Genomic DNA, 72,089 nt, shown 5'->3' with positions numbered 1-72,089 from the left:
CAACCTGATGTACCTCCAAGGGTTGGATGATCCCACCTGGTGCAAGTGCTTCCCAACCACTCTGAAGGGTATTGCTCAACAATGGTTCGGCAACCTGCCGAGTGGTTGTGTGAATAATTTCTAGACCCTTGCTTACCTGTTCACCTCCAATTTCTCCATGAATATTCCTCCTAAAAAGATAACCCTTGACTTAGGGACCATACAACAGGGAGAGAAGGAGGGACTCCGTTCCTACATCAGGCGGTTCAACCTGATGAGGATTCAGATACAAGGGCTGCCGGATGAGGTAGCCTATACTGACTTTTTCAGAGGTCTCAAGAGTGGGTCGACCTTCAAATTTGACCTGGTACGGAAGAGGGTTTCTACCCTTCAAGAAGCCTTAATTGAGGCTGAAGCCTACATACAGGCGACTGAACTGTGTAATATTGGGAAGCAGTTGGACGGAAGGAGGTCCGACAAAAAAGAAAGTCGACCAAAGCAGTCGGCAAATAAGGATGAGAAGAAGAGAAAAGAAATATGTGCGGTCGACTCCTCTGACCAACCGTCCTAGAAAAAGAAGAAAGAATACAAACCATACTCTCCAACGTATGCGTTCAATAAGGATAGCCAAGCTATCCTCAATGAAATCAAGGGCCGAATCTCAATTGAGGAGCCGGCCCCCATGAAAGGTTCTGCGAGCAATCAGAACCAAGATAAATTCTGTCATTTTCATGAAGACATTGGTCATGAAACCAATGAATGTATCAGCCTCATGCGCTACCTAGACCGCCTGGCTGAGAAAGGCGATCTTGACTCCTATGTTAAGAAGCCCAAAGGGAAATCTCCCCCCAAACAAAAGCAGTCGGCCAAGAAGAGCCACTGGTCGGCTGACAGTTCTGATACTGATGACGCTGTCGTCTATACCATAGCAGGCGGCTTCGCAGGGGGCGGCCCCACAATCCGGGGCAACAAAGATAACATCAGGCGGTTGGATGTTAACTCCGTCAATCAGGGACAGACCGCCAAGAGTACATTCCCAGAAATTGTCATCACCGAAAAAGATCTGGGAGGTGTAAGGGGGCCGCATGACGACCCCATTGTCATTGAATGTAAAGTGGCCAACCAAAGGGTTGGCCGGACCCTCATAGATACCGACAGTTCCTCTGATCTCATCGGAAACAAGTGCTTAGCAAAGCTTAAGTACAAACCTGACTGCATACATCCGATATCTCACCCTTTAATAGGGTTTGGAGGAAGTGTTGTACACCTAGTGGGACTGGTGGATTTACCCATTCGCCTGGGTGAGAAAGGGGAGGGCCGTCACATGGTGGTCCGGTTCTTAGTTGTTGAAGAACTGTCGGCCTACAACATGATCTTGGGGAAACCCACCCTGAACAATTCTAAAGCTGTCATTATCCCATCTCTTATGCTGCTCTAATTTGAGAAGGATGATGGAACAGTCGGCTCCCTAAGGGGAGATCAGAAGATGGTCCGAGAATGTTACTTCTCGGATATCAAACCCACTGTAGCGGCTGTTGGCTAAAGTGGAGAAAACAATGACCTTGAACAAATCAAGGAGAATGCGCCTGCAGCAGGCGGCAAGAAAAGAAAGGCTGCCCAATTGGGGGCCGAGAGAAAAGAAAAACGATAGCAATCACTGGCAGAGGAGTGGTCAGACGAGTTCCGCCCTCAGCCGGCTGGTAAGCATACAGATGTCGTCCTGGACAACTCGCGTCCTGACCGAACAGTCAAAGTTGGGACGACTGCTCTTACAATGCTGGGTGATGCTCTTCACCAACTCTTCAAGGAATTCAAGGATATCTTTTCATTCGAGGTACATGAGATGCCAGGTATCAGTCCAGACTTGGCAGTGCATAAACTAGCTGTGGATCCGAAAAAGAAGCCGGTCCGGCAAAAGAAGTGGAACCATGGTGAAGAAAGAAGTCAGGTGGCTGCCACCGAGGTTAAAAAGTTGCTTGATGTCGGGTTCATTCGACAATGTTATTTCCCTGACTGGGTTACAAACGTTGTACTAGTAAAGAAGCTGAATGGTACCTGGCAAATGTGTGTGGACTACACTGATTTAAACAAGGCGTGCCCCAAAGATAGTTATCCATTGCCTAAGATCGACAGTCTGGTCGACTTAACAGGCGGCCATGCCTTAATGAGCTTCATGGACGCCTACTCTGGCTTTGATCATATCCCTTTATGGAATAAGGATCAGGAGAAGACGACCTTTGTCACTGATCAAGGGTTGTATTGCTACACTGTCATGCCGTTTGGTTTGAAGAACGCACCGGCCACCTTCCAAAGAATGATAAATACGATCTTCTTTGATCAAATTGGAAGGAATGTCGAAGCATACATAGATGATATGATTGTAAAGTCCAAGCTTCAGACGGACCATCTGGCCGACCTCCGAGAAACCTTCACCACACTCAGGCGGCACCATGTCATGCTCAAATCCCAAGAAATGTGTCTTTGGGGTTGAGTCTGGGAAGTTTCTCGGATTCCTCATTAATCAGAGAAGTATAGAGGCGAACCTTGAGAAAGTGCAGGCGGTCATTAACATGCAGTCGCCTTGCACAGTCCGAGAGGTTCAAAAGTTAACAGGTTGTCTGGCGGCCCTGGGAAGATTTCTCGGCCGGTCAGGCGACAAGTGCCTTTACTTTTTTCAGGAAATAAAGAAGAAAGCTAGGTTTGAATGGGGGACGGATGCTGAGGCGGCCTTCCAAAGACTGAAAGTCCATTTACACTCCTTACCAAGGCTGGTCAGTCCCTTGCCCAAAGAAGTGCTCTACATGTACCTCGCAGTGTCTGACCATGCTCTAAGTGTCGTCCTCCTTGCTAAAAGAGACGGTTGTCAGCTCCCAGTCTACTTTGTCAGTCATGTGTTGAAGAATGCTGAGTTGAGGTACCCCCTAGTGGAAAAATTCGGTCTCGCCCTCTTCATGGCAGTTAAAAAATTGAAGCCTTACTTCTTGGCACATTCAGTCGTCGTATACACAGATCAACCAATCAAGCGGCTACTGACAACCATGGAGTCGTCAGGCCGAATGATCAAATGGGCGATAGAGATTCAGAGCCTTGAAATCACATTTGAGCCAAGAAAAGCAGTAAAGGGTCAAGCATTTGCTGATTTTATTGTAGAGATGACTCGGCCCTGTGATTCTCAAATTCCAAACCAAGTCTGGAAGGTTTATGTGGACGGGAGCTCCACTTTGAATGGTTGTGGGGCAGGCGTCATATGTTAGTCGCCAGAAGGCGACAGGTACGAATATGCTCTACGCTTTAACTTCCAAGCCTCGAACAACGAGGCGAAATATGAAGCTTTACTGGTCGATATCCGCACGTGTAAGGCGGCTGGGGCAAGAAGAATAGACGCCTGCTCTGACTCACAATTGATAGTGAGTCAGTACAACGGCGAATACGAAGCAACCCATCCGGCCATGATTAAATATTTGCAGGCGGTACGACAAGCGGCCGGGTCACTTGAAGAGTTTCATCTAACTCAAGTACCCAGGTCCGAAAACAACCAGGCGGATGCTCTCTCAAAGTTGGCATCCTCGGCCTCCTATGATACTCCAAGAACCGTCTTCTGGGAAGTTATGGAAAAGAGAAGTGTTGAAGAGGAACCTATTGGAGTTCTAGATCGAAGTTCAACCTGGATGGACCCAATCAGGGCGTATTTAACAGACGGCACCTTGCCGAATGATCAATCCCAGGCGGCCCTGCTGAAAAATCGGGCGTCCAACTTCGAAATGTGCAAGGGCGAACTATTTAAGAAGGGTTATCTTCTGCCCCTCTTAAAGTGTGTGACCCCAGAAAGAGGACGAGAGGTCCTAGAAGATGTACATTCAAGGTATTGCGCCTCACACGTAGGCGGCAGGTTGCTTGCTCAACGGGCAAGGCGGCAAGGTTACTTTTGGCCTACCCTAGAAGCAGACGCCATGGAAATGGTGAAAAAATGTGACAAGTGCCAGAGGTTTGGCAAGTTAATCCATCATCCGACTACTGATCTCACGACCATCCATAGCCCACTGTCGTTTGCTAAATGGGGCATGGATATCCTAGGTCCCTATACGTCTGCTATAGGCGGCAGGAAGTACATATTGGTAGCAATCGACTACTTCACCAAATGGGTAGAAGCAGAGGCTGTTAGGGGAATCAAGACGAAGGATGTGATCTCATTCATCTAGAAAAATGTCATCACTTGGTTTGGGGTGTCCATGTCTATGGTTTTTGATAATGGTCCCCAATTTGAGACGCCTGTTCTTAAAAATTGGCTGGGAGACCAAGGCATCTCACACTACTTTGCATCAGTCGGCCGACCACAAGCAAACGACCAAGTAGAAGCTTTTAATAAGATCATCTCAGACGGTATTAAGAAGAAGATTGAACGAGCAGGCGGCCTATGGGCTGACGAACTACCACATGTTCTCTGGGCCATTAGGATGACTGAAAAAGGGGCGACTGGAGAGACTCCATTCCTCCTAACTTATGGGGCAGAAGTTGTTCTTCCAATTGAACACTACGAGCCAACTCTTCGAATAATGTTGTATGACGAAGAGGCGAATTGGGAATCCATGCGCCTGGCATTGGACTCACTCCCAGAACGAAGGGGCAATGCAGCCCTGCGCCATGAAATCTACCGGCTGAGAATGACAAGGTTATATAACAAAAGAGTACATAGGCGTCCAATCAAAGTGGGGGACTTTGTACTAAGAAAGATGGAAGCAGTCGGTAGGGCTAATGAGTCAAGCAAATTAACTCCCAACTAGGAAGGACCCTACCGAATCTATGAAGAGGTCAGGGACGGCACCTTTTGCCTGGAAACACCAGACGACCAACCCTTGCCTCGAACCTGGAATGTAGATAATTTAAAGAAGTATTATTTTTGAATGATGTAAATAGCTGAGAGCTACTAATAAAGTTTGCTATTTTGCTTCATCTATATTGTACACAGAGAGGCATGTCGCCTGCTCCATTAGCAGTCGGCTACTCTCCATTTTACTCAAATATGCATTCAATTAAGAGGGGCACGCCGCCTGTAGCTATACAGTCGGCTACTCTCGTATACTTAGTTCGCCATGAACTACCCAAGGCCTATGGCCGAATGATCAGACCAGGCGCTCAACCAACTGATCCAATCTTTAAACTTATACAACCTGTCCTAACATAATAGCAGGCGTCCGGCGGCATCCTTCCAGATGAAATTCGTCGCAGAGAGCAGCTCCCTTTTGGGTGGAACATTTCTCTATAAACTAATTACATGGCACCTAGACGACTGTCCCCAAGGGCAACCACGCAGCCGTTTTTGAGACAAGGATAACTCTAACACTAAACCAAACAAGTGTTAGCGGTAAACATCCACGTCGGATGACCGTCTGTATTACTTGGGATAAGTACAGCCGGTACCTCTTGAGTACATAGCCAACAAAAATTGGTGAATCAAGGGGATCAGCCGGCCTCCACCGCCTGGTACCTCTACTACTCAAGCATAAAAGCTGACGAATGGGTAATCTCAAAGATTACTCATAAGTCACTTTCTCATACTTAGTAAGGATCCAAAAAGGTATGACAAGTCCGCCTGTCCAAAGGCAAACAAGAGCTCTCGTACCATGACCCCTACTAAGACGATTTCTTTTCAAACCAAACATGTTTGAAAATCTGGTTCGTAGGTCGACTGTTTTTTGGCAAACAGGGACTCAAGGACTATTCCTATTTAAACAAACAGGCAGGCTGGGTATAAGCGGCCTGTTCCTTTCTAACTTGAAAAAGTTGAACGAACCTAACGTATTTCCTAAAATACGTTGGGGGTCCGACTGGGTAAATGGCCGACTGATCGCCTAACCTGGAACCAAGACAACCAGTCGTCCAAGGGCATCGGCAGTCGGTACCTAGTACCTGTTCGCAATCTTTGGCTTACGATAAGTTACAAATTTTAAAACATTTTTAGCCAAAACAGTCGGTATAACATGCAAGCGGATATCAAGGATCCTCGACACTTTGCAAAAATAAAGCATGAACAATACTAAGTGAGCAAAGACGACCGAAAGATGGTCGCCGCATTCATATATAAACAGCCGACCATAAAGACCAGCAAAATATTCATAAACCCCGGCCCCTTGGCCGGGTAAAGTGATACAAGAACAAATGGCACGCAGGCCAGAGAAAAGTTTGAAAAAATAAAGCTTTAAGCATTGGGAGGGGCTTCGGTGTTAGCTGCCGCCTGATCGAGCTCAACGATGGGAGCTTGATTCTTCAAAGCGTCCTCCTTTATTGTCTCGTCTTCAGGGGCTAGAGCTTTAGATGCGTCCACCTCAATCGGCTGTAGCGCCACCACCTCTTCTTCCTCTTCAGAGCTGGAGTCGGCCGCCTCATCTTCGCCAGCCGCCTGCTGCATGATCATTCGGTTGTACTCTTCAGTACAAGCATTGAAATTCTTATCCCAGGCGGCATAGTGAGCTTTTGGGAAGAGGGTTGTCCAGGTCATCTTCATGATCTGAGCCGAGTCTTCCATCATGGCTTGAGCTAAAGCCATCTTTTCAGCCTCGGCCTTCGCATTAAGATCTTTGGTGATGACCGCCTCCTGCTTCTCCAGGCGCTCCTTGAGTGTGTCTAGAGACGTCTGCAGACCTTCAGCCTTATGGGCGATGTTTTTAAGGGGCCGCTGCTCATCTTTGAGGCTCTTGATCGCCTGCTCCAGCTCTTGGTTCCTTTTGTTGGCCACCTCCTACTTGCCCTTGATCTCCAAAGTGGCCTGAGCCTGATAATAAAGAATATCAGTTGTCAAAATTTCATTTTGGGCAATTTGAAACATTGCCTTATCAACGTCAGAGGCGGCCATAGCTGTAGCAGCCTTTACCTCTTTGTTCTAGGCGCCGATCGGCCTGCGGAGGCCGTGTACTCGCAGCATAGTCTGAAAAAAGGAAAGCAGACGTCAGGCTTGAAAATAACAGGCGCCAGGAAAAATCAAACATTTTAAAATACTCTAAGTCTACCTCGAAAAGGAGACCCGTGATGCCGTCTAGGTCAAGGGTACCGACTCCCTTGACCGCATCCCTCTCCTCTTGAGGGACGACCTTAATCATGGACTTGGCCATTTGGACCAAGTCTGGTTCTTGAGGGCCGCCTGCATCCAAAAAAGAGAAGTATCAACACATGAAGAAAGCATTGAAGAAAGAAGTTAAGTCTAGCAGAGCCTGTTTATACCTATTGGCGGCCGACTGTCCCTAAGGACTTGTGATGGTTTACCCACACTTTGTGGGGTGATCGGCTGTTTTGTCAGTCGACTGCATCCTGGCAGATCCGGGCGTACTCCCAGCAGTCGTCTTCCGAACTTTTGAGTCCGGCTGTTGGGAGGAAGAGGGTTTGGAAGTGCCCGCCTGCGAAAAAGATGTATGGTCAATACTGATAAAAGCAGGTTTTTAAGACAAGTTCGAAGGCTCGGAGCTCACTATGGGCGTCTCCTTGGCAGGAGAATTAGAAGAGGTCCGCTTCTGATGCATGATGGAGGTCCGCAGTAAGGTTGCCGCCTTCTTTGACGCAGAAATGTGGTCCATAGCTTCAGCTGAAAATAAGAACCGCAAAGAGTTAGAAAAAATTCGAAAATAAAGCAAAATATGTGTACATATGCTCAAGAGGCGGCCACCTCTGGAGGACTAACTGTTAAGGCCGCAGGCGGCCAGAAAATACTTGTCATAGAGCGATTGAAACTTTGGGACGCAGTTTAGGGGCACTTGCTCTCGTACCCTAGTAGTAGAGTTTGCCCTAATCTCTACTTTGAAGAGTCCTCGATCAAGGAATCTCTTCCCTAGCCTTGAGGGGGACAAGCGGCATGATGCGACCGCCTGCTAGAAGAGGCGGATCCTTGTTCCACCTATTGTAGCGCTTGTTCCACAGCTTCTCAGGGCTGGCAATGATGAGGAAGGTGTTTCTCCAATCCTTCCATTTATTTTCTTTGCCCCTCGTCATCAGAGAGCCTTTGTGGCTCGTTATTTGATACCAGCCGGTACCGCTTGCTTTGGGGGTCCGGCTAAGATAATTCATATGGGTTAATGTCTCGAAGTTCGACTCCACCCCATGCATTTCACATCCGGCTACATAGCCAAGGATGTTGAACCAGGAATTCGGGGCTAACTGTCATAGCCCCACCTCGTATCCATTGAGGATTTGTTAAACGACTGGATGCAGGGGAAATCGAAGACCAGCCTTAATGGACGCCTCATAACAGCCGAAACAGGCGTCCCCGTAGCTGGCACCAGCCAGTCAAACGACTGCATCTTCAGCATCCGGCACAAATAATTGAAAATCAGGACCCATCACATGGTCCGATAGAAAAGAATCAATTCGTTCCTTCATGGCCTTGATTCGACACTTTGGAACGTGACAGTAGTAAGGAGTATTTAACTCCCTATGTGAGGCGGATGGCTCTGCCCAGTCGTCCCCCTTATCAGCCGCATGAGAAATTCTCGCCTCATGCAAACGAGAATGCCTTTCCTCTGAGCTTATAGAGAGGTGGCTTGAAGAGTTAGAGTCAGACTCACTATCAAAAGAGTCTGACTCCTCCCCTCTCCCTGAGGGGGCCGACCCCTCTTCTTCTTCTTCAGGGGACATCTGTTGACTGGCCAGGTCAATAGTGAAGTGGGAAGGGGCTACCTTAGCTCCCTCCTCACAGCTCTTGGCAGAAGGGCCACATTGGGTCCCTGCGGTATTAGGCGGCTGGTCCGACAGCTCACTAATCTGAACCCGGAAAGAGGAGCCATCAGAGCTTTCAATCCTCTTTGTTCTTGCCATACTATCCTGCATAGATACAAAGACAGTTTGATTCCAGGACTTGCTCAAAGTTTGAAGTACCGCAGGGCAGTCGACACCCCTAGTCCTAGACTTTGCCGTCCCCGGTGACCGGCTGATTGCTAACCTAGGCCGTGCCGGATGCTTTTGAGGTCTCATTTTCAAATAGAAAGTAAATAAAACACAAGAGAGCAGATGGTTACCTGAGTAATGAATTCTGGAAAGAAGGAAAAAGCAGTCGTCCAGCGAAAGTAGTCGGCTTGCCAGAAATAATCGGCAGGTCAAAAGTTGCAAAGTGTCAGAGCTCAAGTGCAAGGGTTCGAGTGTTCTCTTTGAGAAAATGCAAAGTGTGAACAAAAGACTTGGTCAATATGCCCTTATATAGGGCAAAAGGAGAATGCGAAGGGTCGCTTCCAAATTCAAAAAATGAGCGGGAAAAGCGCTCGGCCCGTTATAGGGCGACATCTGTAGCAGGCCATCGCCTGTTATAGGCCGACACCTGTCACAGGTGACATGTGACCAGTCACGTGCCACCTGTGAGGGGCAAATGATTAGGGGATTTTCCTCGCCCAATCAGAATGCGCCACGTGGACCAATCAGGTTCTGCCAAGTGTCCTCTATTTGGACCTCTTAGGGCCTGCCACGTGTCACACAACTATTTGTCCACCATGGACCAGTCAAGCCATGCCAAGTGGCCTATTGACCGCCAACTTGGAAGGAGGCCACCAAGGCCCACTTTTCGGGAGAAGCCCAGTCAGCCCTAGGGTTTACCAAAAACCCTAGAATCAGGCACGCTTCCCAAGGCTATAAATACACTAATTAATCCTCATTAAAAGGGGGTTAAGCAATTAATTACACTCACCTAGAGAACCAAAACACCTAGATCACTCCTCACCTAGGGGGACCTGATCTTCCAACCTTTACTTTTCCGCACTATTCACTCCTCAAACAAGTACTAAATTGATCGCCGGAGGCAGAACTCCCACCCCAAGGAGTCTCCGTTGTTTTGCAGGTACAGGCGCAAGGATACCAGTCCCGGAATTGTAACTCTCCCGCAGGACATCAGAAAACTCAAAAACAACAGGTGTCGGCCCGTAGCTGGGCAACGGCCCGTGACGGGTGTTGGCCTACGGTAGGCCGTCTGATTTTCCCACCTATTTCCTTCTTTTTTGAATTTTGGATATGACCCTTCAAATTCTCGAATAACCCTATATAAGGGCATTTTGACCAAGGTCTAGTTCACATTTGTGAACTTTGCAAGAGAACTCGGAACCTTGAACTTGTGCTCTAAGACTTCCGGACGACTGATAATTCGGTCGACTGTTTGCGCTAGCCGACTGTTTGTGCTAGCCGACTGTTTGTGGTGACCAGCTGATTCAGAATTCCATCTCCTTTTCTCATAAAACACACTTCCGGTAACCGTCTGTTTTGCTCTTGCACTTTTTCATTTCTTTGCATTTTTCTTTTGAAAATATAGTATCCCAAATGCACCCGGCACAACCTAAGTTAGTGATTAGTCGGTCACCGGGGACGGCTGAATCTAGGACTAGGAGTGCCGCCTTTCCCTTTTTGGACCCATCTCTGCCCTCTGCTCCAAGTCTAACTGTCTCTGTGTCTGTGCAGGACACTATGGCCAGAACAAAGAGGACGACCAAATATACAAATTCAGACGGCTCCTCATATCATGTTCAGATGAGCGAGCTCTCGGACCAACCGCTTAGTCCCCCAAGCACTCCGAGTGATTCAATTTTGGGAGAATCTGAGGAGGTTCAGGGGGCCACTCCTATGCTTGTTGATATGTCAGGACTAGAGCCGGTCCTTTCTGAGAAAGAGGAGTCGTCCTTTTCTGGGAGTTCAAGCGACTCTGAGTCTAGCTCATCCAGCTGGCATTCTCCAGACTCAGAAGAGAGGCATTCTCGTCTTCATGAGGCGAGAGCATCTCATGCTATCGAAAAGGGGGACGGCTGGGCAGAGTCGTCTGCTTCTCATAGGGAATTGAACACTCCCTACTATTGTCATGTCCTAAAAGGCCGAATTAAGGCCATGACCGAGAGGTTAGGGACCTTTCAGGCGGATCATGTAATGGGTCCTGATTATTCTCTATCAGTGCCGGATGTTGAGGATACAGTAGTCTGGCTTGAGGGGGCCAGCTTTGGGGACGCCTGCTTTGGTTGTTATGAGGCGGCCATTAAGGCTGGGTTAAGATTCCCTTTGCATCCGACTGTTCAACAAATCCTAGATGGGTACCAGGTGGGGCTCTGGAAGTTGGCCCCAAACTCATGGTTCAACATTCTAGGCTTTGTAGCCGGCTGTGAAATGTATGGGGTTGAACCAAATTTTGCAGCTTTCGCCCAAATGAACTATCTGAGTCAGACCCCAAAAGCAAGAGATACTGGCTGGTACCAGATTTCCAGCTATAAGGGCTACTTGATGACAAGGGGGAAGGAGAACAAGTGGAAGGACTGGAGGAACACCTTCTTCATTGTTTCTAGCCCCAACAAACTTCTCAACAAGAGGTACAATAGGTGGAACAGGAATCCACCTCTCCTCGCAGGCGGCTCTGGCCTGTCGCCTGTTCCTCGTAAAGCTAAGGAGGAGATCCTAGATCAAGGTCTCTTCAAAGTAGAGATCAAAGCCAACTCCGCTACAGGGGTACAAGAGTTAATCCCCCTAAACTGCATACCCAAATTCAATTGGTTGTATGATGAGTATTTCCTGGCCGCCTGTGGCCCTAGTGAACGGACCACTAGAGGTAGTCGGCTCTTTTTATGTTCTTGCATTTTTAGTTTTACTTGAATTTTTACTAACTCTGTGATGCATTGTTTGTAGGCGAAGCCATGGACAGAATCATTGCTTCCAAAAAGGCGGTTGTCCTCCTGCGTACGGCTTTCATTAGCCAGAAGCGGCCCTCTACCGACTCTCCCTCAAAAGAGAAGTCCAAGGTGAGCTTCCCACACTTGTAAAAATCCTTTGTGTTTTCCCCCTTTTTACCATACGAATAACTTTTTCTTGTCGCAGGACGGGGCACCCAGATCTTCTCCCTCCTAGCAGCCGAACCCCAAGGTTCGGAAACACACGGCTGGGAGCACGCCTGGTTCTACCAGGAAGCAACCGGCTAAAAAGCAGGCGCGGACTCCTCTAAGTGGGTCAAAACAAACAACCGTCCCTAGGGACACTTGGCCTCCAAGAGGTATTATTGGTTTAGACTTGTCAATCTTTCTTAGATCAGGCGGCCTGTTGTTTTCCCCTTGCCTAATTTTCCATGTTTTCTATTGCAGGCGGCCATCAGGAGCCGAAATTGGTCCATATGGCCAAGTCTATGGTTAAGGCTATTCCCTCAGATGACAGGGAATTAGTTAGGGGAGTCGGCACCCTTGACTTGGACTCTATCATGGGTCTACTCTCTGAGGTAGACTTGATGAATTTTCTTCAACCATTGGGCAACATCGGCATTTAAGTGTAACACCCCCAAATCTCTCTCTACATAAATTGTAGAAAAATACGTATAAATACCGTAGAGATAGGCTTGGGCGTATTACCGCCGCGTATAACGCAAGGCTTATACAAAATACTTTTGCAGCGGAAAACTTTATTCTTTATTAAATAACCATAATAAAAATTCGTTCATAATTCGTGACACAAAAATGACTCAAACTTTTCCTAGATAGGTGGAATTCCCGTGGACTCCCGTATGCATCAATCAATTTCCACCTGAAAAATTCACCTGTTTACCATAAATGATAAACAGGGCAAAGCCAAAACAAAAGCACGTATTAGCAAATTATGCTAAGTAAGTCATGTGTAAGATAAGTAAAACGTAATTTAAATCATTTATGTTTAATTAATGAAAGAAATACCAATGCCGTATTCAAATAGAACTTTTTCAATCCAATTCTTTTAATTCAAGTAAAACTCAATCGATTCATTCCAAACCAATTCCTCACTAAGTGTGCACACCCCCCAAGTGGTTTACTTTATAATCAAAGGCCAAACTTGAGGAAAGACTAGGTCATGCACAGTCCATAGTCTTCTCTAAACCATTCCCTAAGTGGGATTCAACATATCGATTGATTTGTTTAAAAACCTGTCTTTAAAAATCCATCACACTTACATAACAACAAACTTGCAAATCATTTCCAGTAATTTCCAATCACAATTTAAGGCCCTTTTGATTTAAATCCAAATTATTTAATTCAATCCGACATAATTTCATAATTTAATACGGAACATAATATCATAAACATGATTTCATACGGAATGTAATAAAATATGATTTGATACGGAACATAATAATTTATAGTCTCATAATAAATCATAGTTTTATACGGAACATAAATTATAGTTTCACAATTAAAATTTCATACGGGATAAATTATAATTTCATACGATCATAAAATGTGGTTTCATAATCAACTTTCGAAGGTATCAAACCACATAACGTACCTTGATCAATCACGAGCGATTCACAACTACTTCTCTAAATCACGAACACCCTACACATAATTATAACCTTAATTAATATAAGGCTATCAAATAAACACAACAACTTAATTAAACTACCCTATATGTGTATGAATTAATTATCATTATATAAAATAATTTTCCGTTTATAATTTAAAGAATTTTTCTGTTTTTATAAAATTAATTTGTGTAAGAAATAATATTTAGGAAAATGATTAGTAATATAAATAAGATTAAGAGAAAGGAGGGATTAAAGGATGGTGGAGGAACCAATGCAAGGGAGGAGCAAGAGTGGTTATGGCCGGCTGGAGTGGCGGCTGCTGGTGGCTGCCGGCAGCAGGTGGTCGCCGGAAAATTTGAGGGGGAGGAGAGGAGAAAACCGTGAGAGCAAGGGGAAAGAAGAAGAGAATTCTTGAGGTTTTTGGTGTGATTTTTGGGGTGTATGAAAGGGGTAGGTGTTTAGGGGATGGGTTTATGGCATTTTAAGGTTTATAAATTATGAAAGTTTTTGATCATGAAATTCCATTTGGTAGTTTTTTAAGCTTGGAGTGCAAGGATGACATAGAATCAAATATTTTTAGGTTTAAGAATGGAAGTAAAGGAATTTAAAAGATTTTATTTTTTTAATAAAATAATTTAAAATCTTTGTAGAAAAACCATGAATGGTCGAAAATATTGAGCAAAATATTACTCAATATTTTCGGACCTATCATGTTAGTTTAGGGATTTTATAAAATAATTTATTTGTCAAAAATTAAAGATTTAATAAGTTTATAGGTATTTGGAAGAATAAAATCAATTTTTAATATATAAAATCCGAAAATGTGTTTCATTAGTTTAGGAATTGATTTTATTTTATGAAAATACTTTTACTTAGAGTAAAATCAGATTTTTAATTGTAAAAATTCGAAAATGATATTTAGTTAGTTTTAGGAAATTAATTTTATTTCATGAAAATAATTATTTTAGCAAGATATTAAGTAAAATTGGATTTTATTGGAAAAAAAATCCGAAAATATGTTTACAAAAATCAGATTTTTATATTCAAAAATGCATCTAATTTTATTAATTAATATAGTTTTGTTTTATTATTTATTTAATCAAAATACTATTTATAAAATTTTTAGTTTATCCATTTAATTAAAATAAATGATTTAGGCGCCAAAATTCAAATATCATTTTGGCTCCAAAACTGAAATACTCTTAAGTTAGAAAATACGTCGAAAATACGAGACTAAATACTCTTTAATTTAGAAAATGCCTTTCAAAAAATACGGGGTATTACATTAAGTGCCACCTGTTTCTTGGAAAATTTTGACGCCTGTTTTGTTGATTCGCAAGCCTTGCTTCGTGTTCATGGTCTCCGCCGACCCATCAATGAAAAGAACAAGGAGTTAAAGGTTGCGAAGGCCAAGGCCGCCTCTGATTGTGACCGGGCAATGTTTCAGATTGCCCAAAATGAGATTTTGACAACTAACATTCTGTATTATCAGGTGACTACCACCTTGTAGGTCAAAACCGAATTGAAGGTGGCCAAGAAGAAAAACTTGGAGCAGGAGAAGGCGATTAAAGACCTTCAAAACTAGTTGCAGCCGCTGAAGCATGCAAAACATGTGGCCGAAGAGCTTAAAAAATCGAACCGAAAGCTCAAGGAGCGCCTGTCAAACCAAGAGGCGGCCCTGATAAAGCAACTCAGCGCTAAGGCTGAGTCCGAGAAGATGACCCTGGCCTAGGATATGATGGAGGACTCTTCGGCCATCATAAAGATGACTTGGACTGCCCTCTTCCAAGACTTAGACTATGAGCAATGGGAGTCCAAATTCGCCGCCTGCACTGAAGAATATAATATCAAGGCTATGCAGCAGGCGGCTGATGAGGATGAAGAGAAGGATGAGGCGGCCGACTCCTCTTCTAATGGTGAGGATGGGAATGAAGAGGAGGAGGAGGAGGTGGACGTCGACAAGGGGGAGACTGAGAAAGAGGAGGCGGACGCCAATCAAGAACAGGCGCCTGGTAATGAGCCACAAGAGAGTGTGCTAGAGGAGCAGGCGCCCATTGTCGAAGCTGATCAGGCGGCCGCTGTTATTGAAACCCCTCTCTCTAATGCTTAAGCTGCATATTTTTAACTCTTCTTTGGCCTGCGTGCCGTCTCTTTTTTTTGTATCTCTTTACCCGACCAAGGGGTCTGGGTCTATGAATATTTTTTTCCGGTCTTCCTGTCCGGCTGTTTATATATAAATGTGACGACTGTTTGGTTGTCTTGTCCATCAATCTTTATTTTATCATTTTAACTTGCCAAATATTTTTGCCAAGTGTAGAATGTCTTCAATAGCCGCTTGTTTACCATACCGACTGTTTTTGCATCAAATTTTGCATCAAATTAAATTTTCCATTTGAATGTTTCTAAGTATAGAAGACATCTAAGAGGGTGCCGCAACCGACTGTTATTGTTGCCCTTGGCCGATTGATTGTGTCTTTATCGATCAGTCGGTCATGAGTTCAGTCGGTCTACCCTTGAAAGCGTAGAATAGCAGACTTTCCAGACTTGGTGTAATTTTCAGGAATATTACCCAGGTCGCCTATTGGTTGCATTTTGGCACAGGCGGCTTTCGTAGCAGACGTAGTTGAGGAGCTAAGTGTCTAGGTCTTAGCATGATTCCTCAAACTTTAGTTCAAGTTGCACAATGGTAGTCAGCGTTTGACTTAGGCCATTGTGGGTAGCCACCTAGTTTCAATATTAGCCGACTATCAGTGTTACGAAGGTAGGGACAATCCTCTGCGATAGTCGACCTTGTGACGCCACCTAGGTGGTTGGATGCTAGATTACAAAAGAAAAAGGTCGTCTGTATAGGTTCCAAGGAACGACGGGACGCCTGTTTTGATGGGATCCGCCTATATCGGCTACAGACATTCCCTCATTATGCCTAAAAGGAATAGTAGTAGATGGCCGCTTGTTTTCAAGAACAGGAAGTCCTTTCATACTTTTGGTTCCATTCAAGGGAGAGCGACTGGTATCCAGTCACCACCTCTTTTGTTTGAGTAGTAGGAGGGTCAAGCAGCGGAGGCCGTTTGACTTCCTTTATTTGCCAAGTTTTTGCTTGGCTATTAACCCAAATTAGGCCAAGATGTTTCAGCAGTTTACAGGGCATTGATGTTTGGTAGAGACAGGCCGCCTGTCTATGTGGACGAGGTGTCTGGTCTGTTCAACTGCGCCAGTATTGGTGGACCTAGTTGAAATAGTGGCCAAGTACCCTTGTTTGCCAAAAAACAAATGTTCTTGTACCTTCGAGGTTCCAAACTAGACTGATTTGAGTAGTAGAGGTGCCAGGAGGCGTAAACCGGCTGGCCCCCTTAATTCGCCAAGTTTTTCTTGGCTATTAACTCAAAAGGTACCGTCTGCATTTAACCCAAGTAATGACAGGCGGTCATCCGACTCAGATGTAAACTGACTACCACAGGTTTGGTTAGTGGTAGTAGTTATCTTTGTCTCAAGTGTAAACGAAAACGGGGTTGTCCTTGGGGACAGTCGTTCGGGTCCGTTTGTTTATAGTTTATAGAGCATTATTCCACCCAAAAGGGAGCTGCTCTCTGCAACGAATCTCATCCGGAGGGATATCGCCGGACGCTTGTTATGATGTTGGGACAGGTCGTATTAGTTTAATTTTGAGATAGGATCAGTCGACCTGATGCCTGGGCTGATCATCCGGCCATAAGCCTTGTTTAGTTTATGGTGAACGTAGATGCTAAGTTACCTTAGACTTGAAGTATAGGTTCAGGTGGCGTGCCTCTCTAATAAGTAATACACATTGGAGAGTGGCCGACTGCAAATGTACAGGCGGCATGCCCCTCTAATGATAAGAGTAAAATACACTTTGGAGAGTAGCCGCCTGTAAATGTACAGGCGACATGCCCCTCTAATGACCACAAAGTATTGAAAATAATTGCAAGTTTTATTGATAAGCCTTGTACAATTACATCATTCAAAAGTAATACTTCTTTAAATTGTCTACATTCCATGTTTTAGGTAGGAGCCGACCGTCTGGTGTTTCCAGGTGATAGGTGTCGTCTCTAACCTCTTCATAGATCCGGTGGGGTCCTTCCCAGTTGGGAGTTAGCTTTCCCAACTCATTAGCCCTACCGACTGCTTCCATTATCCGTAGCTCAAGTCCCCCACTTTCAGTGGACGCCTGTGAACTTTCTTGTTATAGGCTCTGGTCATTCTCAGACGGTAGATCTCATGGCGTAGGGCTGCGTTGCCCCTACGCTCTGGGAGTGAGTCCAATGCTAAATGCATGGATTCCCAATTGGCCGCCTCATCATACAACATGACACAAAGGGTCGGCTCATAATGCTCAATGGGTAGAACAACTTCTACCCCATAGGTCAGGAGGAATGGGGTTTCCCCAGTCGCCCCTTTTTCAGTCGTCCTTATGGCCCAGAGAACATGTGGTAGTTCGTCTTCCCATAGGCCTCTTGCTTTTTCAATCTTTTTCTTGATACCGTCAGAGATAATCTTGTTGAACGCTTCTACCTGGCCGTTTTCTTGGGGTCGGCCAACTGATGCAAAGTTGTATGCAATTCCTTGATCCCCCAGCCAGTTCTTGAGAACAGGCGTCTCGAACTAAGGACCATTATCAAAGACCATTGACATAAGCACCCCAAATCGTGTAATGACGTTCCTCCAAATGAATGAGATAACGTCCTTGGTCTTGATACCTTTGACAGCCTCGGCCTTTACCCATTTGGTAAAGTAGTCGACCGCTACCAGGATGTATCTCCGTCCGCCTGTTGCCGGTGTATACGGACCCAAGACGTCCATACCCCACTTGGAAAATTGTAAGGGGCTATGTATGGCCGTCAGATTAGTGGCCGGACGATGGGTTATCTTACCAAACCTTTGACACTTGTCGCATTTTTTCACCATCTCTATAGTGTCTGCTTCTAGGGTTGGCCTGAAATATCCCTGCCGCCTGGTTCTTCGAGCTAGGGACCTGCCGCCTATGTAGGAGGCACAGTATCCTTAGTGCAAGTCTTCCAAGATATCTCGCCCCTTTTCCGGGGTGACGCATTTAAAGAGAGGTTGAAGATAGCCCTTTTTGAAGAGTTCCCCTTTATGAATTTCAAAGTTGGACGCCCGTTTTTTCAGTAGGACCGCCTCTGAGTGAGTAGCTGGCAGGGTGCCGTCCGTTAGGTATGCTCGGATGTCATCCATCCAAGTGGAGTTTTTGTCTAGGATCCCAATAGGGTCTTCCTCGATGCTTCGTTTATCCATTACTTCCCAGAAAACCGTCCTTGGTGCGTCGCAGGAAGCTGATGATGCCAATTTAGAGAGGGTGTTCGCCTGGTTATTCTCAGACCTGGGCACTTGATTTAGGTGAAATTCTTCAAGTGTCCCGGCCTCCTGCTTTACCGCCTGTAGGTACTTGATCATAGTCGGACGTGTGGCTTCATAGTCACCATGGTATTGGCTTATGATCAATTGTGAGTCTGAACAGGAGGCTATCTTCCTTGCCCCGGCTGCCTGACACATGCGGATACCAACCAATAGGGCTTCATATTCCGCCTCATTGTTTGAGGCTTGGAACTTAAATCGTAGTGCATACTCGTATCTGTCCCCTTCAGGAGACTGACATATGACGCCTGCACCACAACCATTCATTGTAGAGCTCCCGTCCACATAAACTTTCCCGACTTGCTCAAATTCTCTAGATAAGTCGGCCTGGTTAGTTCCACTATGAAGTCAGCGAATGCTTGCCCCTTCACTACTTTCCTTGGCTCAAAAGTGATCTCTAGACTTTAGATCTCGATGGCCTATTTGACCATCTGGCCTGACGACTACATGGTTGTCAGTGGCCGCTTGATTAGCTGGTCAGTGTAGACCACAACCGGATGTGCCAGAAAATAAGGCTTCAATTTTTTGACTGCCATGAAGAGAGCAAGGCCAAACTTCTCCACCATAGGGTACCGTAACTCGGCGTTCTTTAGGACATGACTGATGAAGTAGACCGGGAGCTGGCAGCCGTCCCTTTCAGCAAGGAGGACGCCACTGAGAGCACGGTCAGAGACCGCTAAATACATGTATAACACTTCCTAGGGCAGAGGGTTGACCAGCCTTGACAAGGAATGTAAGTGCTGTTTCAATCTCTAGAAGGCCGCCTCTGCATCCGGCCCCCATTCAAACATGGCCTTCTTCTTGATAGCTTGGAAAAAGTAAAGGCATTTGTCGCCCGACCGGCTGAGGAACCTCCCCAATGCCGCCAGGAAACCCGTAAACTTTTGAACCTCACGGATAGTGGGGGGCGACTGCATGTCTATGACCGCCTGTACCTTCTCAGGGTTAGCCTCTATCCCCCTTTGATTGATTAGAAATCCAAGGAACTTCCCAGACTCAACACCAAAAACACATTTCTTGGGATTCAGCATGACCTGGTGCTGCCTAAGTGTGGTGAATGTTTCTCTGAGGTCAGCTAGGTGGTCCGTCCGGAGCTTAGATTTAATAATCATATCATCTATGTACACCTCCACATTCCTTCCAATTTGGTTGAAGAAAACCGTATTTATCATTCTTTCGAAGGTTGCAGGCGTATTCTTTAGTCCGAATGGCATGACAGTATCGCAAAACAATCCCTGATCTGTGACGAAGGCCGTCTTCTCTTGATCTTTCTTCCACAGGGGTATCTGATGGAAGCCTGAGTAGGCGTCCATGAAACTCATTAAGGCATGGCCGGTTGTAGAGTCGACCAGGTGGTCGATCTTTGGGAGCGGGTAATTGTCCTTGGGACATGCCTTGTTTAAGTATGTGTAATCCACACACATGCGCCAGGTCCCATTCGGCTTTTTGACAAGTACTACATCCGCTACCTAGTCTGGAAAGTAACACTGTCGAATGAATCTTGCGTCTAGCAATTTCTTAACCTCGGCGGCCGCCGCCTGGCTTCGTTCTTCACCATGGTTCCTCTTTTTTTGCCTGACCGGCTTCTTTTTGGGATCCACAACAAGCTTATGTACGGTCAGATCCGGGCTTATGCCTGGCATCTCATGAACTTCAAATGCAAATACATCTTTGAATTCCCTTAACAGTCGGTGTAGTTCAACACCAAGTTCAGCAAAAGTAGTCGTCCCGACCTTAACAGTTCGCTCAGGGCGAGAGTCGTCCAGGACGATGTCTACATGTTCACCAGCCGGCTGAGGGCGAAATTCATCTGACCGCTCCTTGGCCAATGATTGCTATTGTTTTTCTGTTCTCTCGGCCTCCAGATGGGTGGCCTTTGTTTTATTGCCGGTTGCTATTGGGGCAGGCTCGGCTCCCTTAACTTGATCAAGGTCCGTAGTCTCTCCACTAGGGCCGGATGCCGCCACAATGGGCTTGATATCAGAGAGGTAACACTCCCTGGCCATCTTTTGGTCTCCTCTTAGGGAGCCGACAGTTCCGTCATCCTTCTCAAACTTGAGAAGCATGAGAGAGGGAATGATGACAGCTTTTGAGTCATTCAGGGTGGGTCGTCCTAAGATCATGTTGTAGGCCGACAGTTCGTCGACCACCAAGAACCGGACCACCATGTGACGGACCTCCCCTTTTTCGCCGAGGCGGATAGGCAGATCCACCCGTCCAACTGGGTGCACGACCCCTCCTCCAAATCCTACTAAGGGATGGGAGACCGGGTGCATGCTCTCAGGCTTGTACTTGAGCTTTCTCAAGCACTTGTGACTGATGAGATATGATGAGCTCCCAGTATCAATAAGAATCCGACCAACTCTCTGGTTGGTCACCTTGCATTCAATTACTATGGGGTCGTCATGCGGCCCTCTGATTGTTCCCAAGTCTTGTTCAGTAATGACAACTTCAGGAAACGAGCTCTTGGAGGCCCGTCCCTAGTTGACTGAGTTTATTTCCAGCCGCCTGATGTTGTCCTTGTTGCCCCGGATAGTAGGACCTCCTCCTGCGAAGCCGCCTGCTATGGTATAGATTTGTGCTTCGTCAGTGTCCGAACTATCAGCAGGTGCCGACCTCTTCTTACCCGCCTGTTTCTGTTTGGGTTGTTGGTTACCCCTTGATTTCTTGATATAGGAATTGAGGTCCCCTTTACCTGCCAGGCGGTCTAGAAGGCACTTGAGGCTGATGCACTCATTGGTGTCGTGATCAATGTCCTCATGGTAATAGCAATATTTATCTTTGTTCCGATTGTTGACGGAACTCTTCATGGCGGCCGGCTTCTCAATTGAGATCCGGTCCTTGATTTCCTTGAGGATGGCGTAGCTATCCTTGTTAAACTCATAATTTTGGGAGTATGGTTTGAATTCCTTCTTCTTCTTCTGGGACGGCTGTTCAGAGGAGTCAGCCACCCATACTTCTTTTCTTTTTCTTTCTTCTTTATTAGCCGACTGCTTTGGCCGACTCTCTATTTTTTCGTACTTCTTGTGGTTCGACTGCTTTCCAACATTGCAGAGGTCGGTCGCCTGAATGTAGGCGTCCGCCTCCATCATTGCTTCTTGGAGGGTGGTCACCCTCTTTCTGACGAGGTCGAATTTAAATTTCGAACCGTCCTTCAAACCTTTGAAAAAGTCTATGTAAGCTACTTCATCAGGTAGTCCCTGTATCTAAATTCTCATCACATTGAACCTCTTGATGTAGGAGCGCAGTCCTTCCTTCTCTCCCTGCTGTATGGCCCCCAGGTCAAGGGTGGTCTTCTTAGCAGGAATTTTCATTGCAAAATTTGATGTGAACAAGCAGGCGAGGGTCTTGAAATTGTTAATACACCCGGCTGGCAAGTTGCCGAACCATTGTTGGGCGATGCCCTTCAATGTAGCCGGGAAACACTTGCACCATGTGGTGTTATTCAATCCTTGGAGATACATAAGGTTGGGGTACGCCATCAAATGGTCTTCAGGGGTTGTAGTGCCATCATATGCCCCTACCAACACATTTTTTACTTTGGCCGGCTGGGCGGCCTCTATTATTTCCTTAGAGAAGGCGGAGGGTTGTTCTCCAAGTTTGAGCAACCTAAGTTTCCAGTCCAAAGGCTGGACATTTCTTGTCGCCTGTCCTCCAAAAAGAGTAGGCTGCATGAAATATTGGGACTGCGGAACGTATGGTTGAGGAGGCACATACGGGGTCGCATGATGTTTCTGGAACCAGAACGAGAGGAGGCTCCAGCCATCTGGCTCTCATAATTTGATTTTGAATACCTGAGGGAGGTATTATGTAGACTGTCTTGAAAATCAGACGTAGAGGCCGACTCTGATAGTCGGTCATTCTTCTTCTGCTCGAGCAACATTCGAGAATCAGAGTATGTTCTCTTTGACCCATCCGGATGATATGACGGATGGGCTTTCTCTTCCCTGGTGAGGGGAAGCGGTACTTAGTTAGGTCGATCACTGGCGCCTCCCTTTCCATAGGTGTAGGGTAAGGAGTCACCTCCCGATCCTTTACAGGCTTCTTCCTCCCAGACTGGGAGGGTCTTCTGGCCGACTGTTCCTTTAGTGGGACGATCGCCTTTTTGTTGATAAGCTCCTGGATCTCCCCCTTGAAACTATTAATGAAGATCATGAGTTCGTTTCTAATGATGGGGGCAGATCCCTTGGCCGCTTGTTGATGATCAAGCGGCTGGCCGGCTGGTTTACTAGATTCAGCTGGGCAGTCCTCCCGTTCCCTCCTTTCGGTGGGACGGGTGCGTCGAGCTCTTAAGGTCCCATCAGGGGCCGTATGAGTCTCGACTTCAATTTCATTGTCAGTATCCTGGTCCGTCTAAACCAGGGGGCCGTCCATGGGACGCTTCTCACTTAGAATCGGTACGGATTGTGATTCCATCTCGAAAGTACTCTCCCTATAGACGGCGCCAAAATGTTTCGGGGTTTTTTTTATGTCCTACGGGAGAGTTACAATTTTGGGATTGGATCCGTGCTTCTGTACCTGCAAAATAACGGAAACTCCGGTTGGTGGGAGCTCCGCCTCCGACGATCAAGTTAGAACGTGTTTTAGGAGTAAAAGGTGCGGAAAGTAAAGGTGATCTGGTTCCTATAAGGGGAGGAGTGATCAAGATAGATGTGCAATTAATGCTAAGTCTGATCTAGCAATTAGAATGCACGAGGGTTTAGGCTTCTCTTGGTGAGATGATTAATTAATTCTGAATCTCTTTAATGAAGGCTAATTACTGTATTTATAGCCTCGAAGTACATGTCCAATACTAGGATAAATGGTAATCCTAGGACTGATTTGGGCTTGCCTCGGGAATCGGGCCTAGTTGGCCGTTTTCCAGGTTGGCAGATCGTGGGCCACGTGGCGTGGCGTGATTGGTCCATGACCTCCTGGAGGATAACACGTGGCAATCTCTAATTGGCCCACATGGCTGACACGTGGTAGGAGCTGATTGGACCACGTGGCGGGGAAAAACCCCCTAAACACTTGTGATCTTGGATTAGGTGTTATGTACGTGTTACATGAAATTTCTCTTAGTGTACGTACCTAAACTCCTACAATTAGATCATTTATTCGTAACTTATATAAGCATTAAGCACAATAAAAACAATATAAAACAGATACCTAGTTAAGTGTCTAGTTTTTGGACCACAAAATAATGAAGACATGTGTAGACTGTAGAGGATTTGTATGCTCAGGGGCACAACCTATTAGTCGCTGCTTATATAAGAGCAGTAAATCTTTGAAAACTTTAGGGCAATTTCGATGGGCAACACACTTTGGTGCACAATGGCAATATTGAACTTGGTAATGAACAACCTTAAGAAATAAATGCAATTATTTCCCTCTTCGCGTATACAAATAGAAAATAATTCAAAGTTACAAAGAACATGAAGTCATTTAACCAAACGCTTTAGGTTTAAATTAAGTTTGAACATTTTCTTTATTGTAACATTTGTTCTTTATAAATATAGATTATAGATTACACAAGTTATTTAGATCTAAACTATATGCTCTAAGGTGTGACTGTGTGAGATATATTATTTTTATCTGTGTTCTTTGATATATGTTCTTGTAGGGTTGAATTACATACATGAATAATTTTTTTTTTTTGAATGGAATAAGGAGGGGTGATTTCATTAAATAATAATAGTCATTCGGCACTTACAATCATCTCTTAAGAGATCTAAATTCTCAATACAAGCATTAAACATCCCTAAACTAATGGCATTGCTTCTGAACTGCTCCCGAATAATTTTAGATGTCTTTGCATCGTTCTTGATGGAGCTCCATTGATGTATAGTCGAGAAAGTGATAATACTTGATTGGTCATCAAGATCGCCAAATTTACAAGCGAATCTTTTAAATCTGCACCCCTATACCAACAAACCCGCGATTCCACAAATTTGCTAGACGGATCTTTCAAATTTGTATCCCTGCACACACGAAAAACAAACAAACAAACCATACTACCAATCCCACCATAAGGGAACCAACTAAACCCTACATAGAGGGACTGACTACAATGTTTAGGAGACAATTCTATCTTTTGTTGGAAACTGCTTATTAATATATCACTTTTGGATGTCCTTTAGGACTTCTTTAAAAAAAAAAAAAAAAAAAAAAAAGCCCCTTTAAACCCAAAAAGTTTGGGTAGTTGACAGGATCTAGTCATATCTCCTAATCAAAAGAATTACCTAAGTCCTCTACCTAAAGCAGATTGAGAAGTAGGGTCGAATTCACAAGGAAACAAGTCTTTCTATTCTTAAATAATTAATATAATCTAGATTATCAAGTAACCAAATTATTTTTATGGGAATTAAACTATGGAGAATAACTAAACTAAAGAAAATTAAATAAGGGAGAAATCAATAAATCAAAGCCTAGGGTATAGGTTCACCAATAAATAATATACCAGGGTAAAACACAAAAATCAATTATCAATGCATCAATTAATCATATCATAACGGACTTTCGCTACGTATTACAATCACAGAATTAATTTACCGGTATTAAATCGCATCTCTCGAATCTTGACTTAACCATTTATAAATTAACCTGCCTATTGAAACTAAGCCTAATAATCAATTCTCATCTCTCGAATCTCGAATCAATATTGCATAACTCATGCAATTAGACCAGGCCTAATCTAATTGCATAGCATTAAATCAATCAATAGGAAATCAACCAAAGCATTGACAATCAACAATAATAAATTACCCCATCATATTATTTATGGATCCCCACAACCCTAAAAATAAAACTACTCACACATATTTAAATCTAAACTAAGCAAAGCAAATAAACAAGACATAATTAATCAAAACAATTAAATTACTGAAAATAAAAGGGGAAGAAATCGTTACCAAAATAAACGGAAATAATGAATTGCATAAACTAAAAGTGTGAGAGAGAACAAGAGTATTAACCAAAAGCTTAAAACTAAAACCTGAGAATTTAACTAATGAATGACGTCCCAAAAATCTGGCTTAGAAAAGCGTTTTATACTTAAGCTGAAAAATCCTAAGCGTAATCGAAATAAAAGACGCTTAAACATCACTTTAAAACACACGCCTGGCCGGGCCCGCCTTTATGAAAGGGGAACCTCCGCTCGCGCCTGGTCGGGCACGCCTCCGGGCAGAGAGCTACTCTCTTCCTTCTTCCTCGCCCGGCCGTGCGCGCCTCAAGGCAAACATGGACTTCGATTGGGCCACTTTCTTGGCCCAATCCGTATTTCCTCTTTGGGTCTTTACTACTTGGTCTAATGCCTCGAACTCTTCTTCTTCGCCGAGCCCTTAATCACCGGTTTGATAACTCTAACCGGTCTTGGACTACGGAAAATGGTCATATGAACGCGCTCCTGCTCTGATTCTCGTAGTGGCTCCAATAATTCCGGGAAAATGCTCCAAATCCGCAATCTCCTATAAAACAATACCAAAACTACGAGAACACTAGAAAACGCATATTAGTAATAAAAGTGGCTCCAAAGAGTAAAAAATACTCCTAAATATGACCAAGGGACAGGGGTAAATCTCTATATAAAATGAATATATCAGTAGCACTACCTAATTTCGTCCAAAAATGCAGTTTGCATGCCCTACTTTTTTATTTTCTTTCTAGCTCTTTACTTCATGCTCATTTTCATAATTGTATTCCTTGTTCTTTATAATTCAAAACAAATTTTAACTAAAAGGACATTCAGATTTCATTGAGTAAGTAAAATTTCAACATCAAGTATATTATCATGGGAATTAAGATTATATTAAATATTTGGGGAATTCAAAATTTTCAAATTTGGAGAATCAAGGTTTTTATTCTAAGATTTAGGTTTCTTAAATAAATTTAGGGTTTAAAGCTCTTGAATCAATTTAGGCATTGAGAATTTTTGAATCAATTTAGCTATTTACCTTGAAACAATGTAATTAGGGGCTTGAAATTCCAATTGAAGGTTTAAGTAATTATAAATATAGGGATTAAGGGTTCAATAATAGTTTAAATCTTATCTTAAATTAGGTTTCATTGATATGAGAAATCAAGGTACATAAAATTAGGTGATTTGGTTGTGTAAATATAAGCATCATATTAAAAATGAATAAATTTTTTACCAAGTAGTAATCATACTCTTACCAGTAGCTTGATGAATTTACCAAAAAAATAAAATAAAATAAAATTCTCACATGACAATCAACAAAGTTTTTATTCAAAAAAAAAAAAAAATCAACAAAGTTTGATAAAAAAAAAAAGCAAGATTTCAAAAACAAATTTTAGACAATGGAGAAAAAAGATGAGGTTTTGACTTAGTCTGAATTCGAAGGAGATAAAATAGGATGAAACTAAGAGGAAGAACATAAATAATAGAAAATTTTGACTTTTACCACCATGAAAAAACCACTTATTGACTTTTACCATCTCCATAAAAAAAGGTTGTATTTTACCACCAACAAAATTTCCAAAAATTGGGTTTCACCACCAACTAACAAATTCCGTCCATGAATCCGTTTGTAGGGCCCACCTTTTTGACATTTCCTCTTCATCTCCCCCGATCTTCCATTCCAATCAGTCGGGAACGAAATCAATCCCATCTCGGTTGGTCGGAATTCCATGCCAAACTAATATTTTTGGGGTTTTTAGTTTTTCAACGAAAGTTTTAATTCTTTTTAAACCTTGATTAATGCAAGCATTACAAGGTTAGATTAAATGCACATTTGCATCACTAATCTACTGGTTTTAAAATATCCTTGAGCATAATAATGGAGTGTTTATTAGTGCATAAGTTGATATACCAATTTTTCACATAAACTTGTTCTTCACAAATTTTGCAAATAAATTTTAATAAAGTGTGAAAACTTGTTGTGATTTTGTATTTTAAGTTCCCAAATAATGTTAAAGTTCTAATCTTTAAAGATTTAAATGATTGGAACCCTAACCCTAAATTCCATGTTGAACAAAGTTTAGATTTTTCATGTTTTGGTTGATTAAAATCCATCAAGTTCAATTACTTGTGAGTAAAATTTGATTAATCTTCATATTGGAAGATGTAATCTTGGTATTTTACACAAGTATGCAAGTTGGAAAATTTTATCATTGGATGGTTAATTTATTTTTTTTCCAACTCCCTTTTGTCAAATCCATTATTGATTTGCATATTGGCAAGATCAATTTTGGACATAGCTCATTTTATTTTAAGCATAAGGTTTGACCTAATTTTGTTCAAAATTGAAATTTTGGATAAATTTAGGCTTATGCACTAATAAAATAAATTGTTTAAGTTAGACTTAATATTTGTTTTATTTTATTTTTCCCTCAAAATTAATTCTAAAATTTGATTTAGAATTGATTATTGTCACACACAAATCGGAATTAAATTCCGAGTAAAATGCACGCAAAACGATGCAAAACCGCAAGCGTCACCAAGGCTAGCCGGGCTGCTTAGCAGCCCACATGTAGGCTGCCTGTGGTGCGCATATGGGTGTGCATCGCTTGGTGCGTAGCTGTGTGGCGTGGAGGAGCTTCTGTGTGGTGCGTGTGCTGGCGCATAGGGGCCTTAGGCTGCTGGTACGCTTGTGCGGCTGCTGGGCAGCGAGGCAGCAAGCCCCAGCCAGCCAGCCCCCTGATGCTTGTGCCAGCGAGCTGCTAGCACGCGTAGCATGCTGCTGGTGCTAGCAAGCTAGGCAGGCTGTGCTAGGCGCACTTGCTAGCTGCCAGCACCACGCACCATGGCGCAAGGGGCCATGGGCTGCTTAGCAGCCATGGTGCGCCAAGCATCATAGGATGATGCCCTTTTTTTGCTTAAGGTTGAGCTATGATTTTGCGATTTTTCCCGTGTTAATAATTTTAATTAATTATTTTAACGAGGCTAAAAAAACCTCGATTTTCGATTTTGCAAAATTTTGACAAATTATGGGTTATGCCGACTTAATTAATCGGATTAATTAAGTACGGATGCGGAATTTAGTGGGAGCTTAATTAAATGCGTTAGCATTTTGCGTTTAGAAATAATAGATTAAACCACTTTGACTAGTTTTAATTAGGCGCGTTAATTGGATTAACGACCTAAGTTAGTCACTAGTTTTGCGTGTTTAATTATGTATTTCGTAAAAGTGCATGGGCCGTTCACAAATAGTGAACGGGTGAATAAAGATTGCTTTCAAAACAGGTTCTTTGAAAATGGCAACTAGTGGGGCCCGACTAGGATAGAAAATACGGACTGCGTTCCGTTATGTATTTTTGTAAATCTAAATACGGTCTGCGAACCGTTAAGTATTTTTGTACTTTTTAGATTAATCTTAGTCGTTTGAGCTAGCTTATTTTATTTCATTTTGGCCAAGAAGTCTCAAGACAGAGTTTCGACGAAGACGAGCCAAGATGAAGACCCATGGAAATTGAAGATTTCAAGGGGTCATGCTAGTTGCCAAATGCATCTATTTTATGCCTTATATATATTGTTATTATATATGTTTGCTAGATGCATGTCTAGGATTTCTATGATGTTGCGATGATTAGTTAAGTTCACTTAAATCAACAAACATAGAAACCCTAGGTCCCTTAAGAATATTGAGCTAAAATTTGCCGTTCCAAGAACAACACTTACCGAACTAATGCGCGTACGTGATGGATTACGCCAAAGCGAGGCATCACTACTTCCCTAGGAACGTAAGGTATACTAGGTATACAAGTTGTCTTGGTTAAGCTCAACGATATCAGTAAGGAGTCCTTAGATGTCGTGGCAAAAGAGATAAAATGTCAGGAATGCATTAGATGCGACATTTTATCAAACCGAGAGTAGCTTGGAGCTATTAGCAATTGGATTGCTTACCTTAAGATATTTAATGGTTAAGACAAGCCAAAGCATGCTTAACTATTTCTTGATCTTTGGGATCTCGGAATCATTTTATTCTCGCCCATAAGGGACAATCTTAAAATGCGTGGATAAAATGTTCAATAAGTGTGAATAAGTGCATGAACTCTTTAAATTTCAACTTATTGATGTATGAATGGTTTTTCACTTCAAATTCTTTCAATTGTAGAAATCATGTCTGCAAGTAACTCGAACAACAACCATGTGTGCCGGAACTCCCCGAAAAGTTGGCCTTTCCCTTAAACTTGGTCAACTTTAAGGAATGGGAGGAGGAACTCAGGAGAACTCTCCGGAATTGTTCCTTGGAGTATACTCTTGATACTCCCATTCCAAGCTTCTTTGCCAAAGGGATCATGACCGACGAGGCTCATGAAGAATGGTCTTCCAATTGCAAAAGGGTCTCACGACTCATGGCAAATTCCTTCCCGGAAGGCTGGAAGGAAACTCTTTCCTCCTACCTTCCGGACATGTTCCTCAAAGCACTTGAGGACGTTGTCAATGTAAGAGTCACCAAGAGTGACAATGGCAACTTTGATGGACTCGTGTTTGACTTGACTAGGTCACTTTCAAACATGAGGATTAAGCCACCAAACGTTGGATGTCTTGCTAAAGAAAGGCGACGGCTTTGGACCAAGGTCTCCAATGCTAAATTGAGACCCGGCATGCCCCTCCGACCTCATGTGCTTGGTATGACTAGGCTCTTCAAGCACATGCAACTTCTCGGAATTCCATTAGAAGATGAGATGGCGGGGCATATCTTGCTTGCTTCACTCCACTCGGGCTATGATGTACTTAGAGTGCATATCGCTGCGGGAAAGGAGACACGCTCCCTCAAGGAGGTGGTGCAACTTCTTAGCCAAGCCACTGCCTATGGAATGACCAAAAGACCCTTGAGAGCTAAGAAGAAGGAGTTCAAGAAAGTCAAGGCAAAGATGAGATGCTTCCATTGTGGCATGCAAGGCCATTACAAGAGGGAATGCATGCTCATCAAGGAAGAGGGGGTCACTCCGACCACCTCAGGTATCTTCCTTAACACTTGTGGATTAAGCTTATCATAAGGTATTGGATACCAAGTATGACTCACTTAATGTTGCCTTTTCAGGGACCAAGGGAGAAGCTTATCAAGTGTTGGTGCATGGATAAAAGACGATGAAGATGGTTTTTCGGTCGTGCTTGCATGCACTATTTTGTCTATGACATGTAATTAAACTATTTCTAGTTTTCATCATGCTTTGAACATATTATCCATGGTGTTGGACACCTAGGAATTTCAAATGTAAGACTTTTGACAATAGTTGTTTCAAGTTTGTCTTACAAATTTATGTTCAATTGCATGTTTTACATATGATTGGACAAAAGTTGATACCACTAAGCTAAGACCATCGAGTCGAATCAAACCTACTTGTGGCATTTTCGTCTTGGCCATATTAACATCAAACGCATCAAGAAACTTCTTCAAGAAGGTGTTCTTGACTCATTCGACTTAGAGTCGTTTGAAAATTGCGAAGGATGCTTATTAGGCAAGATGATAAAACAGCCATTCTCCAAGTTAGGAGAAAGGGCAAGTGACTTATTAGGTCTAATACACACGGATGTATGTGGACCTATGAGCACACCCACAAGGCAAGGTTACCGATATTTCATCACCTTCACCGACGATTATAGTAGATATGGCTATATCTACTTAATGTCGAATAAATCTGAATCCTTTGAAAAGTTCAAAAAATTTCAGAAAGAGGTTGAAATTCAACTTGGCAAAAAAATTAAAGCACTTCGATCGGATCGAGGTGGAGAATATTTGAGCCATGAATTTGACGATCACTTGAAAGAATGTGGCATTCTTTCAGATTTAACACCTCCTGGAACGGAGTGTCCGAACGGAGGAATCGGACCTTGTTAGACATGGTTCGGTCAATGATGGGTCTTAGTGAACTCCCTATCTCGTTTTGGGGACATGCGCTACAAACAGCAGCACTAACACTGAATAGAGCTCTGTCAAAAGCTGTTGAAAAGACTCCATATGAATTATGGACTAAGAAACCTCCCAGGTTGTCTTTTCTCAAGATTTGGGGATGCGAAGCATATGTCAAGCGATTAATTTCAGACAAACTTCACCCCAAATCGGATAAGTGTTTCTTTGTGGGATATCCAAAAGAAACCAAAGGGTATTACTTCTACAATAAATCAGAGAACAAAGTGTTTGTTGCTCGTGATGGTGTCTTTTTGGAAAAGGATCACCTTTCCAAAATGACAAGTGGGAGGAAAATCGAACTCGATGAAGTTCGAGAGGACGAGCAACAATGTCAACCTGACAAAACTGACAATCTAGATACTTTGGAAGCATCTAAAAAGATTGGTTAGAGTCAAACAGAAAATGTAAATGCTCAACCGATTACCCTACGTAGGTCGCAACGGCAAAGATCTCACCAGACAGATACCTCGGTATCGTCTTAACTGATGATCAGGACATCCTAGTTATGGATGGTGATGAGCCCCGACTCTGCAAAATGGCAAGAGGCCATGAAATCCGAGATGGACTCCATGTCTGAAAATCAAGTCTGGGACTTGGTGAATTTGCCCGAGGGTTATACACCCATTGGATGCAAATGGATCTTCAAAGTGAAGACAGACAAGGATGGAAATGTATCGATATACAAAGCTAGACTGGTGGCAAAAGGCTATAGACAAGTCCACGGGATTGACTATGATGAAACTTTTTCACCAGTTGCAATGCTAAAGTCCGTCCGGATCATCCTAGCGATTGCTGCATATTACAATTACGAAATATGGCAAATGGATGTCAAAACCGCCTTCCCTAATGGGATTTTGGAAGAAACTGTGTATATGACACAACCAGAGGGTTTTGTCGATCCAGGCAACGCTAGAAAGGTTTGCAAGTTGAAAAAGTCCATTTATGGATTAAAGCAAGCCAGCAGAAGTTGGAATCTGCGATTTGATGAAGCCATCAGCAAGTTTGGTTTTATCAAGAATCCAGATGAGTCTTGTGTGTACAAGAAGGTCAGTGGGAGTGATATTGCATTCCTAGTCCTGTATGTCGATGACATACTGCTCATTGGAAACAGCACAAAATTGTTGGAGTCCGTAAAGGGCTGGTTGGGAAAGTGCTTTTCAATGAAGGACTTAGGAGAGGCACAGTACATATTGGGCATCAAGATCTACAGGGATAGATCTAAGAGGATGATTGGATTAAGCCAGAGTACTTACATTGATAAGGTACTGGCTCGATTCAACATGGAAAATGCCAAAAGAGGGCATTTACCCATGTCCCATGGCATAACTCTCAGCAAGAAACAGTGTCCACAGACACCTGTTGAGCGAGAAAGAATGAATCAGATCCCATATGCTTCGCTAATCGGATCGATCATGTATGCCATGATATGTACAAGGCCGGATGTATCGTATGCCCTGAGTACAACGAGTCGATACCAATCGAACCCAGGAGAGGCGCATTGGACTGCGACCAAAAACATCCTTAAGTACCTGAGAAGGAACAAGGATAAATTCCTGGTGTATGGAGGCCACAAAGAACTGGTTGTTGAAGGTTACACCGACACTAGCTTCCAGACTGACAGAGACGACTTCAAGTCGCAGTCGGGGTATATATTCAGTCTGAATGGAGGAGCGTTTAGCTGGAAGAGTGCCAAGAAGAGCACCACTGCAGACTCTACAACTGAAGCCGAGTACTTGGCCGCTTCGGAAGCTTCCAAGGAAGCTGTTTGGATTCGCAAGTTCATCAGTGAACTTGGTGTTGTACTTTCAATCAAGGGACCGATAGATCTCTATTGTGATAATAATGGAGCTATCGCTCAGGCCAGGGAGCCGAGAGAACACCAGAAGGTCAAACACGTGCAAAGGCGATTTCACATGATAAGGGAATGGAAATCCGAAGGTGAAATCAGAATTTGTAAGATCGGCACGGATGATAATGTAGCCGATCCTTTGACTAAACCTTTGCCTCAAGTGAAACACAACGAACACGTTGAGGCAATGGGAATCAAGCATGTTGGACACTGGCTTTGAAATTCCCTGTACATGTGTTTTAATTAAACGGGTTGATTTAATGTAAGACATTTTACTAAAACCATTCATTAATGGAGTAATTAATTTTGTGCAAAATTATCATTCACTCCATTACTATTTTGTGGTTTAGAATTAAATAATGAGTCCATTCAATTTACGGAAATATTCAAAACAGGGTATCAAAACCATGTCTTGGATAAAGAAACACCTGTTAAGTGAACATTGAGTATTAAATCGAAAAGTATCCCTAATCGAGGTCATCTAACAGATGGATGACTGATGACCGCCATAGATTAGTGTGTAGTATGATTTACAGCACCGTTTCTTGTGCTGCGAGGACGTGACAGTCATAAATCATTTGCACAGGTACAGTTTAGAACTGTACTGGATAAGACCTATGAGAGTAATTTAAGAAATATTAAAATTATGTCATAAGTACATTTCTCATTATGATTATCGGAACTTATTTCCTCCGACCATGAGTACTGTGACGTTTTCTTGTTTGAGTACTAGGCTCTTTGATGTTTCCAAACGTCTGCCGTAACTGGGGATCATAACGGGAACACTCGGGAGTCTATGTCCTCTTAGTAAGAAGAACTTACAATACAAGACTGGGATTGTCCCCCTACTAACAATAGGGAAAATGTTTTGTTGTTTAAAAGGCCGCTCGAAGAGTGAGACTGTGAAAATGCATGGCCATGCTCAGATGGATTTTAGAAATCATTTGCTTATTGACAGTCAAACTCGGAGATCGAGAAACACTTCTGAACGTAATAAGGATGACAAAGAATCTTACCTTATAGTTCACGAAGAAACATTAAGTGACAAAGGAAATGAGCTATACACAATATGCACACTTGTCCGGAAGGACAAGTGGGAGATTGAAAGGAATGGTGTCCTTCCAACAAGTATATTATTCCGATAAAGGGTTCAGAATTATTACAGAGCTAATTCTTCAGTAAGGTCAAGTGATCGTAATGCCTAGGTGGAGGCCGCTTCCGATCAGTAATATCAGGGTACAATTGATATTACAGCTTAATCTTAACTGAACCCTTCGGGTCGAACCCAATCGAATCTCCGATCCGAGACGTCGAATTAATCCGAAAGGATTTAATGAGTCGACAGAGTTTTACGAATACAGACGTCGGAAATCGAGCCTAGGGCGTCGATACCGAGCGTCGCAAAATCACAAGCAACAAGTATGAGCGTAGCCGTAGCTAGGCTAGGCTAGCTCATAGCATGCCTAGGCGCACCATGGTGTGCTAGGCACCATCGCAGCCTAGGCGCGCCCTGGCAGCCCATCGCAAGCTAGCAACATGCTAGCATGGGTGCCTGGGTGCGCATGGCAGCTATCGCAAGCCACACAGGCACCAGGCAGCCCATAGCAGCTAGCAAGCATGCTAGCGTGGTGCCTGGGTGCATATGGCGCCTATCGCAGGCAATAGCCGCACCAGGCGCACCATGGCAAGCACTAGGTGCTGCGTGCGTGCGTGCCTGGCTTGGCAGCACCATCGCAAGCACCAAGTGCTGGCATGGTTGGCTGCCTGGCAGTGGCGCGCCATGTGCGTATGCTTGTGTGCTAGCCTTCGCATGGCAGCACCAAGCATCGCAGCACATGCAAGAGGCTGCGCGCCAGCTTGATGCTAGGCCTCGCACAAGCAGCCTCGCACCACAGGCGCATTGATGCGTGTGGGCTGGCAATGCGTGAGGTGCAGCGAGGGACGCGAGTATGTGCGTGGTGCGTGGCGCATGGCTGGTGCGTGATGCATGTGCGACCAGCCAGTGCGTAGCATGCGAGGCCAGCGCCAGCAATGCCCAGCTAGCACAGGTTGTGCTAGCGATGCGATGCGAGAGAGAGTGTGCATGGTGCGATAGGCAGTGCTAGGCTGCCAGCAGCACCAACGCCTAGCACTGGCCAGCACCAGCGCCTAGCATGGCCTGGCACCAGGCATGCGAGGCTGCTGGGCAGCACCATGCTAGCTGGCTGGGCTGGCCAGCGCCATGCTAGCTGGCGTGCTAGCTGGCAGCAGCCCAGCATGCCCCTTGTATGTGGCGGTTTGAGGGAGTGGGGACCAATTGGCTTAGAGCATGCCTTGGGGATCAAGGCAATGGTCCCCCCCCCAAGGATCATGGTCCTCACCTAACCTTCTCTCTCTATTTGACACTTGTTGCATTATTATTAGTTTTGTTTAATAATTTATTTTAGAAATAAATTAATTAGCAAAATTCATTCTCCCACATTGGTGGAGGATGAAAGATCAAGGGATCATTTCCCTATAAATACCAAGCTTGGTATTGGGATTTGAAACAACCTTGAGTGGAATTAAAAAGGCAACTCTAGAAAATAGTAAACCTTTGATTCGTAAAACTCATAGTTATTTTGTCCGGGTCTTGACTAACCTTCAAGACTTAGGACGCTCGGGTCGGGTCGAGGGTACGATCCGTCGGAGATCTCGTCTTTTCGGGATTTTGAAGTAAGAGCTCTTTGGGAACGAAGCACACGTCAAAGGTATAATTCTTGTCCTTAATCTTGTTTGATTAAGTTTATTATGCTTGTTTAATTGCTTTAATTAAGGGGCGGGTCTTGGTGGGTTTCCTTCCACGTAGTGACGGGTCACTACGAAACCCAACAGAGCTGGGGTCGGAATTCGGTGGGAGGTGGTCGGAAGAAGAAGGGGGAGGCGGGGTTGTCGAAATGGGAGAGGATGGAGGCTGCCAGAAAGGGGTGGTCATAAAAAGGGAAGGGAAAGGGAGGAAGAGAGGTCGTCGGAAACAGAGGAGAAAAGGAGCTGCCGAAAACAGACCGGCTGTGTGGGCACTTAGGAGCCGGTCCGGCGGTGGGGGCTGGGGAAGGGGTGCCGGCGGTGGTGGCCGGCTTGAATGGTTTTGATTTTATTAATTTATTTTTCTTTTTTTACACCCAATAATATGGTGACACGTGTACATGGTAGTCATTAACGGATTTATGGACGGAATCCGTTAGATAGGAGTGATTGGTGGTAAAAGCCAACTTTTATTTTTTATGTGGTGGTAAAATAAAACTTTTTTTTGTGAAGGTGGTAAAAACCAATAAGTGGTTATTTGGAGGTGATAAAAGTCAAAATTTCCTATATAATACAAAATAATGCTAGCGTGATGAGGATTAATTGAGAATCTAAAAGAACGTGAGAAGGGAAGGATGTAAGTGCATCTACTTTTTTTAGATATAGAAATGTCCTGAAGTGCATTTTACACCCCAGCGTTTTAACAAACTTTCAAGATAGATAGATTAGTAGAGAATACCCTCAAAATGTGGATTATGAAGACTAAATTTCCATTAGATCAACAAAAACCAAAATCCATGTTTTGTGATTTTCTTCCATTTTCTCTCCCTGGATACTCTTTCAAAGAAGATCCTCTAGATAATATAGTAATTGATTACAACATATGCCAAATAATATCATGTATGAACATGTCTATGGCTTAAAAAAAACTGGACTGATCGACAACTATCCACACCAACAGGTTTGAGAGTTTGATGCTAAAACTAAATCCCATCCCCACAACCTTGATACCCGTTTGAGCCATGTTCATGGCTGGGTAAAGCTACAGTTCCCGACTTTAAGAGCAACTTCCTTCAACCATGCTACAAGTCAGCACCACAATCATTGGGGCTACGATGCCATGGTCAACAAGTTTGTTGCTGGCCTTAGATTTTTGCTTTCTTTCTATGCTTGAAATTCAAGCGAAAGTTACTATCTATTTACAAAAGTATGTACATAGATCTTTCACAAATCACAATCTAGGTGTCCATATAAATGACTTCTGCCTGTACAGAAGCTCGCTTATACCGCACCAGCTCTTTAAGCAATTCCAGTCCTCCATCAGCACTATTCGGTTTAACAGTCAACTTCTCAAGCACAGGAGAATTTGCAAGCAGAAACTTCACAAAATCTAGCTCTGGTTTAGTCGCACAAATATCGATAATTCTAACTACTCGAAGCTGGTGAAACACGCAATCGGCCTGAAGTTTCTCCTCCCAAAAGGTTGTTCCTGTTTTTGCAATAGATTCCTCCTCATACCTAGCCTACAAATAGTCAAAACATACCATGGTTCAATCTCAAACAAAATCCTGATCACAAAGTAGCTCTGAAGACACAAGTCTTGAGCATATTTAAAACCCTAAAAAGTGTAATTTAATTAATTCATATAAACCAATCCTATATATCGAGGTTAATAACCAATAAGAGATCTTCTTGCTACTTGTGCATGATACATAAATGTTCCTCCAGATTTCTATCTTCTTTTGGGGGAGAGGGGTGTGTTTAAAATCAAAGTCAGGTACTTACCAGCATCTCAAGTTCAGACAAATTTGGAGAGCTTTTAAACAGACAAAAAGCTGCCTTATTTTCCTTGATATCATAGTAGTTGATACGGATGGAGAGATAGTACAGATCAAGACATGGAACTGGTAGTCTACTTGGCACATTGCCATGAGCTAGATACTGTAAAATCTCAAAGCCACAGAACAGTTAAATTTTTGCAACAGGTAGTTACACATATAAATAGTAAGATTCAAAAGATTAAGTTAAAAACTGAGAGGTGTTGTAAGCTTGTAATACAAAATAAGATTCCATGTCAAAAACTTTCATGTATCTAATTGAAACATGATTTATTTTTATTTTATTATTTTTTTTTGGGGGGTGGGGGGTGCAGTAATGAGACTAACATACCTTTAAGAAGTAACTTTGGACCTCAAGCCTCTGTATATGAGGAAGGCAGGCAAAAAAATTCAACATGTTGCTTGGATGGTTTTGTCTTCCATTAAATTCAGTTTCAACATTGATATATAAACCAATTGAAATTATAGACAGCATGTTGGTATTCTCAAAAGTAACATCTTCAAAATTACCTCCAATGTCAAAGAACTGAAGATTAGGAGCATTAATCTTGAGATTGAAGAAACCTTCAAAGTTCATCAATGTCAACCTCTCTAGTGAGGGACACCACGCAATCAGATTCTTGAACGCGTCTTCTGTCATGGTAATATGCTGAAGATCAAGGCTCCTTAAGTTTGGAAAACCTTTGAAAACTGGTGGTGGGTTTAACAAACAGTTGAACAGCTCCAGATGAAGCAAGTGCTCACAAGAATACAAAGAAGAAGGCATTTTGTACCTCTGACCCTTCCAAATTTCAAGTACAAAATCTTCAATAGGGCTTCTAGATACATATAGAATCCATCGGTCAATATCAGCGACAGCTTGAAGATCTTTATGGGATAGCTTGAACTTCTGTATTATGCCAGTGTGAAGTACCAAAACTTGATCAATGATATTGATAAGTTTGCTCTTGGCTATAGCTTGATCATTAGATGGGCAGCAGTCCTTGTCAAATATGAGATTTGGTAGACTAGCCCATTTGTACCTCCAATTGCTCGATAAAATACTAGTCCTAACTGCATCTCTAATGGACAACCAAGACAGAATCCCATCAACAATATGGCTTGGTAAGTTGCTTAGTCTATCTGATTGATTCTGCATGTTGCACAGCGCCTTGGGCGGTAGTCTTCTTCTCTGATATAGTTGAAGCAATACTCATGAAAACGCCCAATAAATACACAATCAAGCAGATATTTTTTTTATAGCAGTATACAGTAATACATAGACTAGAGATATGATCCATTCTTTAGCACAAACATAGAATATTACAATAAAAAGCACAACCTGACAACTGAGCTACCAAATGTTTAATCTATTCATTTGCAAGTGTAGTTCCCCTCAGGCATTAAATGCTGTGTAATCAAATGCATGTAAACCAAAATCTGTTGTACTAGGTAGAATGATTGGCTCTAGTGCCAAACTGTGTTAAAGCAACTTCGCAAGGATATCCGTACCAGGGGTTATCATGAACTCATGATCTTATCCACGACAATGGTAGATTCTTTGGTGAAATTTTCATATCATGATCTTACATAACTATTTAATTACAAAAGAAGTATAAATACTGCTCTATAAGATACAACCAACATACTAATGATCCTATACAAGAACTAGCGTTAGATGTTTGCATTTGAAAACTGGGGTCAACTCGTCTAAAATTAAGCCAGCTTATACATTCAAGCCAGGTCGAATTTAAATCAGCTTCTAGGTAATAATTTTGTATTTCATGTGAATGAAAAAAAAAAAAAAAAGTTAAAGCCCATACTTTTATGGGAAATAAGTGGTTTCTCTGGTATAGTAACTTTTGGCAAGTCTATTTCTGTTGCTTCATGTGTCACATGAACCTCTTAAACTGATGATATGTCTAATACAGAAGGGTCCCTGCGCATGTGAGGAGCAGGAGGTTACTTGGAGGACTGTATTGTATGATACTAGAAGAAAGCTTATGATGATCAAAGGTACGATAACAAGATGGCACTACAAGTAAACACCGTTGTGCACTTCCCATTTGTATGACAAATTGGTAAGTTTGGTGGTTAAAGATAAAACCGATGCATGCACAGTATATAAAGTTAGTACTTGACAAGGATCGGATGTAGGTCCCCCTCCCCCCTCCCCCAACTCACAATAGCACTTGTACATAAAGGACAATGATTGCTCCTATAATTGATATATTTTCAAAGGATTTTTACAGATATCAATTGCAAGGAAACTACAGGAATGTGACTTAGAAGGTAAAGATTCAGTTAAAAAAAGAGTTCAAGAAACAAACATTCAAAGCACATTCATTAGCAAGTTATTTTGTAATTTAATCCAGTTTGCATTTTAAATTATAATCTCACTCAATATAAAATTGAACATTGGCATTTCTTTGTAAGCAAATTTTGGGTTTAATGGTAGGGGTTCTGTGCAGGAGGTTGGGTAACAAAATTAACTTATTTTGCTTGGATACACATATATGCAGATAAACCAAATACATGGATTACAAGTCCCCATTACTTTGGCATGAACTGCAACAGGTTCTCCTAATTTATTTGTAAGCATAATTCGGTTAGTATTAATGGAAGCTCCAAGGATCGGACGTGGACACAGATGAAGAGATTTACTTTGCTTCAAACTCATAGATTCACCATGGTTATTTGCAATAAGAGCAACTTTCCAGCTAATTTGTCCCTCCTAATCAGCGTAGGAATGGTATAGTCAACTGGATAAGTATGGGACGTTTTTCAGACCAAAAGACTGCATGCTTATTATTTAAAGCTTACAGATTTGGAAAATGACCATACCCATTGCCGTTTCTTAGATGACAAAAAGACTTCAAGGACATGAAGTGATAAGCAGTGACTAGAAACCTTAAACAAAGATAATTTGTCCATCAGAGATGCATATGATACCAAAGGAAGAGATAGGTCCTTAGCTGTTGACAAAGGGTAGTCCTAGGAATCAACTCAGCACTAAACAAAATTAGAAGATTAAGCATCCACTTGGCAGCAAATACGTATATGTAACCCCAATAATTTAAGCATGATCATCTCAAATTAAAAATCTTACACCTTTGTTATCTTCACCTCATCTTACTGATTTAAAGTATTTCACTAAACAATAAATTATTTTTACTAAATAAATCTTGTTTTTACTTGTTAAAACTGATTTTTATTGATTAGAACTTGCTTTTATTGATTAACAGTTATACTTGTTCTTTGAATTTACTAAATTTAAATAATTAAAACAAATGTTTACTTTATTAATCAGATTATTATTACTAGTTGAAACATATTTTTAACAATTTGAACAAAGTTTTACTGAATATTACTTTTTAAGGCAAAGATAATACGGCTCTTAGTAATAGAATAAGAGACTCAATATTATCACATTAGTTACTCTATTATAACAATGAATTTATGTTATAGTAATGAACTGACCTATGGAGAAGGGCATAATAAGTTGTGTTCGGGTTAGCTTGGAAAGAAAGCAAGTAGTGAGTTTTGCTCTATAAAATAAAAGTTTAGGACGAGATCATTATGATGAATGTTGACTGGAGTTATCATTTAGGTTTATTTTGTATTTTGGGAGAGTACAGCCTCTTGAATGCTTGTGTTTATCGGTTACTTGTTCATATTTCCAGTTTATTCATCATAATCACCTTCTTTTCCCATTAAATCAACACCATTAAATATGTCAAAGCTATGTCAGTTCACAACAGGTAGTTTACATTGATGGTAGCAATTACCATACTAGACTGGTTTTATTTTATATAAGGATTTCAATGCTACAGTAGCAACACGTTTTTTATTTTATGTTTTGACAACCATATAAGGATTTCGATGCTACTTTATTTTATATAGCAACACGCTATAACACTAATTATGAAGCTACAACATTTCTTATGATTGATGATGATGTCATATTTCATTTGGGATTAAGGCTTTGATGCTGCTGTTGTTGATTATCTCAGATGGAATCTTGTTGGGGCTTTGAAAACATAGTGATGTATTCATATTAAATAAATGATCAGTTTGTTCCTTTGGGAGATCATGTCCAGCATGTTTTTCACATCAGAGATTGAATTTAATCATGAAATCATGATCATGCCAGTCACAATCTGGACCACATGATTCGATGCATGGCATTTAATGAAGCTAATTTGATTTTGCTTTGTAATATAACTCATATACGACAAGTCAACTTATCAATTTGGTGAGAAAAGAAGAGCATTTGATAACACGAAGTGGGCTTGAAAGCAAAGCATTATTTAGTGCATTGTTTTAATGAGATAGCCAAGCTTCTTGTTTTTTTTTTTTTTAAATAATGAGATACGTCTGATTTGTTCCACAAATTAAAGATTAATAAGGTAGTTTATTTTATGGATGTCTTACTATATTAAGAGTTTTATTACTTCTAGGCTTTATGTTAGTCAAATAACCCTTCAAGGGAGTCGTTGAATAATAACCAAGAGATGAGTTCATGAAGAAAATGGTTGAATGGTTTGCTATCTTTCAGTTTAGTCTTAAACCAAACAGATAACCATGAGTTGTGTATCTTGACCCGCATCTACAAGACCCCTCAAACCGGACTTTTTAGATATGAATTTGTTCTTTTCTTTTAGTATACTCATCTTTATTACCAAATGATGTGGATACAATGGATCCATCCTTATTATTTCCTATTTGAGCTCCATGTTCATATGATTGCTAAAGAGTAGACCACTTAAAATGGCAATGAAAAATCTGTGTAAGAACACTGTTCTCACACAATTTGGCATTAACAAAGTGGTGAATCATCTAAAAAAATGTCTCTCACTAATTTAGAATTATCATAAAAATAATACATCCTGCGTTCTACTAATATTGCAACAAGGGAAAGACACAGAATTTAAGATGAGGAGAGAGAGAGAAACATGTGAAAATATGACAATGTTGCAATATTTGTTAGATTTCCTAAATATTAGGGGAACGGAAGAAATAATAATATTATAATAATAATAATATTAAAAAAAAAAAAAGAGGCAAATGTCATAGAGCACTGTTTCACAACGAGTAACTAACCCTTGTTCTTAACCTAGAACGTATTATATTTCGTTATTCCCTAATAAACGATATTGCCAAAAATGGAGAGCAACACATCTGTTATCCGACAAAAGGTCCGAAGGAGTACACAATAGCTCCATTTTCATGTTTATTTACAAGTGATGCAAATTGTTTAATGGTAGCCCCTTAAAGCAACCCATAATGACTCACTAATGCATGATTTCCACAAATTTAATTACAAAATTGCACGTTCTATAGTTGCTCTTAGTAGCTAGCTAGGCAAGGAACTAATCGGTTCCCACGAGTCTCACCATATATCACAACAAATTAAGATCCCTAGTCTTTAATTTGCTATCATGTAACCATCAGCTTTATTAGAATTTATATTATATACAAATTATCAGTGATTAATTAACATTAAGACCTTGTTCTCTTCACCTTATATTTGCTAAACTGAAATTTTTTTGCTGAAGTGGATGTTGATATTAAGTTGTTTTTTACTGAACTTGAATTGTTTTTACTAATGAAGTACAACTTATCTTTACTGATTTTCTAATATATATGTTCAATAAGATACTGATTTTTATTGAACTTATATTAATAAGGTGAAGAGAGCGGGCCTAACAATGATCACTAGCTCACAACCACAATACTCAAATATGACATGGCGTAAATAGATTTACCCTTTAGATATTTGAGAACCCTAATATTGAACTAAAAGAATTCCTAAAGGGTTCTAGTAACAAATAAACAAAAGAACTTTATGATACTTAAAAGATAAGACAAAGAACCCTGTTAGTCAAATCAGCTACTACGCTTCATTTATTGGCAATTCTTTGGTATATAATCCATAATTCGTTTTTTATTCTTTCAACTACAGATTTGCACATACATAGTAAAATTTTCAAGGAAGATGGGGAAGCATAACAAAAGACATAAATCTTCATTTAAGGGAAGCAATTCAATAAAAACAACATAATTAAAAAATGCATGCTGACACTAATTAGAAAAAAAGCTCAAGTTTACCATAGTGTTGCAATAAGCAATCGCCTAATGAAATATTCTAAGCAAGCTTGGTGATCCCTTTTCCATTTCAATGCTTATCGATTCCAAATTCTACAGCAGCATGGACATAAAGTGAAGTAAATACAGCAGTTCTATTCTGAAAGAAGAAATAGGCGCAGAAAGCTGAGAATAGCTGCTACAATAACATAAATTGAACCTTTAAACATGAAACCAATAGAGCTCAAACAAAATTAAAAAGTATTTTTCAAATTTAAAACAACACTTATGCATTCATTACAAGACTATTGGACAAGTAAAGCATCAAAAACCGTAATTACTCTAGTGAGGGATTCTCTGGCTAACACAAAGCTCAAGCTGAAATAGACTAAAAAAATTTCAGCTTCGTTAATAGGCTCAACTAGGATCGAAAATTGCAACACATTAGCAACTAGATTCAAATCAATTATCACACAAGGCTCAAAAGATCACAAAAACTCTTATCATTCAAGAAAATCAATGAACATTGCACATAGCAAAATTTCAAGCAACAAAAACGTTCATTATAAGATTTCATAACTTCAGTTAACATAGCCAATAGTTCAATAATCCACATTAGAAGATCCCTAAATTGATTAAACTGACAAATAAATTAATGATAGCGTGAAATTGAACCCCAGATTCGAGCCAAACCTCTTTCAAATTGATGAAAGAATTAAGAACAACTAGAAATATCCCTGAGCCAGGGCTGGCGGGGCAGCCACCCCAGAACCAGGGAGAAGAAGAAAAAAAGGTACATTTACATAATTTTGTCATCAGATTACATTAAAGGGTGGCATAAACAAAAGCTTGTAAACATCGAAACCAAATTTGACTCCAAAAACATTACCAATATCAATGCAGGCTCGAAAAATCACATTATGAATAGCAAAATTCTAGCAACGAAATTGCTCTTTATAATCTAACATGATTTCAGTAATTTTAACCAAAAATGTGTAATATTTCATCTTTGAAGAACCCCAAAAGCCTAAATTGATTATACTGATGATTAAATCAATGATTAACACTAGATTGAGAAATGGATATTCAATGGTTAAACAACAAAGGAATTGAAAAAGAAAAAAACAAAGATATCTTACTCAAAGTTACTTCAGGAGAGATAGATCAGTAGGCATTTCTATGGAGAATTCAAAGTAAGCTTCAATGAAGGAGAGAGATAGAAAGGGTGAAGGGCCGAAGGGGGTGCAGCGTAATCGTGAAAGGTTCAAAAGGAAAAATAAATACTCCCTCCATTCCTTTATTTTTGCCCCATTTGCCAAAAGTGGTAGTAGTCCCTTATTTTTTGCACTATTTATTTTGGATCATGGTCTCATCTTCTTAACCAGTCTACATCAGCCTTTATTTTACTTTTCTAATCTCTTTTTACTCACTAACACCCATTCTCTCTCCTCAATTGCGCATGGCTTCTCTCTCTTCCATCGTCATCTCTCTTCTTCATACAGTACAACCCAACCTTCTTCTCTCTCCTCTCCATTTATTTTATTTTCCGGATACTTCCTCTCCTATTAATTTCACTCCCATCTCCTAAGATATCTTGTTGTAGTCAAACATTTTATAAAATTGAAATCCCTCAAAACCTAAATCTACGATTTAGGAACACTGAGATCCAGCTTGGTACTTCATCTAGGTTTTTATTTCGATTTTCATTTTTAGCAAAGGTTTGATTTTTCATTTTGATTTTTCCATCAACAATTCTTACGAATGTTTTTTGGGCAATTCGTTTACTATAACTAATTTCAACACAAATTTTGATTATTTTGTGGTGTTGAAGTTTTAGATCTGATTAGAAATGAGCTTCAATGGTAAGGGTGGGTTTGATTCGAAATTAAATGACGAGGATTATGAATTCTTGAAGCAAAATCTTTTTTTAAATCATACCCCTACCTTAAACAACTCCAATGATGACGAAGAGGAATTTATCCCCAACACCCCTGCGGCCACCGAGACTAGGTCGCCACCTCCAAGCTTGCTTCAGGTGTCGAAGACACCACTGTGCATGCACTCTGCCCGACCACCAAGCTTTACCAAAGGGGGCAGCAATTCTATCCCTTCTAGAAGGCTGGGGGTGAATAGATATAGGGGTTTAAAAAGGGATATCAACTTTGGTACTTCTGCTATAGAGGTCAATTGTGATGGTGTTGAGACCTAAGGACCAGAGAATAACTTGACCGGCCACTCACCTGAAATTGGAGGTGAAATGCTTCGACTTCTATGTCCTCTGTATTTCTCTCACCCGAAAAAATTCAGATAAGCTATTATTTGTGTCTTCTTAGTCTAAATCTTTTAATTATCCTAAAATTTTATATTTTTTTGGCTATTAAGTTACTTATCACGGTGGAGTAGTATGTATTTATGTGGTTGTACTATGTTTGTTTAATGCTGTGAACTTGGTATATGTGTTTATTTGTTAGTGTATGGTTATTGTAAGGTGGAGTATTATATGTAATGTGTATGTTATTTCTAATTTAAAAGGAGTAATGATCCTAGTTTTATTTTGTAATTAAATTGAGGCGGTTCATTTTGTCGTATAAATCGATGCAGTATAATTTAGAGACACTGCATTTGACAATGAGAAGGTTCCAGTTGCTACAATTTTATTGTTCTATATTGTTCTTTAAGTAGAATTAATAATTAGAAAAAAAAAAACCCTATGATGAGTATGTGAAGAATCTACTCTGGGGGGCATGCAGCTTATGTGATGTCACTCCATCTGTTTTGATGTTTGACGAGGCACGATTAAGCTATAATATGAGGGATTTAAAGCAATGACTCAAACACGTTTTTTTTTTTTTGCCACTCCATCTTATATGATGTTTGATTAGGCAATGGGATGCTAGAAGTTAAATGTATTTCCTTTGTGCCACTCCATCCTATAGATGTTTGATGAGGCAATGTGTTGCCTTGTTGTTGCCACCCCCCATGATGATTACACTACTATGAATAAAAACATATTTAGTTTTGTATTGCGAGTTCTTCTTCCACTATTGTGAACATACATACATTGAACTAATAGTAAAAGTTGTCAACTTTGATAAGTGGGTTCATTTATAATTACAAAATACATTTATAATTGCTCCTTATCAACTAAGGCTAATTAATAAATTGCATAATTGCAACTTTTTTAACTTCACAAAAGTACATCCAATCCCTATCCACATTAGACAAAATGGGGCAAAATTCTAATGATCAAGTAGTAATGATCATAAGCATAATATTGTACGCTACATATTTTAACCATCTACCAACCGTTGACTAATCTAACACTTTACTACTAATTTTATAACAAAAAGTTCTTGATATGTTTTCATAATTTGCATTCTTTATCTTATGGAATAACATGCCACTACCTGAGTTACATGATATGTATCAGGTGCTGGAAATGTGCATGCCCTGCATCATACCTTCCAATTCATCAACTTGCATAGACGTTTCCTCCACGATTGAGATATAACTTTCCCTTGGAATATGCTCTGTTTTTGCCTTTGCCCTTTCATCTGTGTGCTGAATAGTTGTTGTTAATCCATGTAAAATCATGCGTTGTTGCAGCAAATACGTCATACTTTCTTTTAGCAACTGAATTGGCACTTCTATGTAAGTTGGAAAATTTCCTGCTCTTTCCATCCTTTCCTTTGCATGATGTGGTTGTATATAATTATTTGAACCATGCACCATCATTATCTCAAGCATGCAATATTGTAGGCTTAGAAACACATGATTTACTTTACGAGGCTCAAAAATTTCATAAGCATACTTGACAGCACTTACTAGCTCGTCTACGTTTCTAGGGGCTTGTTGATGTTGACATGCTTGAATAGCATTAAAGAACCCTAAGTCGAGAACATTTAAGTCCGGACTGTTTAGGGGTTGTGCTATAAGATGTATGTTGAAACCATCTGTGTTTGCTGCATTTCTGAATTCAATGTCATGTAGTTGCAAATGTGGTGTAGCATTATCTTGCTGAACCCAAATTGTTTCACCCGCATCAATTGGCCAATTTGCCTTGATTGAGGAAAGCAATTGCTCAATAAATAACTTTCTTATAACTGATTGTGTAATATTCTTGATTGGTTTTGTTTCCAAAGTGCCAACCACTCTATGTATGCTAGATCGCTTTGCTGGAATAACTTTTGTCAATGGGAAACATCTTAACTTTCCATCAAACAGACATTCACCATCTGGTCCATGAACTGCTCTTGACAATGCTACCTCAAACATGACTTTGGTATCGTACCTTTTGGACTTACAATTCCGGTAAGGATGTACTTCATTTGGTGCCAAATAAAATGTTTGTGAGTTTTTTGACATAAAAAAACCATTTCTCATCAATGTGTACTGTTTAGGGTAAAAAAATACCCCCTAGACACGTGGCCCTATAAAGGCTTGCCACGTGTCAAGCTTGCAACGGTCAACAAAGGCCCAATCCCTTTGCGACACGTGTCCATTGTACCCTAATTGAGGTACAGTTCTCCCCTACTATAAATAGTAGGGGCATATCTCATTTATGGGGATCGAGAACGATTCCAACAACTAACCAAACACAAAACCCATTGCAAAACGCTCCCTAATCGAGAAGCATTTATTGTTCTTTATACTTCTTTAAGAAAGATTCTAACTTGATCTTCGGAGGCGGAACTCCCACCCCCATCAGGAGTCTCCGTTATTTGTGCAGGTACAGGCGAAGGAAGGAGCATACTAGGAAATTGTAACTCTCCCGCAGGACACATAAAAAAACCCCCAAACATCTGGCGCCGTCTGTGGGGGAGAGTACTTTCTAGATGACTTCAGAACCTGTACTACCGGGGAAAAATAGCCAACCTGATGGTGAGGCTGAGGTCCACTCGGACCAAGATACAGCCGACAACTATGAGGTCGAGACGTACACAACCGCTGATGGTTCTTTTAGGACCAAGCATACCCGTTCCAAAGACAAAAGGGAACGGGCAGAACATCAAGTGGGCCTTAGTCATCCCACCAGAGGTCCGCTTGGGTTAACCCCCGCTTCAGAAGGAGCCACTCCTGTCTCCAGGGACGAATTCATGAGTATGATGATGAGTTTCAAAGAGGCAGGCGGAAGAAAGACGTCTTGGGAAAAAGACGACCAAGGTGGTAAAAGATAGAGCACCTACTCCGCACCCAAAGTCAAAGGTGCCGGTTAGGTCCATTGATATCTCAAAGATTCGCATTCCCATGGAGAAAACCAAAAAACCCTTTCGGCACATACAGCCAGGTGGTACAAAGAAGGTCTACTCTGATGCTCGGACGCTCATTCAGGATAAAAAGATCCAACAACGTTCCGAGTCGGCATCGACGTCGGCCTTTCAAGACAGTTTCCATATTACATCAGGGAGGCACTCGAGAACAAGTAAAGAGAGTCGGTCGACCGAGGTTTCCGCTCGATTCGGCCCTCATTTAATCCAACCGGCAGTTCATGGGTCACCATACATGCCCTTTGGATCTCCTTACTCACAGCCGGCCCTATTCGGGGGTCAGTAGCCACCTGTCCAGCCTATGGACTAGTAGCTCCGGCTGCTCAACCTTGGGGAACAGCCAACGACGTTCTCCAGGGAAATCACTGAGATGGCTCAGCCGTCAAAGATAAAAAATGTGTTGGTAGGTGCCTATGACGGCACCACCAACCCAGAAGATCACCTTATGGCATACACCAACCTGATGTATTTGCAGGGTTTGGATGATGCCTCTTGGTGTAGGTGCTTCCCGGCAACGTTGAAAGGGATTGCTCAACGTTGGTTTGGTAACCTACCTGCCGGATGCATCAATAACTTTAGAACGTTGGCATACTAGTTCACCTCCAACTTCTCAATGAACATCCCTGCTAAAAAGACAAGCCTTGATCTCGGGGCAATACAGCAGGGGCACAAGGAATGGCTTAGGTCATATGTCAGGCGGTTCAACTTGATGAGAATCCAAATCCAGGAATTGTCTGATGACGTCGCCTATACCGACTTCTTCAAAGGTCTAAAGGATGGGTCAACCTTTAAGTTTGACTTGGTAAGAAAAAGGGTCTCTACCCTTCATGAGGCATTAATGAAGGAAGAGGCTTACATACAGGCAATGGAACTTTGCACTGTTAAACTTCCAGCGGATTACAAAAGATCCGATAAAAGAGAAAGCCAGCCTACTCAGCCGGCCAAAAGGGAAGAGAAGAAACGAAAAGAAGTCTGGGCGGCAGAGCCATCCGGACAACCGTTCCAGAAGAGAAAGAGGTCGGATCTGTATGTCCCAAGGTACGAATTCACCAAGGATTGCGCCTCCATTCTCAAGGAGGTTAAAGACCGGTTAAATCTTGAAAAACCGGCAGCAATGAAGAGTCCCGTGAGCAGCCGGGATAAAGGTAAATATTGCCATTTCCACGAAGAGATAAGCCATGACACTGAAGGTTGTTTTAGTCTTAGGCGGCTCTTTGACCGCCTTGCTGATGAGGGGGCTCTAAAAACTTATCTGTCAAAATCAAAGGGTACTCCCAAACAGGTCAAAGGACAACCTCCAAAGACACCGGAAACTCCTTCTGACACTGATGAGGATACCATCTTAACCATAGCCGGTGGATTTTAAGGTGGAGGTCCTACCATCCGGGGTACAAAGGATAACATAAGAAGGCTGATCAACTCAATAGATGAAGGTCAGTCGTCTAAAAATTCATTCCCGGAGGTCAATATCTCCGAAAAGGATAGAGGGGAGGTCAGGCGGCCCCACGATGATCCCATAGTCATCGAATGTAAAATTGCCAATCAACGAGTTGGCCGTATCTTAATTGATACCGGGAGCTCGTCCGACCTTATAAGCTACCGGTGCTTAGAAAAACTCAAGTACAAGCCCAATAGCATGATTCAGGCTCCATACCCTCTTGTTGGCTTTGGGGGAGGAGTAGTGCATCCGGTGGGGATGGTTGACCTACCCATCCGGTTTGGAGAGAAGGGGAAAGGTCGGTATATGGTTGTCAAGTTTCTTGTTGTTGAGGAACTGACGGCTTACAACCTGATCATTGGCCGCCCAACCCTTAACATCTCCAAAGCAGTGATCATCCCGTCTCTAATGTTGATTAAATTCGAGAGGGATGATGGCACAGTCGGTTCCTTGAGTGGGGACCAAAAGACGGCGAGAGAGTGTTACCTCTCAGACGTCAAACCAACATTGGTCACAGACGGTCAGGAAAAGGAAATAGTTGAACTTGACGAATGTGATCAAGAAGCACCGGCCCTAAAAGCAGTCGGTAAAAAGAGAAAGGCGGATGAAATGGCACCCGTCAAAGAAAAACAATAGCAATCATTGTCAGGGGAGAGGTCAGATGACCTTCGCCCCCAGCCGGCAGGAGAAATTATTGACATCATCTTAGATAACAGTCGGCCTGACAGAACTGTCAAAGTTGGGACAGTTGCTTTTGACAACTTAGGAACCAACTTGCTCCGATTGCTGAGAGAATTCAAAGATGTGTTTGCCTTTGAAGTGGAAGAAATGTCGGGCGTAAGCCCGGATCTTGCTGTTCATAAACTCACTATGGATCCTAAAAAGAAGCCGGTTAGGCAAAAGAAGAGGAACCATGGTGAGGAAAGATCTCAGGCGGCCGCATCCGAGGTCAAGAAGCTTTTGGATGTCGGGTTCATTCGGCAATGCTACTACCCGGATTGGGTAGCCAATGTTATCCTTGTGAAAAAGCCGAATGGTACCTGGCGCATGTATGTAGATTACACGGACTTAAACATAGCTTGTCCAAAATATAGTTACCCGCTTCCAAAGATCGACCACTTGGTAGACTCTACAGCCGGTCATGCTCTGATGAGTTTTATGTATGCCTATTCCGGCTTCCATTAGATACCTTTGTGGAAGAAAGACCAAGAAAAGACGGCTTTCGTCACAGATCAAGGTTTATACTGTTACACGGTGATGCCGTTTGGGTTGAAAAATGCGCCTGCTACCTTCCAACGAATGATAAACTCGGTCTTTTATGATCAGATTGGGAGAAATGTAGAGGCGTACAATGATGACATGATAGTCAAGTCCAAGTTACAGGCGGATCATCTATCTGACCTCCGAGAAACCTTTACCACCCTCAGGCGGCAAAAGGTCATGCTTAACCCAAAAAAGTGCGTCTTTGGTGTTGAGTCTGGGAAGTTTCTCGGATTTTTGATTGACCAGAGAAGTATAGAGGCTAATCCGGACAAGGTGCAGGCGGTGATTGACATGCAGTCGCCTCGTACCGTCAAAGAGGCTCAAAAGCTTACCGGTTATCTGGCGACATTGGGGAGATTCCTCAGCCGGTCAGGTGATAAGTGCCTTTAATTTTTTCAAGCAATGAAAAAGAGGTCCAGGTTTGAATGGGGTGAAGAGGCTGAGGCGGCATTCTAGAGGCTGAAACAACACTTGCATTCTTTGCCAAGATTAGCGAGTCCCCTTCCCCAAGAGGCCCTCTATATGTACCTAGCCGTCTTGGATCATTCCCTAAGTGTCGTTCTCCTTGCCGAGAGAAACGGCAAACAGCTCCCGGTTTATTTCATAAGCCACGTTCTCCGGAATGCTGAACTTCGATATCCCATGATTGAAAATTTTGGTCTGGCTTTATACAAAGCGGTCAAACGGTTGAAACCTTATTTCTTGGCTCATCCAGTTACCGTCTACACTGATCAACCGCTCAAACAACCTATGACCACGTTAGAGTCATCCGGGAGAATGATTAAATGGGAAGTGGAAATTCAAAGTCTAGAGATAACTTTCAAGCCCAGGCAGGCAGTGAAAGGTCAGGCGTTTGCCGACTTCATTGTTGAAATGACTAGGGCGGTACAGCCGGATAATACTGACTAGGTATGGAAGATGTATGTAGACGGGAGTTCTACCATGAATGGTTGTGGGGCAGGCGTAATTTGTCATTCCCCGGAAGGGGATAAATACGAGTATGCTCTACGATTCAAGTTTCAGGCTTCGAATAATGAAGCAGAGTACGAGGCCTTGCTAGTCGGTATCCGCATGTGTAAGGCAGCCGAGGCAAGGAAGGTTGACGCCTGTTCTGATTCTCAACTAATTGTTAGCCAGTACCATGGTGATTACGAAGCCACCCACCTAATAATGATTAAATATCTTCAAGCAGTCAAAGAAGAGGCTGGGGCATTTGATGAATTCAATCTAAGTCAAGTGTCAAGGTCTGAGAATAATCAGGCGGATGCACTATCAAAACTGGCATCATCCGCCACTTGCGATACGCCTAGGTCAGCCTTTTAGGAAGTCATGGAAAAGAAAATCATTAAACATGATCCCATTGGAGTTCTAGATCGAAGCTCTACTTGGATGGACCCCATCCGGGACTACTTGGTAGACGGCACTCTACCGGATGCCTCCTCAGAAGCGGCTGCTCTAAAGAGACGAGCATTAAGTTTCATCATGCACAAGGGTGAACTCTTTCGAAAGGGGTACCTACAGCCGTTATTCAAGTGTATAACCCCAGAAAGGGGAAGGGAAGTGCTAGAAGACCTACATGCCGGCTTCTATGGATTACACATAGGCGGCAGAACCCTTGCAAAGAGAGCCAGGCGGCAGGGGTACTTTTGGCCAACTCTTGAGGCAGATGCTCTAGATCTAGTAAAGAGATGTGACAAGTGCCAGAGACTTGGCCGGCTTATCCGTCAGCCGGCTATTGATTTGACGGCTATCTTCAGCTCTATCCCATTTGCCAAATGGGGCATGGAGAACCATATACGCCAGCCTCAGGCGGCCGTAGATACATTTTGGTGGCTGTTGATTACTTCATAAAGTGGGTTGAGGCAGAGGCGGTAAAGGGCATCAAAACTATGGATGTAATCTCCTTCTTCTGGAAGAATGTCATCACTCGGTACGGTGTTCCTATGTCAATGGTCTTTGATAATGGACCGTAGTTCGAAACGCCTGTCCTCAAAACTTGGTTGCAAGACCAAGGGATTTCACATTATTTTGCATCCGTAGGCCGTCCTCAAGCAAACGGTCAGGTGGAAGCTTTCAACAAGCTCATTTCAGGCTGAATAAAGAAAAAGATCGAAAAAGCAGGCGGTCTTTGGGCAGAAGAATTGACTCATGTTCTTTGGTCAATCAGAATGACAGAGAAGGGGCCAATCGGTGAAACCCCATTTTTCATAGCATACAGCACAGAGGTTGTCCTTCCTATTGAATTATATGAACCAACACTTCGAATCATGCTTTATGATGAAGAAGCAAATTAGGAGGCCATGCGTCTGGCTTTGGATTCTCTCCCTTAAAGAAGAGGTAATGCCGCCTTACATCATGAAATCTACCGTCTAAGAATGACGAGAGCCTACAACAAAAGGGTGCGCAAAAGACCCCTTAAAGTAGGAGATTTTATACTACGTAAACTTAAGGCAACCGGTAGGGCGAACGAACAAGGGAAGTTAACTCCAAATTGGGAAGGACCCTACCGGATTTTTGAAGAAGTTAGAAATGGCACATACCGCCTGGAAACCCCAGACGGAATGCAGCTACCTCGCACCTGGAATGTAGATAACTTGAAAAAGTACTACTTCTAAGGAATTTGTAATTTTTGTAAATAACATTGAAATTTGAAGTATATCATTTCTGTTCATTTAATTGTATTAGCACCCGTCTAGTGCAAAAACACAGTCGGAAGAACATTTATTAAACCACTGCTCCAAAAAGAGCAGTCATCCGGTGACACCCATCCGGGTGAATTCACCGAAGTGAACAGCTCCCTTCCGGGTGGTACATTGTTCTGGCGATCGTAAACTCAAACGGCTTACTGACACATTATTGAAAGTAAACAGCCGTTCGAAATGATCCATTGCATCTGGGATTCGGCCAGCATAGACCCAAAAGTGGTCCATGCGGCAAAATCAAAAGCCTAGTAAAAACACCAACCTGCTTTAGCAGCAAAGCACTACAGGCGGTTAGGTATTCCGGATGAACATTTATTTAAAATGACGATGTTATTCCTCTTGGTATGAAAACTCCTGCGTTAAAAACACAACAGATTTTTAAATATATATATATATGGGCTTAAAGCAACCGGTCTTTATCCAAAAGATATGGAGACGGCCTATAATGCTCTTTAAAACATCATAGTACCCATCCGGCTGTCTTTGAAACGGCTGCTTGTTTACCGTTTGAGTAAACAAAGCCATTTCAGGGGCATTTTATTGTATCAGTCGGTATGTTGTAGGTCAAACATCGTTACCCATCCGGCTGTCTTTGAAACGGCTGCTTGTTTACCGTTGGAATAAACAAAGTCAGCCATTTCAGGGGCATTTGATTGTATCAGCCGGTGCGTTGTAGATATATATAAGTAATTTGCATTTAAAAAAAATGCAAGTAAAGGATAAATGTAAATAGAAAAACCGACTGAGTCAGTAAATATATTAAAATAGAAATGTTAACCGGACCCATGTCCAGGGAAAGTACAGAAACATACACGGCTCGTAGGCCGGTAAGAAGAGGAAAAAAGAGAAGATTGTTTATGCTTGTTACTATTGCTGCTGAGGTTGCTGTCGCTTCGGCTGCTGAGCTTGTTCTGTTGGAACTTCAGCCGACTGCACCATAGTTGGTTCTGGCAAGATTTCAGTTGGGGCCTCCTGATTTACCTCATCCGGTTGACTCTCCGTATTCCGTTCGACCCACTCCTCAAAAGGTGGAGGAGGGTCAGAACCGAGTACCTTAGCCTCGTATACTTCATAAGCATACAAGTACCGGAGGTTGAAGTATTCGAACTCATAGTCCGAATGAATGAGACTCCAAGCCAGCTTCATGTGTTCCTCGCAGTCGGCCACATCCTCTTCAATTAGGCGGAGTTGTTCCTTCTCTAGCTCTTCTTTATGTGCCGCCTGACTTGAAGCAAGCTCGTCCTTCAGCCGGCTGTTCTCAAGGCGGAGGTTAGCATTTTCAGTGTCGGCTCCTTTCAGAACCTTGAGATCAGCTTGAAGGTCTTTAACTTTTTGATCAAGCTCATTCGCTCTTTTTTTTTGCCGCCTCCCTAGCCGAAACAGCTCCCTTCAGCAATTCCTCCTGTTCTAACTCCTTCCGTTTAGTTTCCAAGTCATATGTAATAGCATTGAATCGGCAAACGTCAATCAGCTCAGATGCACGTTTCTGAGCGTCCCTTACCTCCTCTTGCTTTTTACGCAAGGAGACTCGCAGTCCATCAACTCTTAGCAACACCTGCGACATCAGCCGGAAAAAGTGTTAAGAAATTAAAAAGGTTATCACTCTTCCGACAAATCAAGATCATTCCACAAGCATAGGCCATTCGGTCAATTACCTCAGCTAGAAGGGAGTTGATGCGGTCGAGGTTCACTTGGTGCACAGCCGGCACCGCCGCCTTCTCAGAGCGGGCCAGAGTCTTAATCATCCTCTTCGCATACTGGTTGTAATTGGGCCGGCTAGAGGATGAATCTGCAATTATAGAGTTATCCGTCAAATGCTGGGCATACGCTCCGCCAATCCTACTACGTAAGCTTGAGCCAACCGGTAGGGCGAACGAACAAGGGAAGTTAACTCCAAATTGGGAAGGACTCTGTCGGATTTTTGAAGAAATTAGAAATGGCACTTACCGCCTGGAAACCCCAGACGGAAGGCAGCTACCTCGCACGTGGAACGTAGATAACTTGAAAAAGTATTACTTCTAAGGAATTTGTAATTTTTGTAAATAGCATTGAAATTTGAAGTATATCATTTCTGTTCATTGAATTAGTACCCGTCTAGTGCAAAAACACAGACGGAAGAACATTAATTAAACCACTGCTCCAAAAAGAGCAGTCATCCGGTGACACCCATTCGGGTGAATTCACCGAAGAGAACAGCTCCCTTCCGAGTAGTACATTGTTCTGGCGATCGTAAACTCAAACGACATTTACTGACACATCATTGAAAGTACACAACCGTTCGAAATGATCCATTGCATCTGATTTTCGGCCGGCATAGATCTAAAAGTGGTCCATGCAGCAAAATCCAAATCTTGGTAAAAACACCAACCGGCTTTAGCAGCAAAGCACTATAGGCGGTTAGGTATTCCGGATGAACACTTGTTTAGAAGAACAATGTTATTCCTCTTTGTATGAAAACTCATGATGTGTTAAAAACAACAGTAGATTTTTAAATATATATATATATATATATATGGGCTTAAAGCAACCGGTCTATATCCAAAAGATATGAAGACGGTCTTTAGTACCCATCCGGCTGTCTTTGAAATGGCTGCTTGTTTACCGTTGGTTCCGGCTGGATTACAGTTGGGGCTTCCTAATTTACCTCATCCGGTTGACTCTCTGTATTCCGTTCGACCCACTCCTCAAAAGGGGGAGGAGGGTTAGAACCGAGTACCTTATCCTCGTATACTTCAGAAGCATACAGGTACCGATGGTTGAAGTATTCGAACTCATAGTCCGGATGAATGAGACACCAAGCCATCTTCATACGCCCCTCACAATCGGCCTCATTCTCTTCAATCAGGCGGAGTTGTTCCTTCTCCAGCTCTTCTTTATGAGCCGCCTGATTTGAAGCAAGCTCATCTTTCAGCCGACTGTTATCCCGTCGGAGGTCAGCATTCTCTTTGTCGGCTTCTTCCAGAGCCTTGAGATCTGCCTTAAGGTCGTTGACTTTTTGCTCAAGTTCGTCTGCCTTATTCTTTGCCGCCTCCGCAGCTGAAAAAACTCCCTTCAACAATTCCTCCTGTTCCAACTCCTTCCGTTTAGTTTCCAAGTCATATGTAATAGCATTGAATTGGCAAACGTCTATCAGCTCAGATGCACGTTTCTGAGCGTCCCTTACCTCATCTTGCTTTTTACGCAAGGGGACTCGCAGCCCATCAACTCTCAGCATCACTTGCGACATCAGCCGGAAAAAGTGTTCAGAAATTAAAAAGGTTATCACTCTTCCGGTAAATCAAGATCATTCCACAAGCATAGGCCATCCGGTCAATTACCTCAGCTAGAAGGGAGTTGATGCGGTCGAGGTTCACTTGGTGCACAACCGACACCGCCGCCTTCTCAGAGCGGTTCAGAGTCTTAATCATCCTCCGCGCATACTGGTTGTAATTGGGCCTGCTGGAAAATGAATCTGCAATTATAGAGTTATCCGTCAAATGCTGGGCATACGCCCCGCCAATACTCGGACGGTAGCTTGAGGAATCCCCGGATTTTCTTGCTTGGGTTTTAACTCTCATATGCCCAAGCGGCCAGAGGGGATCAAAGGTAGAGGTTTTACCTTTTTCGGACTGTGGGGTCAAACCCCCCCCCCCAGCCGCATTCGGATCAGAGCTCTTCCGGGTCTGATCAGCCGGAGTCACCGGCCTCAATTCCTCCACTACCATTTCGAAGTGGGGAATGGATTGCAGGCTCTTTCTTGCAGTAGTTGGCCTGTCTTTGTCAGGCGTTTTCCTTGAAGCCGCAGCAGCCGGGGCGGGAGCGCCCAGCCTTGGTGTTTTAGCAGCCAGCTGAGGTATGTTTCCAGCCGGCCTTTTGTGCATGCTCGCTAAAGAGCGAGGCATGATTTGGCTCCCAGCCTGAAATCAATCAAACACATTGCGATCGGTTAGATATCATCTACTTCAAGTATATCACATCCGGCATATAAAAAAAAAAGCAAAGGCAGGCTACCCCGGCATTTTTGGCGGCCAGCGCCGCCTTCTTCTCCTCTATCTTTTTTTTTCCTAAGAAGAATAGCAGAAGTGGTTGGAGTCTTTTCTGGTGGCACCATTTCTTTGGCAACTTCTGCAAAAAGACAAAAGGTAGGGTTTAAATACTGATAAACATACGCAGACGACAAATGTTAGGTCATTCAACAACCTACCCTTAGTAAACATTGTACTAAGATTACAAAGGGACAGGAAGGCTTCATCTTTAAACCATTCCGGATGGGGAACCCAGAATTTGGGAACAATAATGTCGCTCCCATCATCCATCCGGGAGGTCGTCTTAAGAAAAAGATCCATCTCCATTATCTGCTCCCATGCCTCAGCCGACACTTTTGGGAGAGCGCACTTTTTCCCGAGCAAAGCCGGGTGCTTATTATATCTGCGCAGCCGGCGGTTTAGTTGGGGAGTTGGAGAAGAAATAGCGTAAAATTTGCTCTTCCAACTGCTCCACTTAGGCGGCTTGTCCAGGGTCATCATATATTCCGGATGGGTTGTTAAGGTATACCATGCATTCCATCCACCCGGCGCCCGGCTGAGGTAATGCATATGAGCAAATGCCTCCCAGCTGGGCTTAACCTCCTGCAACTTGCAGGCGGCAATGTATCCCAAAATGTTGACCCATGAGTTAGGGGTCAACTGCCATACACCCAAGTCATACCCCCTTAGTATGGCTTTAATGCAATGATGAAGGAGGAACCGGAGGCCAGCTTTGAATGCCGCCTCGTAACAGCCGAAGTAGTTATCGACATTTTCCACATCGTCGGTCCAAGCGACGCTTGCCTCTACAGGTGGTACTACCACTTCCCAGTTCTCCCCTACCGGCTTCTTCTTCAAAAAAGCAGGGAGTGTTGCGTTTAAAGTAACCACATCCCTGGCGGACATGGTCATGTCAGTAGGGTCACCTGCAGCCGGCCACTTATAGGCTTCCTCATCAATAGGGGCAGCCGCTTCAGGAGACTCCTCATTAGAGTCGGACTCCTCATCATCTGATCCTTCGCCGGATTCCTCGACATTAGAACCAGAGCTACCCAAAATGCTATCACCCGGTGTGCTAGGTACACTCGGAGAGTCTTGTGGAACATCCTCATTTGGAACTCTCTCAGACGGTTCCTCAGTCTGCTCTTCGTTTAAAGGGTCAATCGGATCAACGGCTGCATCATCGGACTTGTAATCAGAATCTACTACCGTCCATCTAGTCCGGGCCATTCTGTCCTGCACATGAACAGAAACGGTCGGATTCGAAGTAGGTGAAGGTTGTCCCAAGCACCCCCAGACGGCATTCCCAGTCCTAGACTCAGCCGTCCCTAGTGACCGGCTGACCACTGTCGTAGGTTGTGCCGTGTTTATATTGGTGGAGTCCATATCCTAACTCTATATGCACAACCGGAAATTAAAGGGAAAAGATTTGCAAAGGGTACAGATGATACCTTAGAATGTGAAGCTTGTAGGGTACAACTGTTAAAGTTGAAAGTGGCTTGAAGTCACCACAGGCGGATGTGTACAAAGCTGAAATAAGAAAGAAGAATTAGATCAAGAAGATTCAAGGAGAAATCAGGCAAGAGTAGCACAGACGATCTTCCATGAAAAGTTTTCAAAGGTCCCCCAAACGATGACTAGCCGGATGAAGGTCATTGGACCAAAATGAAAATTTCTTAAAAGCCACCCAGGCGGTATTAAAACCGGCTAAGGGTTTGAGGACTTTTTGTCAAATAAACTCATAAATGCCCCAGGCGGAGCATCACCGGCTGAATATCTTGTAAAGAAAAGATTAAAAAAGATTGAAAGCACCACAACCGGTATGGATGCCGGCTGTAGGCACTGAAAATGTTACCAAGGTCACTCAAAGATACCCCAGATGGTTAATTCCGGATGAGGGTATAATGGAACCTGTTTTGAAAAGAAGAGATTGCTCAAACAGGCCCCAGACGATGAATCACCGGATGGGGGTATATTGAATGCAACTTGAAAAGATTTTGAAGGCACCCCAGATGAAATACTCCGGCTGAGATAGCGTAGATATTAAAGTCATTAAAAATTGAAGAATGTAACCCAAGCGGTATCAAGCTCAGAAGTACCCTAGGCGGTGTTTCACCGGATGGGGGTACATTGCATTCATGATTTTTTGAAGGTTGAAGACCCCTCATACGGAGCTATGCCGGCTGAGGGAGTGAATTCAGTACTAGGGAATGGGTTAAAGACCCCCCAGGCGGCATGCAACCCGGATGGGAAAATTAGTCAAGATCCTTAAAATCAGAAGTTAAAAGTGAAGAGAAAGGTGAAGTCAGTACCTTGTTGAAATTGATCAAAATATACTCAACCGGTAGCCGGATGCGATTAATCTACAAATGCCGGATGCAAGAATTCTTGAGGAAATTAAGCAGCCGGTGTCAGAGCTCTCTTAGAAAATTTTTGAAAATTTTGTAAAGTGTGGAGGAGAGAGGTGATGTCTCCTACTTATAGGAGAGGGGCAGAAGGCGAATGAACATCTTCTGCCCTAAAAATTGAAAAACTCAAAAAAAAGGAGGGAAGTAGGCGAACCGTCACCTCCCATTCTTCTGACGCCTGTCACAAGTGACACGTGGCTATGCCACGTCACACCTATGAGGAGCAGAAGTTTAGGGTAAAAAATACCCCTAGACACATGGCCCTATAAAGGCTTACCACGTGTCAAGCTTGCAACGGTCAGCAAAGGCCCAATCCCTTTGCGACACGTGTCCATTGTACCCTAATTGAGGTACAGTTCTCCCCTACTATAAATAGTAGGGTAAGATCTCATTTATGGGGATCGATAACGATTCCAAAAACCAACCAAACACAAAACCTATTGCAAAACGCTCTCTAATCGAGAGACATTTATTGTTCTTTATACTTCTTTAAGAAAGATTCTAACTTGATCTTCGGAGGCGGAACTCCCACCCCCCATCAGGAGTCTCCGTTATTTGTGCAAGTACAGGCGAAGGAAGGAGCATACTAGGAAATTGTAACTCTCCCGCAAGACACATAAAAAACCCCCAAACATGTACCATGTTATACATATCTCCAAATGGAGGGATGGTATTAATTGTGCTTGGAATTACTTGTTGCATGCACCATCGTAGCCTTTGTATCTTATTCACAGCTGTGAGTGTCGGTTTGATTGCATTACTATGCCTCAAGATCTTGCCTTTTTTTACAAACCTCCCAATTGTTGACTTATTTATTTTCATTGCTAAAGCTATTGACCTAATGTTCCCCCTTTTTTCAAAGGGATTGCCATCAATTGTTCAACATTCAATTGAATTGGTTTTCTACCTGCCTTACCTTTTTGGTTCTTGCTAATTTTGATGCTTTGCTTTAACCGCACACTCAGCTTCACATGCTCCCATATCCCTTGCAAAGTTCACCTACTAACACCATGAATGTGGGAAAGTTTAGTAATTGTCCCTGGTGGTAGCTTGAGGTTTGTTGTTGCATGTAGGAGGCCCTCTATGCACACCTTATTTTCCACATCTTTCATGTCTTTCCTGCGTTCATTTTGTTTAGTTGTTGCCTAATTTGTACCCTGAGATGTGGCTTGAGATGTTGCCTGAGGTGTAGCCTGAATATAGTTGTCACTTGAGTTGTTGGCAATGAAGCTAAGAAAATCAATCGTTTCCATGTCGAAATTTGGCATCAAACAAAGGTAGCCTTAATTACTCGATAATGAAACTACTGAGAGTAATTCCCCTCTCCTTCCCATTCCCCTATTTAATGATCCTTTTTTTTCCTTTAAAATTTTACTATACTCTCTTCTTTAATGTGTTCTTGGGTGGTGAAAAATGAAAGGAGCAAAAGAAACAAGGTTGTTATATATACTACCATACTTTTGGTAAAAGAGAGAAAATATTCCCTCCAAAATTTTGGAGTAATTGAAAAATGTACTATGCAAAAATTTGAAATATTTGGAAATTTGTACAGTAACATGAGTTGGTGGGACCCAACTTTCACTTTTTATTAATCCCCCCACGTGTACTTTCTCTCTCTACATTTCCTTGATTAATTCCACAAAATTTCTTAGGGACCACCTTCAATTCCATTCCCTTGGCATTTTATAATAAAGTAGAAAAGTTGGATGGGGCAAAAATTTTAAAGAAAAATCAACCCCCATTGGCCATTACAAACCAGCCGTCCAGCCCCCCTACTCCGCCACCAGACGCGCCTCCCCCAAAATCCCTCCCACCATCTGCCCTCCCCCACCCATGAGCCCCCTTTGTTCTCTTCCTCCTCCCTCCCGGCCCCTTTCTCTGCCGAAATTAAACCCACCTGAAAACCACCATGCCCACCCTGAATCCCCACCCTTACCTCCAAAATAACACCATATCTACCCGAAAACCACCGTCTAATCGCTGAAACCCACCTCCTAAGCATCGATAACCCACTCCACACCCCGAGTCGACCCAACCTGAAAACATTAAAAAAAATTAAAAAAAAAATAAATAATAAAAAAAACAAAATAAAACTAAAAAAACAAAAAAAACAGAAAGATCGAGGAGCAAAGGCGGCAGTGGAAGGGGAGAAAGAGAAAGGGGTTGGCGACGGTGGGTGAAGGTTTATCGGCGGGACGTGTAATGTGGCCAACGAGCGGTGGGGGTGGGGGGACTATTCTACGGTGGGGGAAGGGGATGTTGAAAAAGCTCATATTAAAATATAAATAAAGAATTAATTTTGAGTAAAATTTTAAAAAGTTTAAATCAATAACATTATAACATGTGGCATGATTAACCTAAGCAATCGGTTTCCCCTAAAATCAACAAGTCATGACTTAGTTTGAGAAAATATCATATAAAGATTGACTTATTTTTGGTTAATCAAAAAATTGACTTATTTTGAGCTAGTCGGACAAAGGTTGACTTATTTTTGACAAATTTTCCAAAAAAAATAGAAGGTCTAGAATTGCAAGGATGGGAATTTGGAGTGTTGTGAATGAAAGTTGGAAAACCAACTCTTATATTATACCACCTGCGTTTTTTTTAGTTGACACGTTTTGACTTTAATACTATTCATATACTTCCCTTTGACATTGATTTGTGATTTATACATAATGAAAAATATAGTCATGTGAGATTTTATTACATTAGTCACGATATGCATTTTCATAATATCAACTTTTTATAATTTTTGCTTATCAATGATTAAAGATATTAATGGTTGAATATGTGCATTGGAAAACGTGACTAAAGAAATGTGTTAACTAAAAAGAAACGAAGGAAGTATATAAGATTTTTAAGGTAAAATAGGTTTTTTTTTTTGGAAAGGTAAAATAGGTTTGGAAAACGGAAAATAAAAAAAATCAGGAATATTATTCTTTCATCGGTATTTCAAAAATAAGACCACGTTTGGATTATTCCATAATAATATGAAATTTGACCTTTGACTTCTTTAAATACTAAATAGTGTGAGATTAATTTGCAATAAAAGAGATATTAAAGGAGAATCTTAAAATAAAATAGTAAAAGTTATTTATTTTTAAGGCTTACAGTAATATTGATTTATCACCTCTCTTATTTTAGTTTGTAACACTCTATAAAAGTTGTAATAATTTTTCATTTAAAAATAGAAGAATGAATTGAATAACAATACAATACAATATATTTAATTCTCTAAATCAATTTCTATTATTCTATTAAATAAAGTAGGTGCTGCAGCTCTGCTTATTTTTTATATGTATATTTTTATATATCTCTTATATTTTCGATCCTTAAACCTATTATACTTTCGCTGTCTCCAACAAATTTCGTATCAGAGCCAGAATAATTATATCATGGCTTCTAGTACATTAACACCATTTTTCTTTTATTCCCAACCAACTCTTCCTATCTTTGATGGAGAGCATTATGACTATTGGAGTAGTCAAATGCAAACAATCTTTATATCTCAATATTTATGGGAACTCGTGGAAGGAGGCTATAAAGACCTTCCAAAAAATCCTAATGAAGGACAACAAAACTATACAAGGATAATAAGAAAAAAGATGCACTTGCATTACGATATATTCATGCAGCCTTGAATAAAACTATATTTCCCCACTTATATGGACTGAAAAAATCCAAAGAAGCTTGGGATATATTAAAAAAGGATTTCTAGGAAATGAAAAAGTTGTTGTTGTCAGGTTACAAAATCTATGGAGAGATTTTGATAACATGGAAATGCAAAAGACAGAAAATATCTATGTTTATCTTTCACGAGTCACAGAGACAGTTAATCAAATAAGAAGTCTCGGTGATACATTAGAAGAAAAAAGAGTTGTTCGAAAAGTATTAAGAAGTATGACTGGAAAATATAATTTTTCCACATTTATAATAGAAGAGTCTATGGACTTGTCAACTCTCACAATGCATGAGTTAATGGGATCTTTGGAATCACATGAGCAAAAATTTAAAAGAAATGTAAATATCGATCAACTTGTTAATCAAGCATTTCAATCTCAACTTAACATTTCAAACAAACAATATCAAGGAGAGTCAGGGAAAAGAGGGGGGAAACCAAAGAGGACACCAATATGGTAGAGGTCATGGTACCCAACAAGAAATCCTGAATTATCAACAAAGGTCAAATAATTCATGTCATATTTGTGGTAAGTCTAACCATTAATCATCTGAGTGTTATTTTAGATGTAAGAGATGTCGTAATTCAAGTCATTCTCAAAAGGATTGTTGGCATGCATCAAAATGGAAATAATATAAATGAAGCGAATTTCACCGCAAATGCTGAAGTGAACAATTATTTCTTGCATGCATGGATGCACAAAGTAAGTCTGACAATTTATGGTTTCTAGATAGTGATTGTAGCAACCACATGACATGAAATAAGGACATGTTCATTAAGTTAGATATGGGTGTAGCAAATCAAGCCACCTTAGGTGATGGAAAAAAGGCAAACGTCGAAGGAAGAGGAGTCATTGTTGTTAATAGCAAATCAAATGACACAAAATACATACATGATGTTCCTTATGTGCCTAATTTGACTATGGGGAATGCATTGTTACGGACAAAAAATCTATTATTGTATTGGCAAAAGTACAAATGGCTGATAATAAAGTACTCCCACTTCATATGCCATAAAATAAGCTCGCATTGCAAGCAAATGTTATGGATGAATCTTCTTAATGGCACTTACGATATGGACACTTGAACCAAAAAGGATTACAACTATTGAAACAAAAGGAAATGGTTGTGGGATTACCACACATTGATAGAAATATTCAAGTTTATGAAGGATATATATATGGAAAAATGCATCGTCTTCCATTCCCAAAGACTTCATGGAGAGCCAAAGCTCCTCTTGAATTAGTACATGCAGATATGTATTTGGACCCACAAGAAACCCTTCCCTACAAAATAAGAGGTATTTTCTATTATTTGTCGATGATTACACCCGTATGATGTGGATATTTTATTGATCAAAAGTCAAATTCTTTCAATGTATTTCTCCAATTTAAAGCATTAGTTGAAACACAAAGTGGATATATGATAAGGACATTAAGAACTGATAGAGGGGGTGAATCTATATATAACCCTTTTATGGAGCATTGTTGAAATGAAGGAATAAAAAGATAATTGACAGTCTCAAGAACACCTCAGCAGAATGGTGTAGCAGAGAGAAAGAATCGCATAATTGTAGAAATGTCAAGAAGCATGATAGAAGAAAAGGGTTTTCCTAAAACATTATTAGCCGAAGCTGTAAATACAGCTATATACATACTCAACCGTTCTCCAACTAAAACAGTTCGTAACAAGACTCCTTATGAAGCTTGGAATGGTAGAAAACCGATTGTTAGTCATTTAAAAGTTTTTGGATGTATTGCATATGACTTGAATAAAGCTCAAGGTAAAGACAAGTTCGATCCCAAAGGGAGAAAATATCTTTTTGTGGGATATAGTGATGAATCAAAAGGCTATTGTCTCTTAGACCCACAAGCTAAGAAGCTAACAGTCTCTAGAGACGTTATATTTGAAGAATCAACAAAATGGAAATGGGATGATGAAATAGTTCATTTTCCTGTGCAAGAAGAATCTATAACTTCTCGTGGCCCAGCTCCAACAATAATAAATGATGCTGTAAACAGTCCGCAAAGATCTCCTAATGTTGTACCAAATACACAAACACAAGAAACCTCGTCTTCTCCGATATTGAATCAACCAGGAAGAATTCGAAAGAGCCCTTCTTATTTCGATGATAATGAGTGCTATTTATCTAAAGCAAATGACATGGAAACATTTGCTTTATTTGTAAGTGAGCCTTCTAGCTACAAAGAAGCATCAACTGATGATGTTTGGATAAAAGCAATGGATGAAGAAATTGCTATGATTGAGAAAAACAAGACATGAAAGGTTGTTGATTACCCTGAAGGTAAATAAATTATTGGTCTAAAATGGGTTTATAAAACGAAATTAGACCAAGACGGAAATATTCAAAAACACAAAGCAAGGCTTGTTGTCAAAGGATATGCTCAAAAACCTGGAGTTGATTTCAATGAGCCATTTGTTCCAGTAGCTCGCATTGAAACCATTAGGACAGTGTTAGCCATAGCTACACAGAAAGAATTATATGTGTATCAGCTTGATGTGAAATCCGCATTTCTTAATGGCGTGTTAGAAGAAGAAGTGTATATGGAGCAACCACAAGGTTATGAAATTCAAGGGCAAGAAGATAAAGTTTATCATTTGCATAAAGCGCTCTATGGGCTTAAGCAAGCGCCAAGAGCTTGGAATAGCAGAATTGACAAATATTTTATAAATAGCGGATTCAAAAAGAGACCAAGTGAACCATCACTCTACATTAAAGAAAACAATGATGGGAATTTTCTCATTGTTTGTCTTTATGTTGATGATCTTATCTACACTAGAAATGATATGAAACTCATTATTGAGTTCAAAGAGTCTATGATGCAAGGATTTGAAATGACAGACTTAGGACTCATGAAATACTTTATTGGAATTCAAGTAATGCAAACCAAGGGAGAAATTTTCTTTAATCAAGAAAAATATACAGTGGATCTCCTAAAGAAATTTCATATGGAAAATTGCAAACCTGTGAATACTCCTATGGCATTGAATGAAAAATTAGGTCAAGATGATGGAGCTAATAAGGTCGATGCTAATGTATACAGAAGTTTGGTAGGTTCTTTACTATACTTAACTCATACAAGACCTGACATAGCTCAAACAGTGAATATGGTGTCAAGATTTATGAATAATCCTAGCAAATTACATTTTGCTGCTGCAAAAAGGATATTACGCTATCTTCAAGGTACCAAAAAAATAGGAATAAGATACCAAACTTAAGAAAATGATAATTTGATTAGATATACAAATAGTGATTGGGCTGCAACTATAGATGATCGTAAGAGTACATCAGCTTACATATTTTGTTTAGGTACTAAAATCATTTCATGGAACTCAAGGAAACAACAAACTGTAGCATTGTCTTCAGCAAAAGCTGAATATATGTCAGCCACTGAAGCAGCATGTGAAGCAGTTTGGTTAAGAAGAATTTTAAGAGATTTGAATATTATTCAAGAAAGTCCAACAACAATATTTTGCGACAATATGTCAGCAATCGCAATGACAAAGAATCCAGTGTTCCACGCTAGAAGCAAACACATTAAGATTCGACATCATTTTATACGTGACTTAGTCAGTGAAGGAGAAATAAAGCTTGAGTTTATCAATACTGTTGATCAACCAACAGATATGCTTACTAAAGTAATAACTTCAGAAAAGTTCGAGAAATTCAAGACGTTATTAAACATTGCAAATTAAAAGGGGGAATTTGCGAGCTTAATTTTCAATAAAAGAGATATTAGAGGAGAATCTTATCATAAAATAGTAAAAGTTATTTCTTTTTAAGCTTACAATAATATTAATTTACCACCTCTCTTATTTTAGTTTGTAACACTCTATAAAAGTTGTAATAATTTTTCATTTAAAAATAGAAGAATGAATAACAATACAATTTAATATCTTTAATTCTTTAAATCAAATTTCTATTATTCTATTAACTAAAGTAGGTGCTATTGCTCTGCTTATTACACACACACACACACACACACACATATATCTTATATTTCCGATCCTTAAATTATACTTCCGCCATCTCGAACAAATAGGAGATCTTCTACTATCTATTAATAATAAGAAAACTAACATGTCATGTATCCTGTGTTTGGTTTTCTTTCTTTTTTTTATTTTTTTTGTGGAGAAAATGTCCTTTTAATTTTAGTGAAGCGTTCCTTTAGTTTTTCCATTTTTGACTTCTGTTTCTTTCCTTTAGTTATTCATTTATGGATATTTTTACATTTGCTACCTGTTTAATTTTTTATTTTATTTTAATACCACCCAAATCCCAAAATTATAGATATCACTACATGTTGCCTTACGCCGTTATTGTTTTTGTTAGTGGGGTCCACTATAACGGCTAGTTCATAATTCTCCCCATTTAAATACGTTTTTTCAAGCTTTGCTTTGAATCTTTGCTGTGCATAATCTTTCTCATAACAATTGCATCAAACAAAAATACAATTTCATTCCTACAATCGATTATGAATTCATTGAACAAGGTAATTGGAATTTCCTGGGTTTGATTTTCGAAGGAATATCCCAATGGAAAAAAGGTAAATACTTTGTTCAATTCGAACAATTTAGCAAATTAATCTTCAATTATCGCTTTTGTTTAGGGTAAAAATACCCTGTCCATGTGGCCCAATCACGTGCTGACACGTGTCAGCATCAGAGGGGTTCTGAGATAACCAATCCTCTGGCAACACGTGGCACTCTAGCCTATGAAAGGGGAACTGATCCCCTCTCACTATAAATAGAGGAAAATCCTCATTTATTATTCATTCATAAATACAAACAAAAAACCCGAGCAATATTAATTGCAGAATTCTCTCATAATTCGAGAGAAAAAACCTTTACATTCCGCACTTTAATGCATCCGGAAACGTTCTAACTTGATCGTCGGAGGCGGAACTCCACCCAACCGGAGTTTCTGTGGTTTTACAGGTACAGACGGTCAACGCACATTCTTGGAATTGTAACTCTCCCGAGGGACTCCAAAAACCCCAAAACATTTGGCGCCGTCTGTGGGGAGAGTACTTCTAAGATGGCATCAAAGTCTGTACCGCCTGCTGAAAGCAAACGGCCTATGGCCGAAGCTGAGGTCCACACGGATCAAGATAGTGGTGACGACTTCGAGGTCGACACCTATGTGGCCTCGGACGGATCATTTAGAACAAGACGCACCCGTTCCAAGGAAACAAGGGAACGGGGCAAAGACAAAGCTGGTCCTAACAGCCCAACTGTCAAGCTGGCTGGGCGACCCCAGTCGGCGGAAGGTGTTGCCCCCGTAACTAGAGACGAACTCATGAAATTCATGACCAGATTCAAAGGGGAAATCAAGGACCTTATAAACAAGTCAATTGGCACCAACAAGGGTCAGTTGGCCAAGAAGCCTTCTCCCTCTAGGAAGAAGCACGTTAAGGATCGTGTGCCTACTCCTCACCCTAAGCTAAAGGGGGCGGATGGGCTCATGATCGACCTTTCAAAGCTCCGTTTCCCTGAATCAGGGCAAAGGATAGCCATCTTGCAAGTTCAGCCGGATGGATAAAAAAGGACTTACTCAGATGCCTGAATGTTAATCCAGCAGAAGAGAAGTCAGCAATTGTCTAAGTCGGCCTCAACGTCGACTTACCCGGCCAGACAGTTTCCAGAATACTTCAATGAAGTATTCGCAAACAAACCGAGAGAGTTAGTCACGCGGCATATCCGCACGTACTGGACCTCAGATTTTCCAGCCAGCTACGTATGTGCCCCAACAGCCATACATGTCGTATGGATCACCATCATGCAGCCGTCCCTCTTTGGGGGTCAGGCGGCACAAAATGTCCAGCCCATGGACTGGCAGCTCCGGCTGCTAAGCCTTGGGGAACAGTCGTCAGTGTTCTCCAAGGAGATAACCAAGGCGGCTCAGCCGGCCAAGGTTAAGAACGTGTTGGTTGGTACCTATGACGGTACCACCAATTCGGAAGACCACCTAATGGCTTACACCAACCTCATGTACTTACAGGGGTTGGATAACGCTGCCTGGTGTCGATGCTTCCCGGCGACATTGAAGGGCATAGCCCAACGATGGTTTGGCAATCTACCAGTTGGGTGCATCAACAACTTCAAGACGCTTGCATACCTGTTCGCGTCCAATTTCTCATGAACATCCCTGCCAAAAAGATAAGTCTCGACTTGGGGGCTATTCAGCAGGGAGATAGAGAAGGACTAAGGTCCAATGTCAGGCGGTTCAATCAGATGAGAATTCAGATTCAAGGGTTGTCTGACGAAGTTGACAACACAAACTTCTTCAAGGGTCTGAAGGACGAGTCGCCCTTTAAGTTTGACCTGGTCAGAAAGAGGGTTGCTACCCTCCAAGAAGCATTGATGGAAGCCGAAGCCTACATACAAGAGACGGAGCTCTGTGCCATCAAGCAGCCGTCGGACCCTAAAAAGTCCGACAAAATGGAGAGTCGGTCTGCTCAGCCGGCTAAAAAAGAAGTGAACAAGAAAAGAAAAGAAGTCTGGGTGGCGGATCATTCTGGTTAGTTGTCCCAGAAGAAAAAGAGAGAGTTGAAGCCATACGTCCCCAAGTACGAGTTCAACAAGGATTGCTCCTCCATCCTCATGGAGATCAAAGACCAGTTGACCATTGAAAAGCCGGCTGCAATGAAAAGTCCCATCAAAAGCTGGGACAAGAGCAAGTACTGTCATTTCCATGAGGATATAGACCATGACACCAATGGCTTTTATAGCCTCAGGCGGTTACTGGACCGTCTGGCTGATGAGGGGGCTTTGAAGTCCTACATGCTGAAGTCCAAGGGTAACCCCAAAACAAACAATGGATAGCCGTCCAAGAAGCCTGACAACCTTGTTATAAGCTCTGACACTGATGAAGAGCAAATCATTACTATAGCAGGCGACTTTGCCGTAGGGGGTCCAACCATTCAGGGTACCAAGGACAACATCAGAAAGCTGGAGGTCAACTCAATGGATGAGGGCCAGACGTCGAAAGACACCTTCCTTGAGGTCATCATCTTTGAGAAGGACCGGGGCAAGGTCAGGCGGCCTCATGATGACCCCATAGTCATCAAATGCAAGGTTGCCAACCAACAAGTGGGCCGAATCCTTATTGATATCGGGAGCTCGTCTGACCTTATAAGCTATTGGTGCTTGGCAAAGCTCAAGTACAACCCTAGCAGCATGCACAAAGTCTCTCACCCCTTAGTTGGTTTTGGGGGAGGGGTAGTGCATCCGGTGGGGAGGATTGACCTACCCATCTGGCTAGGAGAAAAGGGGGAGGGACGGCACATGGTCGTCAAGTTCTTGGTGGT

General features: G+C 41.9%; 3 protein-coding genes across 4 annotated transcripts; 1 reads left to right on the top strand and 2 right to left on the bottom strand.

Annotated features, from left to right (window-relative positions):
* Positions 1–36,849: 36,849 nt before the first annotated feature.
* Positions 36,850–45,514, bottom strand: LOC110686395 (F-box/FBD/LRR-repeat protein At1g13570-like). 2 transcript variants are annotated; one of them, XM_021863004.1, is made up of 5 exons: positions 45,138–45,514; positions 44,023–44,158; positions 38,264–39,103; positions 37,880–38,035; positions 36,850–37,617 (listed from the first exon to the last, which is right to left on the bottom strand). In XM_021863004.1, exons 2-5 carry the CDS (start codon positions 44,023–44,025, stop codon positions 37,333–37,335), a joined length of 1,284 nt encoding a protein of 427 aa, XP_021718696.1. In that variant the 5' UTR covers positions 44,026–44,158; positions 45,138–45,514; the 3' UTR covers positions 36,850–37,332. The 2 variants fall into 2 exon arrangements, with proteins under 2 accessions (XP_021718696.1, XP_021718694.1); XM_021863002.1 differs by having other exon boundaries at positions 44,023–44,112; positions 45,138–45,513.
* A 1,910-nt stretch (positions 45,515–47,424) lies between these two features.
* LOC110686484 lies at positions 47,425–48,273 on the bottom strand. Its single transcript, XM_021863109.1, has one exon. It carries the CDS (start codon positions 48,271–48,273, stop codon positions 47,425–47,427), a length of 849 nt encoding a protein of 282 aa, XP_021718801.1.
* A 1,701-nt stretch (positions 48,274–49,974) lies between these two features.
* Positions 49,975–50,631, top strand: LOC110686482. The gene has a single exon (XM_021863108.1). It carries the CDS (start codon positions 49,975–49,977, stop codon positions 50,629–50,631), a length of 657 nt encoding a protein of 218 aa, XP_021718800.1.
* Positions 50,632–72,089: the final 21,458 nt, after the last annotated feature.

The sequence above is a fragment of the Chenopodium quinoa genome, unplaced genomic scaffold (genome assembly GCF_001683475.1).
Source record: "Chenopodium quinoa cultivar QQ74 unplaced genomic scaffold, ASM168347v1, whole genome shotgun sequence".
NCBI lineage: Eukaryota > Viridiplantae > Streptophyta > Magnoliopsida > Caryophyllales > Amaranthaceae > Chenopodium > Chenopodium quinoa.
This window is presented reverse-complemented; position numbering and strand designations above follow the sequence as displayed.

Excerpts from the sequence above, each read along its gene's own strand:
- LOC110686395 (XM_021863004.1), bottom strand. Across the intron at positions 38,036-38,263 it reads TCCAAAGTTACTTCTTAAAG|TATCTAGCTCATGGCAATGT; the intron begins GTATGTTAGTCT and ends GAGATTTTACAG. Across the intron at positions 37,618-37,879 it reads TGTCTGAACTTGAGATGCTG|GCTAGGTATGAGGAGGAATC; the intron begins GTAAGTACCTGA and ends GACTATTTGTAG.
- LOC110686484 (XM_021863109.1), bottom strand. The coding sequence starts at position 48,273 with ATGTTTGAGGTAGCATTGTCAAGAGCAGTTCATGGACCAGATGGTGAA.
- LOC110686482 (XM_021863108.1), top strand. The coding sequence starts at position 49,975 with ATGAGAATCCAAATCCAGGAATTGTCTGATGACGTCGCCTATACCGAC.